The 72,089-nt window shown below is 42.2% G+C and overlaps 1 protein-coding gene across 3 annotated transcripts; it reads right to left on the minus strand.

The window, feature by feature from the left end:
• Positions 1–3,828: 3,828 nt before the first annotated feature.
• On the minus strand, positions 3,829–57,008 carry LOC121867151 (proline-rich extensin-like protein EPR1). Of its 3 annotated transcripts, none has more exons than XM_042366903.1 (12): positions 56,919–57,008; positions 39,082–39,122; positions 28,023–28,142; positions 26,350–27,537; positions 22,811–22,873; positions 20,859–21,073; positions 19,835–20,085; positions 9,268–9,324; positions 8,439–8,591; positions 6,847–6,876; positions 6,248–6,714; positions 3,829–5,493 (listed from the first exon to the last, which is right to left on the minus strand). In XM_042366903.1, exons 1-12 carry the CDS (start codon positions 57,000–57,002, stop codon positions 4,263–4,265), a joined length of 3,900 nt encoding a protein of 1,299 aa, XP_042222837.1. In that variant the 5' UTR covers positions 57,003–57,008; the 3' UTR covers positions 3,829–4,262. The 3 variants fall into 3 exon arrangements, with proteins under 3 accessions (XP_042222837.1, XP_042222836.1, XP_042222838.1); XM_042366902.1 differs by having other exon boundaries at positions 3,829–5,511; XM_042366904.1 differs by lacking the exon at positions 9,268–9,324 and having other exon boundaries at positions 3,829–5,511.
• Between the last annotated feature and the right edge of the window lie 15,081 nt (positions 57,009–72,089).

A 72,089-nucleotide genomic window follows, 5' to 3' on the forward strand; every position in this document is an offset into this window, starting at 1 on the left:
TTAAATGACGTGGCTCTCACCCCTCCGCGGAGTGCATGGGGGGAGAAAGGGAGGTTATGTACGTGCTCTGACAACTTCAACTACTGGCCATGAAGGGTCTCTGCGGTGGCACAGGAGAATTCCACTGCATCTTAAACACAATACACACCCATGATCTTCATATTTCTTATTTTATAGTTTTATATTATATTTCTTTATTTCTAAGTCACAGTAAAATATTAAAAGGATTTTTCCACAACTTTTATAGTTTCATTATATGTAACAATGGCAACATGCATTGCTCTCGTAAAATTTTTGCTTTTTTATGCTTTCATTATATTTCCAAAATATTCTCTGCTGAAATCAACTTTGACAATCAGAGGCAAAGAGGATAAAGTTTACTTACAGCAGAGGTGGTTGTGTTGTGTGCATTTAAACTGAAATAGGTCTAACCAGCCGAGTCATTAGTTGCGTTATTTATAAACTGCCCACTGCTTCCACACTTACTATCACCACCCACTCAGAATACACACCCATGCTCTTCATAATCCTTCTATTATAGTTTTACATTATATTTTATTTATTTCTAAGTCACGTTAAATTATTGAAATGATTTTTCCAAAAATGTTAGTTATATTACAGTACTGTATATGTAACAATGGAAGCATGCATTACCATCTTGCAGGCCACAGCTGACTACCAGCATGTCTCAGAAAATGGACTTCTTAACAATTATTCTCCTCTTATATAAACGATGTGGCTTAGAAATAAAGAAAATATAATATAAAACTATAATATGAGGATTATGAAGAGCACGAGTGAGGAGTGAACGTGTATCTGTGGAGGCAGTTCTAGCGAAGACCTTGGCTATAAACTACATGGCCAACAGCGAGCACAGCTGCCTCATATAATGTTACTTGTAATAAACTACAGTATATAAGTTGTGAAAAAACCATTAACAGTACAGTACTCTTAATGTGGCTTAGAATTGTGGAAAATATAATAAACAACTAAAATAAGAAAAATAAAGAGCATATGTGGGAATTAAAAGTGTTATGGAATGGGTTTTTCTTTGTTTTGGGGCAATTTTGGCTTCCCGTAGGTGAATACATGTACTGTATTGCGGTTTTGGGTTTTTGCAGGGTTTTCATTAACCTAACTACCATGTTGTTTAAGGGTTTACTGTACTGTACAATACATAATTTTGTTTATTTACAATATATTGTACAGTGAGGTTTGCAAAAATAATACAGCTATTTGTCTGTCTCTGCGAGAATTGGAGTTCACTTTCGGAACACTTTCTCCAGCACTCGGAAATATTCCAAGGATGTGCAATAGTGTGTCCATGCGAGATATGCATATGTAGTTTAGACTCTCAGAAACTTTTCCCAGTACTGTACCCGGAAAAATTCCAGGGATTGAGATTTTTCCCGGAAGAGCTCTGCACAAATTATTCCGGCCAATAGAGATGTCACTTTAACCCAAAAATGTACAGTAACATAACTTGACCAGCTTGAAACTTAACTCTTCCCCCCCATTATTATATTGATTTATATTTAAAAATTTCTGCATTATAATCGTAACACGAATGAACTTTTAGCAATGAAACCCATATGAATAACAAGGACTCCTTGTACCTAGCAGAGAAAGAAATACAAATCAGTCAGGCTACCAGTATCATGTTGCAGAGCTATTTAACCTCTGAATTTCAACCTACGTAAAGTTAAAACATTCAGTATTGTACTGTAATATCGAAAACTGGAACAAAACATAATAATTTAAGGTACGGTATTTGTAAGAACTTTAAAGGAGTGTGTGTGACATAAACCAACATTGCCAAATAGAAAAAGTACTGTATACAAGTCACCCACATTGATGCAGGTTTTGCAAGAACCAGATTCACACTTCCATGGTTTAATTTTGACTTCCAAACTTTCTTATATACTGGGCTATGGTTCAATGCACATTCAATCTTTCCATTGTGTAATGCTGCAATGGATTGTGGGAAAACATTTTGCCCACCAGAATACACCTGGAGTTTGTTGTATGTAAACATGTTCTACTATTTGGAGACCCTGCCACTATTTAATGATGACCTTAATGTCCCTACACCATTTTTAAGCCAGTACCACCTTGCATAGAAAACACCAAAGTATATTGGTGAGTATATACATAATGTTCCTTCAATTTATATTGCCATGTATTTACATGTTATAAAATTGACATTAGCATATGCTTGATAACTTACTGCATACAGAAATATCATCAACAGGGGGATTTGGCTGGGAATGTAACCCTTCTTTTATTATGGAACTTGAATTCATATGCAGTACACTGGTTTCACTTATGCTGGTCTTTTCTAAGGATGCAACCCCTGGCATAAATGAGAGCAACCTTTATAAGTCCTGTAGCTTCATAAATTTTATAAGAAGAACAGGAATCATGTTGACTGTAAGCCAGCCAGGGAAAATATGGGGAGGTTTGAGTTCCAGTTTTATGACCAGAGTGTTCTCATCTTGAAGCAAACCAGCTCCAGGATTTGTCTTGGTGTACCACTTTGCAAACTTTGCATTGAGAGCTGGAATTTTTACTGCATAAATCAGAGCACAGTCAACCCAATAGCTGTTTAAGCAATGATTCACTTTGATTTGGCAGATCCCCTGTCTCAGGAAGCAGATAGCTGGGAGGTTATGGCTAAGTAATCTTAAATTAGTGAATTAATTAGAGTAAATGTAGATATTGCAAAGGATATAATTGTAACTATGTACAAAAATGTGGATATACCTGTACTGTAATTGTAATTGCTGTATATAGAATAAATGTGATAAATTATGTTCACTAGAAAAATCTCATCACTTGACATTGGATTGGTAAGGTTCAACACTGAATTAGGTGTAAAATATCCAGAATAGCACATTTATTAAACCATTCTAAATGAGCCAGGGGTGTAGTAGCTGAGGAGATACAATAGTTTGTTCACACAAACTTTGCAATTGAGGCTTAGCCTCAGTTTGTAGCAAGGCAGCTGATTGTCTGGCACTGACATTGTAAAAGTCATTGCTGTACAGTACTTTAATATTGTATTTAATGTCTTATTTATATTATATTTTAAAGGATAATAACTATTCTGTGTTGATCTGTTATAATTTCTACACTTGGGGAAGCAAAAATTAACATGTGAAACACACTGGTAACATTAATATCTTGAAGAGAACAAGAAAAATATTATAGATTTCAGAGACATTCTCCACAAAGCTGTGTGACATCACATGGCAAGGAGGAGTTTGCCTCAGATCTCGTTCATCATGTTCTTGTTCTCTTCAAGATATTTGTTACCAGTTCATTTCCCAAGCTTTATTTCTGCTCCCCAGCATACAGAAATTATCAGAGTTCAACCCAGAATAGATAATACCCTGTATCCCAAAAATATCAGAAAAAAAAATACAAGATTAAAATACTACAGAACTGTAGTGACTTTTCATGTGTTTGTCTGCCAGCTAATCAACTACTGCCTTGCTACAAACTGACTCTAAGCCTCAGTTGCAAGATTTGAGTGTACAGACTACAGTACAGTATAAGTCCTACCTGTAATACCTTAAATTTGGAGAAGTGAAGGCAGTTGAATGCAGTGTTGGCTTCTGAGTACTGAAGACTTGGTAAATACTGTAGTGTGTTCTATCCACATTATCCCAAACTGGCTGTCAGGCCAATGAAACCCACTTTTATTTTCAAATTAACTTAACATACTGTGTTTTCCTCACTGGTTTCTTTTTGGCTTGATGTAGCAGTTTTCTTGCTTGCAGAAACAAGTCTTCCCAACCACAAAGAAGGAATAAAGATAATAATTTGTTAACAAACTCCTGTATTTAGAAACAGTTTAACAAATGTCATTGTCAGTCTGCATCAGATCATTTCCGTCAAGTCAATATTAATTTAATTTCTCTACAAAATACTTTAGGAAAAACAATGAGTATCTACAAAATGTTAAATAAAAGGACAATGGAGGTTGTGGCCCTGGACCACCGTACTGTACAGGTATGGTACAAAACTTGTGTTACAATCCACAGCCTGATCATCATGAAAGACACGTTGACCACAGTTAACCCTTGGGGCTGTACTGTGGCCTTGTGGGCCGCCCGCCCTGCACCACCCTCGGTAGAGGTGCTTCTAGCAGCAGCAGCAGCAGCAGCAGCAGGTGGCCCAGCATAGCCCAGACTTATACCTAGGCTCTAGCATTTGCTGGACACCACCTGAGGCCTGGTGTGGCCTAGGGATGACTAGAGTCAGCGTGGGTCATCCTTTTTATCCGGGGGCCGTGGGTGAGCCGGCGAGGAGCCACGCATGGAGGGGATGAGAGGCGGAGGCAAACCAGGTCCAAGGGGTGGTGGTTGAGGGTGACCTGGAGCACCTGGATGTGAAGGCCCGTGCATAGATCCTAGACCAGGCGGATGCATGCCAGGGGGCCCAGGACCCAGTGGAGGACCACCTTTCAGCAATGATGATGCCATATGTGAAACTGAGGGATGATGAGGTGGAAGTAATGCTGATGTAGGTGGGTAGAGTCCACTTGGAACTCCAACTGCTAGGTGACTACGCTCAAAAAGTTCCCTAGCTGCAGCTGCCTGCTGCTGCTGGTGATGCTGTTCTCTATAACGTTCACTTAGTATCAATGATGATAGAGGATTAGCATGTAACATCTGTTCTTCTCGAAGGCTCATTCTTGGGTCACGTAAAGACTCCCTTATTAATGCATCACGGGCTGCTAGGTCATGAGCTCTTACTGCAGACATTTGTTCTTGGGCAGACCGATAATCACGGAAGGGGTCTGCCCATGCTGCCAGATGTGAGGGACCACCTCCATATGCTGAAGGGCCTAACAAACGAACACGTTCCAGGGCCGAATTAGCGGAGGTGGTGGCCATAGTTACAGCCAAAGAGTGTGGTGGCAACATCCCCACAGATACTGGTGGTTGTAAAACAGATGGTGGAACACCATGTGTTAAGTGTCGAGGAGGTGCTTCTTTTCCACCAACAATCATCACCTCGTCTTTACCTTCTAACTTAATACGTGGATCCAGTGTTCTAGATCCTGGTCTTGAGCCAGGTCGGGAATCTGGTCTTCCTTCTGTTTTCATACTTGATGATGGAAGTGGCAACTGATTAGAAATATGTGAGGGAGGCTGTTCTTTATGATCAGGGCGAAGTGGGGACCGTGAACTATCTCTACGGGGTACAGCACGGTCGTGACTAGCATCCAAGGCACGAGCTACCCGATCCTTATCAATTTCAGCACGTCGCTCGCGTTCTCTTTCTCGTTCTTCTCGTTCTCTTCTTTCTTCACGTTCTCTTCTTTCTCGTTCTTCTCGTTCCCTTTTCTCCCGTTCTTCTCTATCTCTACGTTCTCTTTCCTCACGTTCCCGATTCTGTCTCTCTTCTTCACGACGTTCTCTTTCATACATGGCAGCATCAGGTTTAACAGGCCAAGGACCACCATAGGGTGTTGGAGCACGTAACCTGTGTGGATGAACATGTCTGCTTTCAGTTATAAATGTCCTTTTTATAGGAGAAAGTCAAAATAGATTATACATAAAAAATTCATAAATGGTAGTTTACCAACCTCTAAAAGAAAAAAGGTGTTTGAGACTAATCAAGTCAAAGTGTAATACATGTAACTAGTGTTAACTTGGTTACTCAACTAGGTTTCCTGCCAATGTTACCTATATAAAACATGGTCTCTCATTACCTAATTCTATTCAGGAGATAATTATACCAAATAAAAAAGCAAAATTAGTAAACACCAGAACAAGCAAACAATAACCAAGATATTTACTGGTCATACAGAAATATTAATTACCAATAATTGAACAATGTAGGATTTTAGATTTCTCCCAGATTCATATACAGGTACAATATAGGGACTTGTTATTTCATGGTACAGTACAGTACAATAATTCCATCTCACTCTCACAATACTTTACATTGAGGGTCTACTGTAGCTGGCTTAAAGCTTTAGGCATGGCAAGTCATAGGCTGTGCAAGACTTTTAGATAATATATCCATTACTGTTCTTGTAAACTAAGAGCCACCCTATATATCAAATACGTTTTATGAGCCCTTTTCAAGCCAATAAGTTTTGTACAATGAAAAAAATATAATAATTTGCCAGTTAGTGGTTAAAACGGCATCAAAAAGTTCATACAAGACAAAGATTAAGTTCTGACATAACCCTTCTATATTATTTAGCATTAACCATGAAAAGTAGACTTACCTCCATGCATCATGAGGTGTGGGTTGTGGTACAGTAAGTCCTGGTGGCAATGTTTCTCTAGAGAACATTGAGCCGGGCGGAGGCCCTGGTATAGATGTTGGAGTCACACCCCCGTGGTGGAATGCTGCTGCTGAAGGGGAAGGTCCAGGTGGTCCTCCTCCAGGATACCTTGTACCACCAAGGCCAGGCACAGAGGGTGTGAGGTGGGCATGGCTTAGCAGAGGAGAATCATAGCGGTGTGAAGGCCCCGGCCCAGCCAATAAAGAAGGTCCCAAATCAGGTGGTCGGGGTAAGGTGGGAAATATTGGTGCCCCAGGGGCAGGACCTCCCACACCAGGTCCCGATGGAGGTCGAAAAGGATCTGGACCTCCAAGTTTTGCACCAGGCTTCTCTGGTGTCTGTTTCTGTTGGTGGTAATAGATTTCCCAAGCAATGCGCACATGCATTGCATTCCAACGACCCGTCTTCTACAAGGAAGAAACAAACAATATTTAGGCAATTTAAGATTAAAATGTGCATTGTTTATATTAAATCTTCAACAAATAAGACTTCTGACAAATATAAAACAAATCTGAGAAAATTTACAGGAAAACACTAACCACTGGTTTGCGTTGACTTGGTTCACCAATCTGTGGAGAAAAAAAATGTGTTGAAATAATGTATTTAACTAAACATGTATGCAGTTTTCATAATTAAACTAATAACTAATATGCTTCCAAAAGCTTTAGTGCAATAGTGTAGTGCATGTATCATTTGATTAAAGAAAAAGATTACATATATAGTCCAATATATATATATATATATATATATATATATATATATATATATATATATATATATATATATATATATATATATATATATATATATATATATATATATATATATATATATATATATATATATTTTATGCAGTTTAACAAATAACAACCTAACAACCTTTTCCTGCTATAATGTTGGGTGGCTAAAATTAAGAGCAAAGCAAACACATAGCCTCCCTACATTCACTGTCATTCATTCATTGTCGTATAAGATGTGTTCTGCTATGGTAATCCCCTTCAACAGGGCCCCAGACAATAAGGTATATACCTATCCTATCTCAAATTCTCAACCTGTCTTCGATATGTGAGGCCAGGCCCTTGGGTTGATTTCTAAATTCCATGGTGTACAAGGGAAGTGTAGATTGAGCACGTCTCATTGTCAGGTATCACCCTTACGTGTACTTCTCCTACACATCACTGAGTAGTAAAACATATACAGTGCAGTATACACAAGAGCCTGAACAATTATGATCAAGAATAGTCTTCAAAGATTACACTTAGCAAGACTCACACAAACTTGTAGCCTAAACATCAAGACCTTCTTTTTTAGTAGAAGCAACTATGAATAGTTGCAGTACAGGTATTTGTCCAGGACCTTTGAATAGTAAGTGAAAATCGATGGTAGCCACATCACTTTAATATTACTATACCTGTACAATATAGTCTGGATTTACGCGGTTTTTGTTTACGCGTTTGGTCATTTACGCGGTGCCTTGCCAGAATGAAATGCTTTAATTACGCGGTAAATTTCATCATTTACGCGGGAAGCGGCACGGGCAGGGTGCGCACAAGGTCGCCCAGTCATCAAAACATTACCGAGTTCTTCACCCACCACAGCCGGCCCAAGTCAGTGATAGTGAGGAAGTGGACTTTGAGGGGTTTGACAAAGAGGCCCTGCAAGCCTCTGTGGTGGATAGTGATACAAGTGATACAGGTGAGGGTCAATAATCTGCCCTCTGCCTCGGAACCAACCCCCCCGTCCCCGTGTGCACAGCCATCTTTTCTACTAACGTAAGTGTTAAAAAACCTATTATTGATATTTCTCTTAAATATTAATTGTGTGTGCATACCATCATAAAATTAAGATGTTATTTTTACTACAACGTACGTATTGTGTCGGAAAAAGTGGAGTTTGGGAGTCGGCCCAGTCTCTACTGTATTTCAATTAATCCCATATGTTCTGTTATTTCGTTTATGCATTTCTCGTTTTATGCGGACCTCCACGGGTTCAATTGACCACGTAAATGCAGACTATACTGTGCAGTATTACTATGCTAAGATGTTCTAAAGATGGAAAAGATGACAAATATGCAAAATATGATAAAAAAAAGTTTCAGGCTAAAGATATATAATTTAGAGCTACAACTTACCTTAGGTGCCACAGAAGACAGGTGAGAAGGTGGAGCAAAGGTTGAGGTAGGAGGATGCACTAGAGGGGAGAGGCCAGGAGGGTAGCTGTTGGCCAGGCTGCCTCCTGGCCGGTACAAACTGCTCTCCAGCCCTACTTTGCTCACTTCCTTGAACTAATGAACATATTAATTGTTAGTGATGTAAAGCTTAAACACTTTTTTTACAAAATATAGACAAAAATCTCATTTTATATACTCAATTTTGAAAAAAAAAATCATTAGGCATAGTCATGACTCCTACTGGTTGTAATGTATTTTACCAAAGAAATGTTCAGTTGAATAACTAAGTATTTTAACACACACACAACCACCACTTGGGAACTGCCGTGTGAGCTAAAACACCATGTGACATTAGACCCCCTGGACAACAGTGTCATCGTGCTAATACCTGTATAAACCGCCTATCAAAAGGCACTCAGTACACTGGCCCTATCACCTCCCTCTGATCTTCATTACCTCTCCAACTATCAGTTTGGAGAAAGAAACACTACACCATCTTGGAATAGATCCCATCCATGTGCAGCTGTGGTGTTAGACAGCTGCACTAGACCTACAAGACCCACCCTGCTGTAGTTTCTGTAACTTGCATGTTCACCACTTGTTTGTATTGAATTTTTTTTTTAAATATCCCAATGTCATCTTATGTAATCTATGTCATTTCTGTTCATTGTGTATGTTCAGCCTTTTTCTTCTATTTATACTTTAATAAAATCATTATTTTCAACCAATAAGAATCACACAATTAACTACAGAGAATGAATTCTTTTAATTCTGCCATCATCTGAGTCACCTTAGACATAAGCCTTAGCCTTTCCATCAAGGTTGACCTTAGTCCGGGGGCCACATGCTGAAAATTTTGAAAAGTATGACCGGATGGATATAAAATTTTCATGTTGATTTTATGATAGTACAGTATAGTCCTTCTCCAACTTCAAAACCAATGGTGGACATGTGAAAGCTCTTGCACAACATTGTTTTTTTTTTTTAATATCATTTGTAAAGCATACCAGAAACGAGACTAACGTGTCCCATCCAGTAGCACTTAAATAATATGTAATATGCAAAAATTCTAATAAATAAAGTAATTAATTGATGCTTTTACTTAATAAGTAAACCATAAAGCAAACAATGATTTTCAATAGTTACAAAAAGTAAATTCAGACTTTTTCAATAAATGTTTTCCTTTTAGATTAGACTCTGCTTGACTTTTAATTTACAAATGTGTCTTGTTTATTTTACTTGACTGGCTCTCATTATTATTTTCACAAAAATATACAAATAATACTAAAATAATTACCATAGTTCAATTGAAAAAAAATGGCTATCAAGATAAATATTGTACAGTATACATGTATATAAAAATATGAAAAACAAGGTGCACATTTCATTAAGATACAGGCATTGGTTAAGAGAAAATTTCATACTAAACAATAACTTTCACATACAATACATAATATGATTGTCAAAAGTATATACAATGTATGAACAGTATAATGCTACCAGTATATAAGTACAGGTACTGGTGACAAATTCTGCACAATGATTTGCGACCCTTATTTATGTTATCAGGTTGAAAAGTTCATGTCATGAAGCTGTACCCATTTAAAATCATCTTTCTTTATATCATCACTTGAAGAATAGTCATGAACTCTTCCACATTTACCTTGTTCTCCAAGACGATTACAAGCAATTGTACACAGTACAGATGCTTTACTACATGAACAAATCTTTAAACATTTGCAAAAAGTTAATGCCACACACTGGGGGTTTACACCATTAATGGCTTTAGAGTTCCATTTGTAAATGTCCATCCAAAATTAGTAGGTGAAGACAAATCAAGTAAGCTGTCTTGCAAACTGAAATCTGGTACAAGCTTCTCAAAATTTGTTGCTTTGCAGAATCATCAGTAGGAGGTAAAGCACACAAGTCAGATTTTGTAGAGAAAAATAAATGAGCTCTTAAAACATATAGAGCACCAAAGTCTTTGTGTCCATAGAGAGCCACCATAGATGGCATCTTTGTACACTTCACTGCTGACTGTAGGGGATACTTCATTTTCAAATGCTGAGAGGTGAGGAATCATGCCATTGAGCTCAAATGCTGCCTTTGCTGTTTTATTCTTATGCCTGTGTAACAGTCACTAAGGCCATAAGCCCTATTTCATAAACAACTCTTGAAGAAAACTATGAATAGGGAGAAAATTTCCCCCTTTTTCATTCCATAAGCTTTGAAGTTGTGGTATTTTATGAAGATGATATAAGCATAAAAGAGCAACATGTGTCACTTGACTGAACCACAATATCAGTACATCCAAACTTCTCGGCTGAATATGCCTAGTCACTATCTGAGTATCTGCCTCTTCATTGTCAGCACAAGCAATTTCAGAAACACAGCCAATGCTGTGCCCAAACCTGTTCAATATTCTGACTAGATCCTTACATCTTGTCTGTTTCAGGCAATATTCAACACCTGTTCAGATTTCTCCTTTGAAAGTCTTACTCTACCATACTCTTCAATTCCAGGTTCTGTATCACTTGAAAGCCAGGCATTCTTTTTGTTGCAACTTCATAGGATATCTTCAAATGAGTTTCAGAAATGGCAGAACACACACTGTTCATGACCCTTCTTCAGCAGCCTTAGCCTCATCCCTTCATCAAGATACTGAGTAACATAATATGTACCATTATGTATGAAGTGTGTGTCATTTGTTTCTCCATCATTTTCATCTGATTCATTTTGAGGTTGGCAATCATCAAGTTGCTGTTGCAGTTTAGCAGAAATAGCACACATCTTGCTTACTGGAAGTTCTGAGGAGCAGACTAGGTAAGGTTGCCTCTTTGTGTCACTATTTGTATGATGAATTAAGTGTTGATGCAGTCTGTCCCCTCTGGATGTCATAGCTTTCTTAACACTATGCAGTAATTCTTAAGTAGTTGCCTACATCTGTCTCTAAGCTGAGTTTTAAAAAATAGGTACATTTTCTTCTTTCATTAATGCATATTCTATCTCTAAAGTATAATTCTTGAAAGGCCTGGACTGGTCAAATGGATTTACAGAGGTATCAGAAGGGGATGTTTTAGGGATCTTTTTATTGATGTTAACTGAATACACATACAGTATGTTAACATTTAAACAAAATTTATACACCAGTACTGTACAGGGTATATCAAAGTGCAACTCTCATTTGGAGGTAAATCAATCATTATAATTATGATATAAAGAAATGTATAATAGCACTTAGCCATTTAAAAGTTGTATATATTATTATTATTATTATTATTATTATTGCTTGATAATTTTGAACGATTTTATAATTACTTGATCAATTACTGAATTTTATATCACTGCCACAGAGAGTTAGTGTAAACCATAAATCATATACAGTATACAGTAGGCTCTCGCCAATAACGACTTCCACAATAATGTTTTCGACAATAACGTTAAGTTACAATAGATACCCATTTTCGATAATAACGTCTGGATTTTCTTGAATAACGGAGATTTTGCGGGAAGTGTCCGAGCGCATCAATGATAGCGTTTGCTTGCCGCCATGTTGATGACGTAGTTGTCCGCTCCGCCTCACTCTCACACACGCTCCGTGTAATACAGCGTTGCGCCCCATGTGAGATTTTCATCTCTATAATCAGTGGTTACTAGGGTCGGTGATCAATACTGGCTTCCACATTTTTGCCTGTGGGGGTTAGGGGAGGTGGTGGAGGGAGTGATTTGCCCGGGAACTTTTAAAGTGAATGAGAAAAAAGATCCCAAAGCTAAGAGACAAAGCCACAAGAAGTGTACCTACTCGGTCAAGGATAAAGAACAGATTGTTGAGCTCATTGAAAGTGGTGCACGGAACATTGATATTGTGAGGAAACTGAACTGTCCTGAGTCTACAGTGCGAAATATTAAGTGGAACTTAGAGGAGACCAAGAAGAGTATTGCGCTGGCTAAGAAATATTTCGGAAGTGATGGAAATGCAAGGCGAGATATGACTGATAAAAGTGATAGAAACAGGTTGTTAGTGATAACAGAGCATTTTCTTGTGAAATGGTTAGCTTGTAGAATGAAAGACAGTGCAAGTCTTAGCGGCCCTCAGATACGGGACAATCATCACACCAAGCAACTCAAAAACTCACCCAAGCTAAGTGTTATATTACTCGAACTCTTTACTTTGATGATTGAATAACAATTCTTTTTATTTCAGCTAACAAAAAGTGTTAGGAGGGTTTCTAATGGGAAAAATTAGGTGAAATTCTTGGGGCGGCGGCACCAATAAACCCTTTTTACATGTATTTTAATGTCACACAAATAACATTTTCGCTAATAACAGCATTTTTCAGGCACCTATTAAACGTTATTGGCGAGAGCCTACTGTAGTCTGGATTTAAGCGGTTTTTGTTTACGCGTTTGGTCATTTACGCGGTGCCTTGCCAGAATTTAAATGCTTTAATTACGCGGTAAATTTGGTCATTTACGCGGAGAGCGGCTGAAGGTCCAGACGCGCAGCGCCATTTTGTATTCAAGCGGCCCATGCTTGACCATAAGCGGGGGAAAGCGGCACGAGTAAGGTTGCGCAGTATGTCGCTGTTGCGCTATCGGTGACGTCATATGACGTATGGGACTGTGATTGGACCACGCATCCTTACTGCCCTCCCCCACTAGCTGTGATTGGTTTAGTGTAATATGACGTGCCCTGCCACCAGAGAGAAGAAGCAGCTGACCTACCCGCGTCAGTCGAGTTGTTCCCAGTCACTGTGTGTATACTGTGCTCTATTGTGCCCGCTAATTTCGCAACAATGGCATCCGCTGGACCCCCCACCACAGAAAAACCTTGCATTACCTGGACCCAGCCGCCCCAAGCCAAAGAAGATACGACGTGCCCTCAGTTACGAAGTTAAGTGCAAGATTTAGAAAAAGGAACAAGGCAAGTTAATAATCATATTATAATATATATATATATATATATATATATAAATATATATATATATATATATATATATATATATATATATATATATATATATATATATATATATATATATATATATATATATATATATATATATATATATTAGTAATTATAATATGATTATTAATATTACTATTGTAGTATTTTGGAGTAAATGCACTTTATATTTCTTGACACAGTTCATTGCCTTAAGCTAGTAACATCATCAGCTACACTCTGGAAACTACCACTTGCAAAAAAACTGAAAACAGATGTATTTAGCCAGAGTATATGCCAAAGTAACAGTAAGTGGTCATCGATTTGTAGAGGGTCCAAAGGAACCCTAAACATCATTTCTCTCCAGTGTGCACTGTCACGAACAAAAGTAATTGTTAGTTACATCTTCACAGCTTCACTCTCACTTGTGATGCTTGAAATACTGCATATCTGGCAGCTCTGTGTTTCATGACAGGGTATATTGTAGAGACAACGGGAACTATTTCCACCTTGCGAAAACTTACTGGCAATCAGTGGCCACTTTACGCTGCTAGTGAATCGGCCCTGGATATGTTAAAATTTTCCCCAGCAAACCTAAGTCCAAATTTAAATGGACAATAATACACAATTGTGCCAGGAACACATAATAAACTTTGTTTCACTGTAAGGAGAACATCGGAAGATAAATATAATTACGATATTAAGTTAGCTCGGTGTACACTTATAGTAGGAAGCAATTATTTATTCTGGTACAAGACTTTATATTATTTCTATTAAATTGAAAATCGGTTTTAAAATTCAATAGTAAATTATAAATACTGTATAAATAACATTCAAAATGAGGTCCAAAGTTAGCCACATCCAGAACTTAGTAAGAGGGCATTCAAGGCTGTATTGTTTTACCACAAGGCAAGATAGGCAAGATACTGTAAATGACCTCCCATGAGATAAAGTTAAGGTCAATAATTACCATGGAAGAAAAATGGCAAATCAAGATTCTCATAGCGGTGATATAATGAGGGCTTATTACACAATTATTTTCAGAAAAGTTGAGGATTGGTATTTGATCTCAAGCACATGAAAACCTTGAAGGAATTGTTAATAAAAATGTTAAAGAAAAACAGCTAGATTAATGGAGTAGCCAGGCTGTACATTTAATCAAAATACTGTGCTGGGTTACATTTATTGTAATTTTCTTATATTTTTCTCATCATTGTAGAGTTCATCGATATTTTTATTTATTTATTTTTTAATCAACAGCTTTTGGATCAAGCATTGGCTAATCCAGCTCAGGCACAGTTTCTGGTTCCCAAGGCAATAGCCCGCTTCCGTGGATTTGGTGGAGTCAGGATTGAGGATGATATTGTTGTGACTGCCGATGGCATGGAAGACAGGGTACTATTCCACGAACGAAAGTTACAGCTGTTTCATTTGCAATATAAATTTAATAATAATTAAATATATGATTGACTTGGCAAGTGGAGGCTTTACCACTCATTTCAGGATAGTTTACTTCATTGGCTCCTAAGGCCTAATTTGTAAATGAGTTATATTTTATATCATATGTGGGTATACAGGATTCACTGTTTATCACACATTGAGATATGGAGGCAACTTTCTGTATATATTGGATGATGGCATCCCACAGAATTTTTTCAGAGTTGCATATATGGAATGTTGTTAGGCTCATCAGTAGTGGAGAGCAAATCTTGTTTGCTGCCACCTTTATCACCTTGGTCTATGTTTCTTGCCCTCCACACCCCACAACATCCACGCCCCTCCACAACCACACCCATCCCTCTACATGTCAACACCCTCCACTTCCAACCCTGCACCTTCATGTCATGGGAAAGATTGGATTGATGTTGAGGTATACTATAGAAGCAGTTACTTTTCAGGAAAGTAGATAATCGACTTTTCGGGGAAGTAGATTATCGACTTTTGGGGAAATATTACCTTATTTTTCAAAGTAGATTATCATAGGAAACGGGAAATTTGTATCACAGAAAATGGGAAATATCTACTTTCTGGGAAAGTTGGTTAGCTACTTATCATAGAAAACGGAAAATTTGTATCATAGAAAATGGGAAATATCTACTTCCGGAAAAGTTGGTTAGGAAATATTTCCCAAAAAGTCGATACTCTACTTCCCCAAAAAGTAGATAATCTACTTTTCTGGAAAGTAGATGTTTCACATTTTCTATGAAACAAATTTCCCCTTTTCTATAATAATCTACTTCAGAAAATTAGGTAATATTTCCCAAAAAATCGATAATCTACTTCCCTGAAAAGTAGATAATCTACTATCCCGAAAAATAGATAATCTACTTTCCGGGAAAGTAGATAACCAACTTTCCCGGAAAATAGATATTTCCCATTTTCTATATTACACATTTCCCGTTTTCTGTGATAAGTAGATAACCAACTTTCCCAGAAAGAATATATTTTCCATTTTCTGTTATACAAATTTCCCGTTTTCTGTGATAAGTAGATAACCAACTTTCCCAGAAAGAATATATTTTCCATTTTCTGTGATACAAATTTTCCGTTTTCTATGATAATCTACTACGGAAAATAAGGTAACATTTCCCCAAAAGTCGATACCTACTTCCCCGAAAAGACGATAATCTACTTTCCTGAAAAGTAGATAATCTACTTTTCGGGAAGTAGATAACCAACTTTCCCGGAAGTAGATATTTTCCCATTTTCTATGCTACAAATTTCCCGTTATCTATGATAATCTACTTTGGAAAATTAGGTAATATTTCCCCAAAAGTCAATATCTACTTCCCCAAAAAGTCGATTATCTACTTTCCTGAAAAGTAGATAATCTACTTTTCGGGAAGTAGATAACCAACTTTCCCGGAAAGTAGATATTTTCCCATTTTCTCTGATACAAATTTCCCGTTTTCTATGATAATCTACTTTGGAAAATTAGGTAATATTTCCCAAAAAGTCGATAATCTACTTTTTGGGAAAGTAGATATTTTCCCATTTTCTATGACACAAATTTCCCGTTTTCTATGATAAGTAGAAAACCAACTTTCCCAGAAAGTAAATATTTCCCATTTTCTATGATACAAATTTCCCATTTTCTACGATAATCTACTTTGGAAAATTAATATTTCCCCCAAAAGTCGATAATCTACTTCCCCGAAAAGTGGATTATCTACTTTCCTGGAAAGTAGATATTTTCCCATTTTCTATGATACAAATTTCCCGTTTTCTATGATAAGTAGATAACCAACTTTCCCAGAAAGTAGATATTTCCCATTTTCTATATATATATAGAAAGTATATATTTCCCATTTTCTATATATATATATATATATATATATATATATATATATATATATATATATATATATATATATATATATATATATATATATATATATATATATATATATATATATACGGTATGTATATATATATATATATATATATATATATATATATATATATATATATACACACACACAGTCGGCCCTTAACATACGCGGGTTTATAATACATGGATTTGCAAATACGCGGATTGCCCCGCCGGAGGAATATTCTGTACATTGAAGTAATTGAAGTACATTCAAATCGCGCGCCAGTCAACTCGCGCGCGGCACCGAACACTGGACATCGCCGCTCCCGCAACCTCTCACTCACACACACACACACACACACACAGCTCTCCCTCACTCAGTCAGTCTCGATGTAACCACGCTTGTGTTGACATCAGCATTGTAGTTGCAAAAATATTACATTTCCATGAATGTATTATATCAAGCACAGTATGAATAGAATATCACTAACATAAGAGTATTTTAACCGAAAACTACTAAAAAAACGAGTAACATATCTTGAACATCGGAAGGTTAAGTAAAGTCTCTTGTTTTCGTCATGTATTTTATCCTATTTTACATTGAAATACATCACGTTTCAGCAAAACTACTATTTATTTCTGAGAATATATTCATTCAGGCACAGCTTAGGTAAAATATACATGTGCTGTAACATTTTTTTAATTGAAAACGATTCGAAAAACACGTACCCTCTAGCCCTGTTCAAGGAGAAGACTGGGAGGAGCTGTTTTGGTGCTTAAGACGATGACAAGGAAAATGATTTTGATGGATTTTAATGAAAATATTCAGAAAGACCCTGGCAAGGAAAGCGGCTGCTGAAGGCTTCCAGGACATGGCAGAGGAAGAGATTAGGGAGCTAATTGAAGAGCACGACACTGAGCTGACCGAGGAGGATCTACAGGAGTTAGTAGACTCAGGCAAGGAAGAGGAAGCGAAAGAGGATGAGGAAGAGGAAGAGCACCAAGAAATAATGTTGGAGAAGTAGGGGGAGACGACCAGGAATATTGAGGCACTGAAAAATCTGGCCTATAGTATGGACCCCTCCATGGTGTGTGCCCTGAAATTCATGCGAGGGATGGATGACGTTTTCGCTCCATACAAAAACATCATGGAAGAAATGAAAGAAAGAGACGACAACTCCCCATCACCATGATCTTTGATCACCGAAGGAGAGATTTAACACCAATCAGTGGCGGCAGTGAGGAAGCAGCTGAATCCACCGTCGCCCCCACTTCACCACCCGTTATGGAATTGAGTGACGATGAGCCCAATGACCCCCGTCCTGTCGCCGAGGATAGGAACTGTACAGTAAAGTGAAATTTTTATCTCTATTTGTTTAATAGCTTTTCTTGCCATGTTTATTGTTTGTAAAAATGCACAGCACAGTACAGTTCAGTACTGTACATAGGAAGTGGAGGTGCAGTTATTCACAAAACATTTGTGTTTGTTGTCGACAGTAGTGACGGTGAGGAGGCGGAGGAGGGAGCGAGTTGGGAGGAGTGGTGACCTTGGACTCGGAAGCAGGGACGAGATGCCAGCCAGTACATTATGGGTGTATTAATTGTTTTTATAGCTATTTTTGCATTTGAATATTAAATACTGTACATTACGTTTCAACAGAACTACCATTTATTTCTGAGAACATGGAAATGTAATATTTTTGCTGAAATGATGTACGTATTACAGTGGAAAGTGACGAAAGCAATGACTCGCTTTCTTTCGTTCAAAAGATGTTACCGTAATCGCTTTTCGAATGGTTTTCAGTTGTGGGATTATAAGGCTAATGATAGGATAGAATATTATTGTAATACAGTACGAGTACAACAGTTTTTTAACCGAAAACCATTCGAAAAGCGATTACGGTAACATCTTTTGAATAACGAAAGAAAGCTTAAGTCATTGTTTTCGTCATAATTTTATCTCCTTTTCCACTGTAATATATTCGTCATTCCAGCAAAAATATTACAGTTCTATATTTATTTCTGAGAAAACGTATATTCATTCAGTCACAGTTAAGGTAAAATATACTTGTGATGTAATATTTTAATGAAAATACGGTATCGTAGTTTTCTTTTGTTTCAAATTTAATTAACAAAGATTGATGTTTCAAATGTAATGAACAAAAATTTATGTCCAGTATCTATAAATAAACTTTAATAAATGAATACTTTATGTTTTACATCGTCCTGTGCTACCATACCATGGATTTGGCTACTTTGGGCTTGCTATGATGACGCAAGAGATCTGCCCTGGCAACTGTACCGACACTCACAGCGGGTGGTGCGTTGGTGCATCGTTTCCATTGTTTACTGGTAGTTACTGGTAAATATTTTTCAACCTAACGAAACTATTACCCGTTTAGAGGTCGACCCCCAATTTTTTGCCCAAAAATTTGGTCTTAAAAACTCGAACTACACGGGTATATACGGTAATGGACATATATATATATATATATATATATATATATATATATATATATATATATATATATATATATATATATATATATATATATATATATATATATATATATATATATATATATATATATATTATAATTTTAAAAATTTTCAAGTAAATAATGTTGATAAAGTTAACATGTGTCTTGTGTCTGTGGCTTATGCAAGCCAAAAAATTAAGTCAAATATTGTTTACCAAGACATACAGAAACACATGTTATAGGTGAAAATTATATATCGGAGTCATACTTCAACTCTTCAAATGAGAGCTACTTCAGATTTGGCCCCCTGACTACTCACATAAGCATAGATATTTTATTTGATTTTAGTCTTATGACTGTCTGGACTGTGTTGCAAATATGAAAAGATGAATTTAAAGTAGTACAGTATACAGCACTGTGCTTATTCATATAAGTCATTTGGCTCATTATCTGCACAAACTGCTATGGAGACATAAATCAAGATGGAAACTAAAGCTACTGTATCTGTACTAAGAGAATATTACTACAATAAATCTATCTATTGTAGTAATGGACCATTAACCATGTTTAAATAACATTGCAATTATGTTTTATTTTAAAGAAAGAAAAGTCTACTTACCATTGAGGGAGATGCTGAATGTGAGAAAAGACTGGACGCAGAAGGTGGGGGAAGAGGTGGAGGAGGAGGCATATGAGGAAGAAGGTGTTGATGAACGTGTGTATGTTGGTGTTGGTGGTGGTGCATCTCAGCACGTAGAAAGGCAGGGGGAGCACCTAAACCCCCTAAACTTGCAGGACCAAGACCCAAAGTACGTTCTTGTTGGGCTAAAAACCGAGAGTCCAGCTCCCTACGTAGAAGATCTGCTTGGCCTGCAAAAACTAATTCTTGTAAGCATTTGTGGATTTACATACTTGTGGGCAATAAATTAAAGAAATTAATACTATAGATCAAAATAAACTGCATAGAGAAATACAGTATACATGGTAATTTGCTACTTGAGGGGATTAAATATATTTGTTCTCTGTCATCATCAAACATCAATACAGTTTTGTACTATACTTTCACTTTCTCTGCAACTCTATCAATAAGTCTAATACTGTACATAATCCAATTTTTTTTATTCCTTAATCTTATTCAGTATCAACTCAGGCAAACTGCAAGTCATATGATTCCAGAACAATGTTGATCTTCAGCAACAAAGAGACCTTCTCCACACTACAGTATGAAACAACAACCTTTTTTGTGCAGGAGCAACAGCTACCTACTCAGCATAGGGACCACTTCTCTCCAAAAATTTGCTTACCTTCTTCTAACACTCCTCTATGACAGAAAATATTCCCTTAAAATGGATAACACTGTACCAAATCTACTATGGAATACAAAGAAAATCCTAAACTAAATAGCACTCATCCGATAACACCATAAAATATGACAGGAACACTTTCATTGGGTAACATGATACAAGTTATATTTTGGAATAAAAACAGGTATATGCCCTGAAATTCCACCACCTACACTATGGAGTACAAGTATAACTTACCACCTTAAATTGAGATTTCTATCTACTGTATTTAGCTTCTGCAATACTACTACATTCAATGCAAGATGTGATAATGGTAATAACTGTGATAATTTTACTTACCAAGGGGGTCAGGGTTCAGGTGAGAAGGAGGAATAAGGGAAGAGGAGGTAAGTTGTTGCGAGGGGTGTGGAACAGGCGGTGCGAACATGCCCGTAGGCGGCAAAGGAGCAGAGACTGGGGGAGGAGCAAGGGGAGGGAATGAGGGCAACGGTAACGGCGGACGACTCAAGGAAGATAATCTGGCTGAATTGCTAGACGCTAGACTGGATACCGAACTGAAATGAGAGTCAATCATTTAGTCATACCAAAATAAACACTTTCTTACCAATTAAATAAAGCAGTTTAATCCTGTCAAATATTTATCATTGTACACTATAATAAATAATACCATATAATAATAAAAATAAAAGAGTACTGTACTGTACTATATAGCCTTGATGATAAGGAGAACCTCGCATTTTTTTTTATTTTTTTTTTTACTTTCAATATGCAGTACTGTAGGAATTGGTATTAACATTACTAAAAACTTATTTTGTCTTGTTTAAAAAAATATACCATTTCTATGGAATGGCTACTGAAGACAAAAAGCTTTTGTTCTTCCACCACTTTTTAAATAACTACTGTACCTGTATTAGCTTCAGAGGGAGAGGAAAATTTGTCTTTGAACTTTGTTCCCAGAGACAGATTCATTCTGTCACTAATATTGGGAAAATATTTCTTCGCTCTTTGACAGGAGTGGAAAAGACTAACTTCTCCACAACTTTCCCTCTCTGATATTAAGGAAACTAACTTCTAAATTGGAAGGTCAACTGACTCGACTTTAATGTTTTACTGCAAACCTGACAAATGAAAATCAAGACTTGTTTCAAATTGCAAGAACTTTGCCTTAAAAAGAAATCTAATGACTCTGAGTATTACAAAAAAAACATAATCTATGATGAGGACATTTCAAACTAATGAAAACATGTTTGAATATTATAACATACTTTTTATAAAAAAAAAAATTTTGCATGCATTAAACATATTTATTTATGTACTATAAAGCAAATAGTGAAATAAAAAAAAAGTCTGGGAAAGTCAGAAGTGAGTTCAAAGGGTGTTGTACTATACTGTAGTGTATACATTTACCAGCACTCATAGCAAAATGACATTGATGATTGAGTACATCTATTGACTAGTAAAGCATTTTTGTGTTCAGTTTTGAAGTTTAGAGTAAAAATTATTTTATTTTACAGCTACAATACCATATACAGGTACAAGGGTAAAAGTTGTTCCTAAACCCTAGCCCTCATTTTCCAGTAATCCTGTTAGCCACCAAAACCAACAATAAAAACAGAATCTCCCAACAATATATTTCAACTAACACCATGACAATCCTATTTGTGGCCAGACCCTAACATTTAGAAGTACGTAAAATCACTAAGGTGGACTGAGATATGGTCTATTAAATCAGGTATTCCTCTGACATACACAGCAGTTAGTCACCTCCACTGCTAACACACTAGCTTACATCAAAAGGGTTTTAGCCAATTGTAATTAACTCCTGCCAATTGGCAGAAATAAAGGCAAAAATCCAATATTACCATTAATACAACACAACCTGTCGTGGCCCAATCTATAAATGCCCTGTGAGCTAATTACATATAACTACAAAAACAGGAAATGCTACTGGCAGGATGTTTTTTTTTTTCAAATGGCCAGTAGCTGGGAAGTAGGGATTTGCACCTACAATCCAATATCTATATATACTGTACTGACTAAAAAGCTGAATAGCATTGTGCGTACTTGGCAGTGCGATGTCACAACTTGTTAGCTTCCTACTTTAAATGGTAACATAATCATAAAATAAGTTCCCAGTCATTGATGTCAAGAGGCCTTACCCCCAAATGTAAGTGTTATGTTATAAATACGATTATTAAATGTTCCTTTTGAAGCAATTTTTTAAACCGACATACAGTATTTAAACACAATTTCAAGTTAATTTTTTAAAATAAATACAGTAAATAACAAACCTGGGCCAAGGCCGTGATAATGAAGGTATCGATTGTCCGCTGCTTACAACTGAACTTGCCGAACTGTGAAAGTAAAACACATTGTGTGTAGTAAACATGTATGTTATAATATAGAACAATAATAATAAATAAAGCATCTTACTAAAAACTGGGAACATAATCCGCTGAACCTCATTAAAATAAAAAGTACAATGTAAATACTGTAGGCATTCATAGAACCCTATAATTATGTATGACATTACATCAGGGGTTCCCAAACATTTTCCAGTGCTACCCCATCTAGTGCTATCGCTTGTCCAGTGCGACTCTGTCATTATATATATATATATATATATATATATATATATATATATATATATATATATATATATATATATATATATATATATATATATATATATATATATATATATATATATGATATGTTTATATTATCATAGCTGGAGGTATAATTATGTGGTTAAAAACATAACATAAAATTGTCTAAGTTACAACTCTGTCATATTTCATATCTGACATGTGTGCACCATCATTTGATTAATTTTATATACCCAGGAGTATATAAAGTTAAGCAACATAGCATACAATTTTCTACATTCAAGTTTGATATACGGTTACGGCAATGACTTTTTTTTATAAACACCACTGATGAAAAAGCTGCTTCACAGACATAGGTGCTTCCAAACTGTACCAGAAACTTGATAGCTCAATTTTTAACTGCTGAATGTCTCTTTGATAAACTAATCCAATACTTTGATATGTCATCATAGATGTCAAAATTCACCCTTGCCTCATTGTCAGCCTGTGTCATGGGTTGCATTAGGCTTACCCACGCAACCAACTCCAAAGTTTGTTTTACCAGAGATAAGACGCCCGGCGAGGCATAACTGGGACATGTATTTTTCAATTAGTGTATGTCAGCCAGCCTTTAGGGGGGTGGGCAGTGAAACAGTGTTGTACTGTTCATCGCTTCACACCCAAAAACCTCATTTTAAGTAGTATCCCCTGAGTCATGGGTTAGTTAAGACGTCGTCTCCATCCTCTCCCTCCTGAAAGGGGGCGGGACACCACACCACACAGAGTACTCCACCGCCACTCCACTCCGTCCTGTGAACCGTCGTCGACACGAGACTAAGCGTGTTAACCTAGGTTGTTATCCCCGTGGAAATATCACGTGTGGATGCCTGGTTGCGACAAGAGCAATCCAGGCTGGCCTATCAAACCTACAGTAAATGGTTAATTAATTCACGATTACAGAGTTCTCCTGCACGACACCCGTCTACCGTGACCGTGATCGACACGAGACTAAGTGTGTTAACCTAGGTTTGTTATCCCCGTGGAAATATCACGTGTGGAAGCCTGGTTGCGACAAAAGCAATCCAGGCTGGTCTATTGCACCTAATGGTTAATTCAAGTCACGCTTACCAGTTCTACTTGCCGCGACAACCGTCCAGTGACTGTCAGTGACGCGAGACTATGTGTGGTAACCCAAGAGTACCTTTTTGTTGTTATGGCCGTGGGAAGAAGTTCTTGTGAGGAAGCCTGGTTGCAACAAAAGCAATCCAGGCTGGCATTAAATGTATCACTTGAAGAATTAAGGCTCTGTTAAGTTATACCCATAGTAGAGTAATCACATGTGTCCCCAAGTTAAAATTCTCTTTTAGAAGATTAATTTTATTACAGCGTGAACGTGAGTGAATCATATATCCATGCAAATTGTAAATCATTGTATGGAAGCTTGACAAATAAATGTAAGTGCAATTATCTGCCCGTATCTGTGATCCTATCTTATTATTACTGAAGGTAATGACTGATTGGTTATGACATAGTATAACCAATAACTTAGATGGATGTTGAAAATTAAATGAATTCATTAAATCATCATTTATCAAGTATAAATCATGGAATGTCGAGTGGTGGAGTGAACTTCTACGTAGATACGCCATAATCTCCTGTAAGTAATCAGTGTAAAGGTATCGGACTCTACGGTAAGAAATAAGAAATACGACATATTATTATCCTTATATAATATACTCCTACTCCTACTACCACGGATTCATACCAAAACCATGACAGCCTGTAATTCTGATTATTTCAAACAGGAAAGAGCCACACTGTTTTACATTTGTCATAAGCAGAAACTGAACAAAATTAAAAGATTCAGTAAGCAACTCAGGGAATCTATAATTGAAATTTTCTGTCCGCATCCATGGGAAGTAGAGCGTGAACTGAGCTGAGAATAGTTCAAAGATAGGAGTGTGGATATTCTGTTGCAAACTATTATCAGGACAAGCCTGACCTAGACTGACCTGATATAATGAGAGTACTGTACTGAAAATGCATTAATCCCTTGTCCAAAATTTTGGGTCCCAACTTAACGAGACAGCACCAGTCAGCCTTCAGTCCTTGACACCGGGACTAAAAATAAAAATCATCATGTGACCACCAAAAGACCCACGTGACTCCAGCGACCCCATGAGCTGAAAGGGAACCCAGCAACCCAAAGCTCTATGCGACCCCTTATGAAGTATCTTGCCATTTGGGGTCACGACCCTGTGTTTAGGAGCCACTGCACTACATAATGACTTACACACGAGTGTGGTGACGGTTATGGCAACACATCAGTGAAACAACTTAACAATGACAAGAAAACATCATTAGAGATAATGGCAGAGTACAATACACTTCACTACGTAGGAAAGTTGAATAACTCTTAGTGATTATTCCTGAATCTTGGCTGGACCAGCAGTTTGGGTGTGTGACTCACATACATTAACAGTTTAAGCTGGATATACATTCTAAACCACATTGTCTCTGGTAAAATGTCAGATTCTGCATATGCCCATGTGTTCGTGACAGGTGCGCGTAAAGTAAATTGAACATAGTCCAGGCATTCTGGAACGCGTCAGACAATCAATGGTACGACGTGTACAGGCCTGCATTGAGGCAGAAGGGGGCAACTTTGAACATTTCCTTTATGTTGTAACAAAGAGGGGCCACACTGTAGAGATCTGTGAATAAATGATTACAAAAACCAACGGAGGTTTCACTTCAAATTCACTCCCATTAATACATCTTAAATGTGTTGTAACATGGAAACTATGCAGTATCTGACATTTTACCATAGAGACATTGTGGTTTAGAATTATCCAAGGATTTCATCCTCCAATTTAATGTACTCTTTGCTGAATCACCCTTATTAATATTGAGTTGGCTAAAACTGCTCTGTGAAAACAAAGGCACAAGGATTTTTTCATTGGATGAAAGTTTGTTATTTAATTGGTTGAAGGGCATGACGATTATGCTAGTTGAACAGGTCGCACCTTAATTATAAAATTTTATGTGCAGTATAGAGATATAAATGCTTAAGTCACTGAAGTATACTTGCATATCTCCAATCGTTCAAGTGTTTATATCTGAGGCAATCTTATGTCAACAGATTACACGAAATTAAAAAAAGATATTCTTTAACAACTAACACTTGAAAACAGATATACACAAACATATGAAATGACACAATTTACAGTTAATTTAATTACCTGTAGGGTGAAATATGATGATCGTGAGTCCTCGGCGAGTGTCTTGCAGAAGAGGGTATCACTGACTGTAGATGGGGTGTAGAGACCTTTGTGGCAGAAGGTGGTGTAGAGCGAGTGTAGCCTGGCTCTATCTTTACAGAAGCTGTGGCTGGCACTGGATGAGGAGGGACACTCGAGTTCTTATTTACCGGACTTGGTCGGGCTGTCTCCCCCGGTTCAATCTTCACCCCATAAGGTAAAGAAGGTGCTGCTGGCCCTGGAGGTGGTCCTGTTACTGGAGCTGAAGGCACAGTAACTGGACCACTCGGGGTACTGGGGGTTGGAGGTTTAACAGAAGCAGCAACAGGTGTAGCCCCTATAGGGGATGGATGTGGTGACCGTACGTGATTGCGTGGTGATGCTACTGGACTTGGTTTGACACTATTATAAAGTGTGTGGTTGTGCTGTGGTGTGGGTGACACCAAGGCACTCACACTATACTTGTTCACCGATGTGCCCACCCCCTGGCCACCCCCACCTCCCCCACCCGCTGGTCCATTGCTTACCCGACTACTGTTGCCCACATGATTATGAGTAACACTGGTGGAGGTTGTGGTAGTTGTGGTTGTGGTAGTAGTAGTAGTTGTAGTACCTGTAGTTGTAGTAGATGAGGCCACAGGCTGAGGGAGGTAGTGTGGTGATGGCGAGTGTGAGTGTGGTATATGAGCAGATGGTTGTCGGGGTGGTTGTGGGGGTGTAGGAGTGGGTGTTGTAGGTGTTGGAGTATGAGGTGTATGAAGTGCGGGTGTGTGTGGAGTATGTGGTGCTGGAGTGTGTGGTGTATGTGGTGCTGGATTGACAGTAACTGCTGATGTCACTGTGGTTGTATGAGGTGTATGATGATGAGTGTGAGGGGTATGTGTTGTGGTAAGTGGAAGTGATGGGGTAGTAGTGATGGGGCAGTGATGGGGTAGTGATGGGGGCAGTGATGGGGGTAGCGATGGGGGCAGTGATGGGGGTAGTGAAGGGGGCAGTGATGGGGAAGTGTGTTGTGTGGGAGTTTGGGATATATGTGATTGATGGGAGGGCAGATAGACAGGTTTGTGGTCCCCTGCTGTGGTGACAGTTGGGGGCAGGGCAGAGGTAACAGCACCAGCACTTGGGGGAGGGTAGTTTGCAGGGTAATGCCCCACCTCTACAGGACCGTTGCTGCAACAAAATACAGAAATGTTCAGTTAGAAGGATTTTTTTTATGAATTTATTTTAGCATTTTCCAAAAAGTAAATGGCATGTTTCACAATTTTAAATATTGTATTGTATTCTTTTAACTAATAGCCTTGCCTTATAATGCCTACTGCTGAAATGAAATGCAAATACGCTATGTTGTTACATTTTCTTCTCTTTGAGAGAGTTAGGTTATATTTACCTATAGTTAACGGACATATTACGGATTTACACATCAACTATCTACAATTATACATACCGCAGAGGGATTAGAACACTACACATCAATTCAAATATTATTACTAGTTAAGTTATAAAAAGTATGTCAGTTTAGTTATTAAAAAACAGCAGTTGTACTATACGAGCTATCAAATAAGGGTATTTAGCAAAAATTTTAAAATATCGTTTAGTAATTAAATATCACCTGAAAGTGTGGATAGAATACCATATACTGTATGTGGAATGTTTACCTGTAAGGTGGATGATGAGGATGTTCAGGTTTAACAATTATAGGCTTCGGTGGATCTGTGATATTCAGGCCCGTCCGTATCGATGCTGTACTCTCCCCAAGGCGACCCTCCACAGAAGCTGCAAAAATTAGTTGTCATTATAATAAGAAATATTACACCAAGATAAACAATAATAGTAATAATGTTTATTAGCCCAAAGAGATGGTGTACAGGCTTATTCCTTGTGCTGCACTTCTTACTGGGATCCTTAAGTTCCCTATGTATGATTGGGTATGAACATTCAATGATAACTATATCTGTTCCTTAAACAAAACTAAGAGTTTATTCAGGAAAAGCTTAGTAAAAATATATACTTAATATTAACTCTTTCCATCTAATTATTAAACTGTAGTGACCTAATCACAAGCTGTAAAGGTAAATTAATACTGTACTGTCATGCTGAATAAGATCAGAACCTACACCGTGAGTGGATGATCAAGAGGCCCACCACAACTCCATGCTTTATATATATATAAATATATATATATATATATATATATATATATATATATATATATATATATATATATATATATATATATATATATATATATACACACATATATACATACATACATACATACATATATATATATATATATATATATATATATATATATATATATATATATATATATATATATATATATATATATATATATATTCAACTTTGCAACAAATGCACACTTAATGTCAACATTCACATGAAGTAGTCTGACACTCAGAATATATTTTATTTTTAGTACAATGTTGTCATGAGTTGAACTTTACTCTAAGAGGTTCACTTGGCATCAAGTTTATTGCCTAAATATTGTCAGACATCACCCTTTAAAAGATAAAATTTGTTGCTCAACATAGAAAAAACTATACATGCTTTGAAGTTGTAAGAAAGGTAAGTGGCAGTGTGGCCTTGTGGGTGGGTGCCAAGAGTGTGTAACAGAAATTTCCTGCAAACACTGACATGACATGAACCATTTAATCTTCTCACCTCATTTAAATCTTGCCCTAAGTATACAATTACAATCTGCGTTTTCTTAGTGTACAAAGTTTGTCTTATAAAATATGTTGTACTTTTACAGTAATTTGATATACTGTACTCTGTGTCATACATTCATGTACAGTGTGAGCAGAAATATTAAAAAGTTCACATCACATATATCAGAACTGTACAGTAATATAATATGAATATTGTGTAAAAAAAAATATGGTGATCGAGTACAGTAGTTAACACGAAGCTCATAAACTATAATAGTGTAGTACAGGTATAAAATCCTTGTCTATATCTGAATGCTCTCAGTGTTTGTTGCTCTCAACAGTATGTGTGTTTCTCCCATTACATTACTTTATGATACACGATGTCTCCAACTGTGCCTATAACTGAATGTTTGAGATTTACTAAGCCTTGTTCAAGGTCTTTACTGTTACCTGTACTATTTGTGGAGTTCTGTTTGGTGCCAAAATCAGTCACTTTTCTCCTCGCGACACAAGCATACAAAACAGAGGTGTGAAGATGAAAGGAGGTTAGTTCCAGATAAATGTAACTGCATCTTAGGCGCCATCACAACTGAAAGCTATGTGGATGGTATTTTTTTTTTTTTTTTCAAAAAGGATGCCCAGTTATTTATTCTGGGACCTTCCTCAGCACACGAACTGTCGCCAAGAACCTCAACAACCACGCTTCCCGCTCTTCCACTACATGGATGTAGCTATCACATGAGATAACTTTAGGGATGATAACGTGCTCGTTAAAGCTGTTACAGTTGTGTTCAAGAGTACATCTAGCAGTCATTTGGAGTTGGTCAAGATTCATATCTGTCTCTGGGTCTACAAAACTGCAAAAAGCTAGTTACCACACTTAGCATGATCACCTAGATGGTCAGTGCGACCAGTACTGTATTAGAGGAAAGAAGCTGTGACCTACTTATCACTTACAAAGAGACCACACTGGTACTGCTAAAAACTAGTGTTTTATAAACATCTACAAGATATTGTAAGTTACACCCCCGCTGAGAATGGCGGTATGTAGACTGCATTATGCAGCAGATATTTAGCTTGTGGGGCCGGTATGACTGTAGCAGCCAGCCACACATGCCATGATGGCTGTACCAGTTGCAATCACAAAGACAAGAAGTCTCCTGCTGGCCCGACTCCCAGCACCATGATGGCGGCCGATTGAACACTAGACTACTTGTCTCTGGCCAATGTAAAAACACCATACAACTTGCTTATGATGAAAAAAAATACATCGGTATATCACTACTACAAAAAACGAGACACACACACACATTTGTAATGCTGGTGCTAATGTGAGTTATACAATGACTATTCATGTACATTAAGCTACTGATGGCATGTATACTAATGGGGGATAATGGGATTTAAGCGAATTACAATAAAATTTGTGTATATCAGTATCGTTAAACGTACTAGCAGGCAATAAAATTGTTATACAGTAGAGAGACGGGGAAGCTCCATTATAATCCAAACCTCATCAATACCAAATTTATAAACAATATAAAACTAATGTCATAAATTCTCTATACAAAATTATGTTTTGGCAGGAGTTATTATGATCCATTATAATCCACAGATCACCAATATCAGATTTATAAACAACATATTACCGTACGCCGTCATCAGTGTTCTATACAGTATGCAGGAATTATTACAATAGGTAATCATAACCCGTAACAAAAGCAAGATTTAAACCACACTGAATTCAGCAATACTGAAGAAGTTATTAAAACTTAGTACATAAACCAAACAACTTCACCGGAAATAAATTCAGTGGCAAATGATGTGAATGTAATACTTAACAGTAGTATCGCCTGTACAATAAACATGAGTTAACATTCCTGATAAAAAAAGACCCCCGGTTCAGTGAGGTTCCAAATGAGAAATGAACCTTGCTGTAATTCTAACACTAATGCTTTCATTCTTCAGAACCGCGGGCAACACAAAATAGATTTTGTTGCAACATACCAACGTAGTTTCGGACATACCTCATTCACTAATATACACATTCAAAATACTGTAAAGTACTTAAACTCAATAGTTTCTAATCCCCGAAGCAACTGTCTTTGACCATATTTCGGGAGATTTAAAATAAAAAACCTGATACTGTAGTTAATACGGTATGTGCACTAAACCTTCACCTTCAAATTTTTAACGTATAGTATGGTTCTGGGTTCTTTTAAGAAATATCTTGCCGAAGCTGTTTATCTTGTATGATAAAACAAGCACGTGGACTTTAAATCCATATTAAGATCAAGTTTGTTTATAGAAAGACTAAGAACCCACTAAGGAATGGTGGTGTGCGCCGCAGTGAGCAGCTTAACTATCAACAACCTTCACAGCCACAATATAAAAAGCCCAAGTGATTACGGCCTTGCTGTCCACCATGTGCAGGTGATCCTTCTTACTGATCCTCAAGTGACACTGAGGTTAGAAAATAAGGACACTTGTGCTAGCTGTTGAACGCACCACTACTGGCTACAGTTTGGTCGACCTGCCACAGTAAGATATTTAATGTGTGTTTATTGCGCTGTGGTGTTTCCTAAGTTACTTTCTGCATTAATTTTGCTACTTTTTATTAGAGGGTTTTTTATTCTGAAAAAAAAATCTAAAATGGTCAAGCGTTACCTTTTTCAGCTATTCCGGAGAAATCAACATCCTCCAGTAAATAAAACAGCAAAATGTATGCAGAAAAAAACTTCCCTGAGTGAAAATGTAATGTATTTATAATTATTTAGCCTAACCTAACGTAACCTGACCTAATTCCCTAGCCCCGAGTTGTTATATAATATATAACTTATAAAAAAGAAACACTTCCCCTTAAGAGAACACTGTCACTTGCAATTAACAACAAAAATTATGGTGGAAAAGCAGTGTGTTCTTGCTAGAATCGTTGGCAGCATTAATCTACACGTTAACCAAGCATTTATATTAACTTAAATGACTACTTCTATAAATCTTACACATAAAAAAAACATTATATCTCATCATTCCCTTCACCCTGGTACTAATCCAAACCTTTTGCACGACCCAACGCCGAGTACCAAATTATCAGTGTTAAACCTCACCCTTTACTGCAGCTTCACGTCTATTTCACACCACGTTTATGGTCAATGTTTCTCCGAGGCGACTATCTTTCTTGTTTATGGTACCGAAATCACCAGTATTAAACATTAAAGTTCGGTAACGACGACCCATAATGAAAAGTGATCTTACCCCCGTGGCCAACAGCCTCACTCAACACTGTTATACACATGTTATAATTCTCACCGACAAATTCTCTTCTTGTTTTCAATTAACATTACCGGGAGTGGGTTCTTTTTTGTTGTTTCGTGGTTTTCAGATTATTCGAAATGGTAATTATTCTATACTAATTAATAATTAATATCGTATACGGGAACATAAACGCAAGAATAATTGGGAACGGATTTTCATGTGGATTCTCCAGCAATATTAGACTATCATACAGTTTACCCATAAAACAATGGGTGGCAAAATGCCTTCCTTGGAAAACTTACACGTCAGCGACCAAGTTAACTCTTCACTGTTTTTGTACTTGGCAGTCTGATCACCTCTGGCAATCCCTACCCGTACATGTGCCCCGGCCAAGGGTGTTGTCAATCTCAACAACTTGAAGAAACTTGCATGAGTGGACTATCTGATCCTTGCGCGACAGAGAATTCACTTTATTAACAACACAACCAAATGTGCTGACTGTTGTCTACATCAGCTCACTTGGGGATCGGAAAACCCCAAGTAACACCGTTTTTACCCAATTTGCAATAGAATGTGACGACGAGGAGGAAAATCAACAATACCAAGAAAAATATTTATACTTGTAAATATGCCAAAACTAACAAATTGTATTGTTTCTTGACTTACTTCTAAATATTTCCTGGATTGTGGCTTCTCCCCGACGCACCTTGAAACCTCCACTCCACCACCCTTTCCAGCCCTCACCCGCGCCAAAACTTACCCACAAACCAACAAGGCCACACTACACTATACATGAACACGCTATTTTAGTCCAAATAAATACTCGTATCTATGCGTGTCTCCATTAATTATTAAGACTATACAGTACAATGTTCCGGTATAATATTTTCAACTAAATGGGTCTTTTTGCACAATAAATTAACAACGCCTTAAATGCTTAAGTACAATTCTGATATAGTGAAAGCAAATATTTACATAATTTATATGGAAATTACTAACAGACTAACATTATAAAGTTTTCACGGAATATTGTAAACATGTTAAAAATTAATGTCCCTTTAATGTAACAATAACAACATACCGTACTGCATAGAGAAACAAGGAAGCATTTTATCTTTCTACACCACCCTGCTCAGTCTGGGCCAGTCGATGAGAAACAACTGGACAAACACTGGGCACTTGAAAATAACCCAAATGAAAATCACAAAAATTCGGGCACGAGCAGTTTCAAACAGTACTGCTTTATACCGCACAGTGACAACACAAACTGGTACCTGACAGCGATTATTGAACTTAACCTGGACTCTCCCCACCCCCCTCTCCTCTACCCGCAGTCCCCGGCAGGCAGGTGGTGACATGACCAGGCCTGAAGCAGTAACTCATAATAACGAGCGAGTGGGCAGGTAACACATGCCTCAGTCAGTAGCTCACCCTCGTTAACCATCACATAACGTAACGCTTCTCACTCCACTATCCATTACAAGGCCAGGTCACCGCCCATCGTTCATCACGCCCCTAACACACTGTCACGCCCCTCACTCCTAAATTATCTGTATATATACGACTCCTGTCCCTCGTGTTGTGTTGCTCCATTAACCTCTAATATTACCTTCCTTCCTTCCTTCCTCCCTTCCTTCCTTCCTTTCGCCTCCACACACTAATGTAGCCGAGTGTTTCGTGATACTATTGCGTTAATGACCATCATTATTATTATTATTATTATTATATTATTACTATTATTGTCATCATCATTTTTATTAACACACACACACACATATATATTACTACTACAAATGACATCCCCGCACGCTATTAGTCTCATTCCTCGTTACATTATAAGCACTGGATAAATTCACAGGAGGTAAATTACATTTAATGATCCCCAGTATCACACACCAGCATAAATACACACGTTCTCTCACACCTAATAAAAAACGGTGACGCTAGCAGACCTGCTAATATGAAACTCATAAAACTGACATCTGGACACGCACGCTGCTGTTCAGACGTCCACCCCTCCCAATTACTGGTTGGAGTCTGGCTATGCTACAACTCCCTCAGTTAATGGCATGGGAGCGGACGATAACCTTAGAGGCACACTGACCACCTCTTATCGAATTAGGTGCAGGTTAAATGGGCCGTGGTTCTACCTGACCCAAATATAAACAAAAACAAATCTGAGTCAGGGCTCCATTGGGGTGTGTGGGCTTGGGTTATGTTAAGGACCAGGGATCATTTGGCCAGTCAACAACTAGCAAATCGCTGTCTGATATGTCGAACGTTCCGAGATACTGTACCAGGGTGACCCAGGTGACGCCCGCTACTAAGTGTAACCTCGTTTATATCAGTATTTAGTGCTGAGACACGCGTGGCTAGATGTGATAAACTTAACAGTATAAATCTCCAGAATTAGCTAACATAAGCGTAAATTATATTAACTATCTACTGTACTCCTCTCTTTTGGCCAACATATGTATGGGAGTATACACAGTGCTTGTATAGGAAGCCCAGACCTAGATTCCCAAGCACCGGATCATAGTTACATAAACTCACCGAAAAAAGAACTGTCCAGATTTCAGCGACCCTTTATATACTGTAGTAAGACAAAGGCCGGGATCATGAAACACACAGGAACGTGAGGTATTTCGGGAGAGTGAGAGCTGTGTGCCGCCACCATCAGCCCATCATGAGAGAGGCGCCGATGATGAACAATGTACAAGGGGGGAGTGTACACCTTGTTGGCTGCCCTCACTGCTGCCACGCTGCTTGTTGTCTTGCATCATGTACACCACCACCACAGCCATTACCGCCACTTTCCATCACTGCCAACACCACTACCACCACCAGCATCATCATGACTTCCACCACCACCACCATGACCTCCACCACCATCATCATGACCTCCACCACCATTATCATGACCACCACCACCATCATCGCGGCCTCCACCACCATCATCATGACATCCACCGCCATCAGCGCGGCCTCCACCACCATCATCATCATGACCTCCACCACCATCATCATCATGACCTCCACCACCATCATCATCATGACCTCCACCACCGCCATCAGCATGACCTCCACCACCATCATCATCATGACCTCCACCATCATCATCGCGGCCTCCACCACCATCATCATCATGACCTCCACCACCATCATCATCGCGGCCTCCACCACCACCATCATCATGACCTCCACCATCATCATCATGCGCTCCACCACCATCATCATGACCCACCACCTTCATCATGACCTCCACCACCACCATCAGCATGACCTCCACCACCATCATCATGACCTCCCACCACCATCATCATGCCGCCATCCCGACCTCCACCACCATCATCATCATGACCTCCACCATCATCATCATGACCTCCACCACCATCATCATCATGACCTCCACCACCATCATCATCCGGCCTCCACCACCACCATCATCATGACCTCCACCATCATCATCATCATCCACCACCATCATCATGACCACCACCTTCATCATGACCTCCACCACCACCATCATCATGACCTCCACCACCATCATCATCGCAGCCTCCACCACCATCATCATCATGACCTCCACCACCGCCATCACATGACCTCCACCACCATCATCATCGCGACCTCCACCATCATCATCATGACCTCCACCACCATCATCATCATGACCTCCACCACCATCATCATCATGACCTCCACCACCACCATCATCATGACCTCCCCATCATCATCATCATGCGCTCCACCACCATCATCATGACCTCCACCACCATCATCATCATGACCTCCACCACCACCACCATCATCATGACCTCCACCACCATCATCATGACCTCCACCACCACCATCATCATGCTCCACCACCATCATCATGACCTCCACCACCATCATCATCATGACCTCCACCACCATCATCATCATCATGACCTCCACCATCATCATCACGACCTCCACCACCACCATCATCATGACCTCCACCACCAATCATCATGACCTCCACCACCATCATCATCCGGCCTCCACCACCATCATCATCATCATGACCTCCCACCACCATCATCGCCCACCACCACCATCATCATGACCTCCACCACCATCATCATCCGCCACCACCATCATCATCATCATGACCTCCACCATCATCATCACTGACCTCCACCACCACCATCATCATGGCCTCCACCATCATCATCATCATGAGCTCCACCACCATCATCGTGACCTCCACCATCATCATGACACCACCTTCATCATGACCTCCACCACCACTCATCATGACCTCCACCACCATCATCATGACCTCCCACCACCATCATCATGACCTCCACCACCATCATCATCATCAGACCTCCACCATCATCATCATGACCTCCACCACCACCATCATCGCGACCACCACCACCATCATCATGACCTCCACCACCATCATCATCCGGCCTCCACCACCATCATCATCATCCTGACCTCCACCATCATCATCATGACCTCACCACCATCATCATGACCCACCATCATCATCATCAGCGCTCCACCACCATCATCGTGACTCCACCACCATCATCATACCACCACCTTCATCATGACCTCCACCACCACCTTCATCATGACCTCCACCACCATCATCATGACCTCCACCACCATCATCATCATGACCTCCACCACCATCATCATCATCTTGACCTCCACCATCATCATCATGACCTCCACCACCACCATCATCACTGACCACCACCACCATCATCATGACCTCCACACCATCATCATCACGGCCTCCCACCACCATCATCATCATGACCTCCACCATCATCATCATGACCTCCACCACCACCATCATCACGGCCCTCCACCATCATCATCATGACCTCCACCACCACCATCATCATGACCTCCACCACCATCATCATCATGACCTCCACCACCATCATCATCATCATGACCTCCACCATCATCATCATGACCTCCACCACCACCATCATCACTGACCACCACCACCATCATCGCGACCTCCACCACCATCATCATCATGACCTCCCACCACCATCATCATCATCATGACCTCCACCATCATCATCCGCAGCCTCCCACCACCACCATCATCATGACCTCCCACCATCATCATCATGACCTCCACCACCACCATCATCATGACCTCCACCACCATCATCATCATGACCTCCACCACCATCATCATCATCATGACCTCCACCATCATCATCATGACCTCCACCACCACCATCATCATGACCACCACCACCATCATCATGACCTCCACCACCATCATCATCATGACCTCCACCACCATCATCATCATCACTGACCTCCACCATCATCATCATGACCTCCACCACCACCATCATCATGACCTCCACCATCATCATCATGACCTCCACCACCACCATCATCTGACCTCCACCATCATCATCGCGACCTCCACCACCACCATCATCATGACCTCCACCACCATCATCATGACCTCCACCACCATCATCATGACCTCCACCACCATCATCGCGACCTCCACCACCATCATCATGACCTCCACCACCATCATCATGACCTCCACTACCATCACAACCTTCACTTTTCATATCCTCTCTCCCTCTCTCTCCCTGGTTCCTTATCCCGCCTTCATCTGTTGACACTCGCCTTTGTTGACGTGTACCTCATTCCTCTTCCTCGTTGCGTCTATCCTTGACTTTATTTACTCCCAAGTTTCTATACCGAGTTGCTTACACTCCCTGCCGTGCCCTAGTGCCTTCCATGCCTAGGTGGTGGGCGGCAGGAAGGCTGAGCGGCTCTTCCCTTGCCAGCCGCCCTCATCCCTCACAACTCTCCCGTGCAACCCCCATTAACCTTTCCACGAGCTACTTTACGACACTTTCCACTCTAATTCATGTCTCCCAAGTTTACTCGCCTTACTTTGCTTCCCTCCCGATCAATATGGGAAGATACCTCTCTGCTTACCAACAAAATACTTACTACCCCAAAAAGTCTCGCTCCCATAAAAATTGTCTTTTTTTTTTACTCATAATTTTACTAGAAGAACTCGGCCCCCTCAAAGGCCTCCTCGACCCTGGCCTAATGATCTGGTCCATCACCCCTTACTGTTAGCATCATAGTGACGACAGGCAGAATAAACAGAGCATATTCTTCTTCACTTCCCTCCTTCCTTCACTTCCCTCTCCCGTCTGTCTGTCTCACCCAGCCTTTTTTTTTCCCCCCACTCACTTTACTAACCTTGACAGCCAAGACACTCAAATGGCATAAAGATGTAAGTTGCTTAAACGATGTGTTGAAGGATATGTTACCTCCCTTTTATTCCTCTTTTACGCATCACAACTCCTGGCGCCAAAGAACAACCCTCCACCCCCATCCTCACCTAACCCACCCCTCCTCCTCTTCTTCTTCTTCCTCCTTATCCCTCCTCCTTCTCTTCTTCTTTACCTTTTTTCCTCTTACTTAAACTCTTCATTATCCAATTCACTAAACCAATTATCATGTAACACAAATACGTCCTAACCTCACACTCCTGTCGACGGCTCATCACCACCGACACACCTTTGATAAACTACTAATTATTACGTCGAATATCCTACACATCTTACCTGTAACGAAACTCCACCCAGCCCAGTAATATACAGTGTTCCGCTCCAGTCGGTTCACAGTTCACTCAGCTTTATTTTATTATATTTTTGTGAGTGCACTTTGGTCCCAGCAAGGAATTTCTCTCTCTCTCCCCTCTCTCTCTCTCTCTCTCTCTCTCTCTCTCTCTTTGTGACCCACCTTGCTCAATGCTCTGAAGAGGTCAGACTCAGCATCCGACACCTGCAACATAGAAAAATAAAACACATCCAGTACACGAGGAAAAACAGTGATACAAACACACATTACAAAACCTGACCCTTCAGTCTTCGCCCCTTAATGCATGAGTCATAAAGGCAAGCATGAACTTAACATGCTTCCCTATTGGGCGCTGTAAACGCTTCTGCGCTTCACCTTGCACAGGATGTAGGGGGTGCCCAATAAACTAGCCAACTCTGGGGCAATCTAAAAACTACATCACAAGAGGAACAGACTAACATACATACGATAACGCCATGGCAACCCCTGCTTAGTCTTAGCTCCTGTCCAGTGAAAAAACAAAAACAATAAAACACACACACACACACACACACACACACACACACACACACACACACACACACACACTAATAATAATAATAATAAAAATAAAACAAGAATAACCGACAGTAATGTAATATTTACGGTGTTTATCAATAACCAGATTTGAGTTCGACATAACACGGTAAGGCTCCAGTCTGGCAAGTTGTCATCAATTAGTTCTTTCAATACGAGGTTAAAGTGGGGGCACGAAATATAATTGGGAGAGGGAGGGAGAGAGAAGAGAGAAGAGACGGTAAATTACTGCGAGTGCAGGTAAATCACTATTAGAGAGAGAATGAGAGCAGGTAAATCACTGTAAGAAGAGAGACAGAGCAAGCAAGAGCGCAGGTAAATCACGGTAAAGAGAGAGAGATAGAAGGGGGAGACAAGAGCGTCCAAGATATAGAGACGCAGGTCCTGGTAACCTAGCCCCAGCCATTACCGACAAAGGCACATAACTTAGCCTGACTTAGAACTGTAAAAAGTTGTCCAAAATTATGGCCACAACCCGACAGCCAGCCCCCTCCCCCATGTGGCCGGTTACTTTCTTGATACACCCAGACTGTCACCACCGGCCACCAAACCACCGGTTGGCCATCGCACCACTAGTTTGGCTACCACGTCTGTCAATACCACCACCAAGTCGCCACACCTGTCAAAATCACCACCAAGTCGCCACACCTATTTATACCCCGACTACGTCACCACACCTGCCAATCTCACCACTACTGTGCGTCACCACACCTATCAATATCACCATGTCACCCTACATATGAATGCCACCATCATATCACCACATCTGACAATACCATCATCACCTTGCACCACCACCACCACCACAACAACCTCCCACCACACCAAAACGAATTCACAATAAACTACAGTCATTACATAAAGTTCAAATAAGTTACAGCATTCGCCATAATACACATCACAAACAGACTCTTATACGAGACTTTACTGCAGGTGCAGGTTCAAGTATGTCAATCTTGTAACCTTTTATGTCAAGTAAAAAACACAGTTGTTGGCGATCATAAATAAGAGTTGTTCCTGTGGGTCGAACTGTGTAAACCAAGATGATGTCATGTTTGGGATGATGGTGTGTGTGTGTTTTGCCACCACCTAATTCTTTTAATTAGATGACCCAGTAATTTAATGTCTTATGGTCGGTGCTGGTAGTATTGTGTGTCACCTGTTCATCCACCTACTCATTCACTCACTCACTCATTAACTCATTTACTCAACGTCTTACCATCAATCAATAGCGTTCCCATACCCGCTCACTCTCACGTCAGAACCTCCCCGCCCGCCGCCCACTTCCACGTCAAAATCACTGCCGCCCACTCACGTCAGAACCTACCCCACCCCACCCCACCGCCCACTCACATATCTAAACCTCCCCACCCCGCCGCCCACTCCGCCATACGGGCCCGCCCTTTGTCGCCCACCCCGGCCAACATGTGACTCGGCGGGTGTAGGCCGTAAGAGAGTCGTGTAAAACTTTTATGCTGGCCATTACTCCACGACAACTGCCCCGCGCGCTCGCTACGCCGCATAAAACGTATAAACCGCCACATAAACCCAAGAATAAAACGCATAAAACGCCGCATAAAACCGCACAAGAACGTTTTATCAGAGACGCTCCCAGAACCCCAACCGAGGCGCCCTCCCCCGGCACCAGTTGGGCTCAGAACCTGGTAACTCGCCATAAAGCAATTGGCGGAAAATTATGTTATGGTCTTTACAAGGTTTCCTGCCCGGCCACAGTCCCACACAGCTTTATACCGGAGTAACCTCGTGTGTCGGCGTCAGCCAGGGTAAACCACCACCTACGGACACTAGTGCTAGTGCAGCATCGCCACCGCCGTTTACGTCGCCAGCATGCTCGCTTCAGCATTGTGCCGCCCGGGGAAATACTTTTAGTGGTCATAAAGTCAACGTGGCAGGAACCCGCCGAGATCTTTACATACATATTGAGTTATGACATCACAAACCCGTCAAAGATGTTCAAGACCGCGCACAAATATACTCCGGCTCTGTCAGGCGGGGGCAAACAGAGGAGGAGGAGACGCGGAGAATAAGAGGGAGCGTCGCATTAGCATTCCCAGTTCACAGTTTAGAGTGGGTCAGGCAGTCCTGAAAAGTGGTCTCCGGGGGCCCCTAACACTGATACTGCATTTGCAAGTGTTACTACATCCCCTGTGATCTCCCTGACCTCCCCAAACCCAACACGTTACTACACCCTGATGACCCCTCGTGACCCAGCACGTTACTACATCCCCTGTGATCTCGCCTGACCTCTCCTGGCCCAACACGTTACTACACCCTGATGACCCCCCCCCTCATCCAGCATGTTACCACACCTACAATGACCCCTCCTGACCCAGCATGTTACTACACCTACAATGACCCCTCCTGACCCAGCATGTTACTACACCTACAATGACCCTTCCTGACCCAGCATGTTACTACACCTACAGCCACCCCTCCTGACCCAGCATGTTACTACCTATAATGACCCTTCCTGACCCAGCATGTTACCACACCTACAATGACCCTCCTGACCCAGCATGTTACTACCTACAATGGCCCTTCCTGACCCAGCATGTTACCACACCTATAATGACCCCTCCTGACCCAGCATGTTACCACACCTACAATGACCCCTCCTGACCCAGCATGTTACTACACCTATAATGACCCTTCCTGACCCAGCATGTTACCACACCTACAATGACCCTTCCTGACCCAGCATGTTACTACACCTACAATGACCCCTCCTGACCCAGCATGTTACCACACCTACAATGACCCTTCCTGACCCAGCATGTTACCACATCTACGCAATGACCCTCGCCTGACCTAGCTCCTCGCCTTCCTCCCTAGCAACTTCTCGAGTCATAAAGGCAAGCATGAACTCCGCATGCTTCCCAGTTGGGCACTGTAAACGCTTCTGCGCTTCACCTTGCACAGGATGTAAGGGGGTGCCCAATAAACTAGCCCCTCGTGGGCAATCTGTAAAAATCTGTAAATCCAGACTGCAAGCTATTACTGATCAGAAATTCGACATCTCAGCATATCTTACATCACGCCATCCTCCGGCCGCTCAGGTAAACAGGTATGCTGGCCAGCCCTCAGGTGTGGTGCTGGCATAAAGCAGGAGTTGGAAGGACACAAGCAACAACAAACTGTACAATGGGGCCGGGGCGTGTGCTTGCCTCACTCAACTGCAATACCTAAAGCAACACCAGACGCCACACCAATATACAACGATAGTATATACACCACAGCAATATACACCACAGCAATATACACCACTACAATACAGTAACGCGCTGCGGTACCCCCCACCAATCATCTCCAGGTACTCAACCTCCCGTGTCAAAAATTCCCCCGTTATAGTTATCGACCCACCGCAGCCACAAGCTTAAGAACTGTCCCTTGTAGTCTTCCTCCTGGTGTCTACTGAACCTGACGACGTTTCTGGGCTCGCCACTCCTTCCTGCGTCTTAACCCCCACCTCGAGTGGCACATTCTGACTTCCCAGTGTTATCCCCACTTGAGAAATAACTCGAAAGAACGGCACCAAAACCTCAAAAAAATTAAGCGCTGTGCGCCAGCCTCAATACCTCTCTTGGCAAGGAGTAATGTTGACTTTTTTTTAATATCTCTATCACTTTTATCTCCCACAGTGCCCGCCTACAACACCCGCTGATGGAGGTTTGTCAGTGTCCCAACCTCTCCGACTGACAGACTATATAACTGAGTAACGATGTCTTGCTGATACGAAACCTCCATCCGTCAACTTTGGGTGCCACAGCGACACGTGTTGAGGGGGAGTGAAAACATGATACCCTGCGTCAGAAAATGATTGGAGGAACATGTCTGGCAGACTGGTGCTGAGAAAGAACACGGCAACAGAATATAAACAACACAACAAAGATAAGATTATGAGGCAACAAAAAAGAGACCAGAATAAGAGAATGGACATAAGAATAAGTGAGAGAGAAGAGAACAATAGAGATCACGGGAGTAAGATACGCATAACAACAAAACAGAAAGATCCAAGACACACAATATAAAAGACAGACATAATGGAAAATAAAAGGCAGCGAGATAACCTATATACACACAGAAGGAGATACTTAAGGAACAACTGTGAAATAAAAGCAGTTAAGTAGTAAAAGGGAGCATAAAGTGTCCGCCATAACGCTGCATGTTGAGGCCAGGAGGCGGCACCAATATCTGCACCACCACCACCATACGGCTGACCTTTCATTATTATTATCCTCATAAACGTACACTTTATGGCGGACTCGGAGTGGCCCGCTTTCCACACAATGCCCCTCACTAATAATTCCAACGGCGGTGTTCAAACCTACATGATTCCACACAGTAAACGACCATTTTCGAGTGCCCTGACAAATACCACCACACGATATGGGCTGGATGGGTATATTTACAACTGCGCAAAGGAACTGCCGAGGGAACCAGGCGACTCCCGCTACAAGACGAAGATGCCACAGTAATTCTCTTACGGTTTGTTCTTAGTTATTAATCTAACATGGACGATTCCGTAATCTATAAATATCGTCACTTAAATTCAGTCTTAATTTCTTGAAAAATACGGTAATTTATTTTTTTCTTTGTATGAATAATAGTAAACAAGTTTTCATCTGTTAATATCAAAGAGCGAAGTATACAAGGTTGATGTAACCTGTCTAGACTATTTAGCTTCCTTTCACCTGTGTGTAGAGACAAACAATAGCAGAATATATCACCTTTATCAGACTGTCATCACCCAAACATCGATTAGAGTGAGAGTCAGTGCGTGACGTGTAACCTTGGAAATTTGTTGACGACGGTGGTGGTGACAGACATATACCCTCTTGTTACAAAACATCTTCGACTCACAAAAACCAACAACTTCCCCAACACTCCACAAAAACCAACAACTTCACAACTCTCCACAAAAACCAACTTCCCAACACTCACAAAACCAACAACTTACCCAACACTCCACAAAACCGACAACTTCCCAACCTCACAAAACCAACAACTACAACACTCACCAAACCAACAACTTAACTCTCACAAAACCAACAACTACATCACCAAAACCAAACCACTCGACATCACCAAAGACAATACTACCCAACTCTCCAAAAACCAACAACTACAACACTCAAAAACCAAACAACTTCACTCTCACAAAAACCAACAACTACAACACTCAAAAAAATCACCCTGACTCTCACAAAACCAACAACTTAACACTCACCAAAACCAACAACCTAACTCTCACAAAACCAACAACTACAACACTCACAAAACAAACAACTCCAACTCTCACAAAACCAACAACTCCAACCTCACAAAACAGACAACTTCCAACATCACAAAACAAACGACACACAACTCTCACAAAACCAACAACTTTACAACACCACAAAAACCATCAACCCCTAACTCTCACAAAACCAACAACACCCCAACCTCCACAAAACCAACAACTACAACTCCTCACAAAAACCAACAACTCCAACACTCACAAAACCGACAACTTCCCCAACTCTTCACAAAAAACCAACTTACCCAACACTCACAAAACAAACAACTACAACTCTCCACAAAACCAACAACACCCAACACTCACCAACAACTTCCCCAACTCTCACAAAACCAACAACTACAACACCACAAAACCATCACCACAACTCTCACAAAACCAACAACACCCAACACTCACAAAACCAACAACTACAACTCTCACAAAACCAACAACTCCAACACTCACCAAAACCAACAACTACAACTCTCCACAAAACCAACAACTCCAACACTCACAAAACCGACAACCCAACACTCACAAAACCAACAACTTCTCCACAACCAACAACTTCCAACACTCACAAAACCGACAACTACAACTCTCACAAAACAAACAACTGACTCTCCACAAAACAACAACTTGCTGCTCACAAAACCAACAACTACAACTCCTCCACAAAAACCAACAACTTCCCCAACACTCCACAAAAACCAACAACTTCCCCAACTCTCCACAAAAACCAACAACTTCCCCAACACTCCACAAAAACCGACAACTTACCCAACACTCCACAAAAACCGACAACTTCCCCAACTCTCCACAAAAACCAACAACTTCCCCAACACTCCACAAAAACCGACAACTTCCCCAACTCTCCACAAAACCAACAACTTACCCAACACTCCACAAAAACCAACAACTTCCCAACACTCCACAAAAACCGACAACTTCCCAACTCTCCACAAAACCAACAACTTCCAACACTCCACAAAACCAACAACTTCCCCAACTTCCAAAACCAACAACAACTTCCCCAACACTCCACAAAACCAACAACTCTAAACACTCCACAAACCGACAACTTCCCAACTTCCACAAAACCAACCCTCTTAACACTCCACAAAACCAACTTCTCCAACACCTACAAAAACCAACAACTTCCCCAACTCTCCACAAAAACCAACAACTTCCCTAACACTCTGGCCAAAAACCAACAACTTCTCCAACACTCCACAAAATCCAACAACTTCCCCCAACTCTCCACAAAACCAACAACTTCCCCAACACTCCACAAAACCAACAACTTCTCCAACACTCCAATAAAAACCAACAACTTTCCACACTCCACAAAACCAACAACTTCCCAACACCACAAAAAACCAACAACAACTTTCTCCAACACTCCACAAACCAACAACTTCCCCAACTCATTAAACCAACAACTTCCCAACACTCCACAAAACCACAACAACTTCCTAACTCTCAAAACCAACAACTTCCCCAACCCTCCACAAAACCAACAACTTCTAACTTCCACAAAAACCAACAACTTCCCCCAACACTCCACAAAACCAAATAACTTCTCCCTAACTCTCCACAAAAACCAACACCTTCCCCAACACTCCACAAAAACCGACAACTTCCCCAACTCTCCACAAAAACCGACAACTTCCCCAACTCTCCACAAAAACCAACAACTTCCCCAACACTCCACAAAAACCGACAACTTCCCCAACACCCCACAAAACCCACCACTACACCTTGAAAGTCGCCCGCACATTACTGCTACAAGTAAGGTCACATTCCTCATGCAACTCCCGGACTCACTGCCCTCCACCGCTCCATCTCGACAAGTGGTATATTAAAGACATTTACAAAGTGATAATGGGAAGATTAACCTTAGTTCACTAACCCAGTAGCAGCTGCGAGAGACCATAAATTCCTGCCTGACATAATTTACCATTCACTTAGCAGTATAAAAGGCATGCATCATGATTATTAAAGACGTAATGTCCTTGGTTTATAGATGTGAAAGAGCCGGAGCGCCGTTAACAAAATATATGACAGTCACATGCAGTATAAACAGAGTTTTATCTGGCACGCTCTACCCCTGGTGAGGTGAGGCGCACACGGCTAATGCTGCCCCCAACAGACACACACACACAGATGCTGTATAGTGATAATAGTGTACACTGTTCTACACCACCACACTTGTGTCTCTCTCTTCACCCCTCCACTCGGCCATATCCAGGTACTAATTTATCTTGTGCCAGGGAGACTAACTTACATTTCTTGTTACTCAGTTTCATTTGTATTTACCTTTACTGTACTGTATCCTACATAGCACTCGGGAGCTCACACATGTAACCATAGCGTACACTTCCCTTGCACACAATGTACTTATACAGTACTCAGTCAAGAGAACTCACACGACACACCTCAGAGTAGAGACTAAACTATGAGCCGAGCCACTACTTCCCCCTCAGTCATATCAGCTGATCTGGTGAGCCAGTCATTGCTGTCCAGTGCGGCCATTCATCTAGACGGCTGAGGACCACACCTGTGGCCAGGTGGACACCTTGACAGCAGATTTATGGGTTCGCTCACTGGAAGAGACCTGAGGGATGGGGGGTCCCCTAAGGGAGGGCGACCCCAACTCAGCCAGCACATACCACAAACAGGAAGCAATATCTCTGGGTGTAAGAAGAGACTTCACGTGAGTTCAGCCTCGTGAGCCACAACACTCCTCTCCCGGCAATGATACCTGCACTCCACCGCCACTTGTGGAGCCTCCACACTAACGTCCCTCCCCGCCTTCCACCGTCTCCACGACCCTTCGCTAAACTTAAGAATATCCTTAACAACTCAATTCTAAAATCATCTACGAGCTACAGAAAGCTGCCTCCCACACCAGCATTTCTTATCCAGCCATAAAACAAAAATATAAACATCCTAGTGAAGTATAAATTTTCCTGCATTCGGTCTGTCTTCTCTAAAGCACAACACTCCGCACTTCCTGTCAGTAGTCAAGTCACATCACAAGTGTATACTGATGGCAACACTGGCCTAGCAACATCCTCACGCCCTTGGCTTCGTTACCTTTCATCGAGGTCTTAAGGCAGCAAATCCGACAAGAGCAGGTAATACCATCAGTGGCGGCAGCTGCAGCAGGAAGCCCCTTAGTGTGTGGGGTGTGGTGTGGAACGACTAGGCGGCTTACCGCGACCCCCCTCCCCAATACCACCACCCCTGCTGCATGAGGGACACATCCCCCAGTAGCCGCAGGGAACAACGCTCTCCGCCACCGAAATATACAACCACAAGATGCAGGAAACATTCACACAATAACACAACAGAATATAAAGAGAGACTTGACACACACAGGCAGACTGGTGGGCACCACAAGAGGCAGTGATAGAACGGTGGTTACAAGGCTGGGGACGATATTTCTCAACATCACCGAAAACAAACCACTAAACTACACCTTCATCACCAGCCAACAAAGTGAAGCCAGTCGCCACACCGCCATCTCTACGACGCGTGACAACCATTAAACAGCCTTAAGGAGATATTAAAGCTATAAAAGCCTGAAATCTGGGCAGTAACAGTGAAACACAACCTGAGAGCAGACATCCAGCGGTCACATGAGAGTGGTGAGGTGTGTGACGTCAAGTGAAGGGCCGGCAGGTGATGGTGACAGCTGCCTCCACCCGACCACCACTGTCCACTACCAAACTACACGTGTCCACCACAACATCCAAAATGATAAATTGAACCTCACGAAGAATAGGAACCCCAGCTTATTTCACCTGATAATTAAACACCTGAAACCTAAATGGGTGTGGGAGGGGGGGGGGTGTTTAGGTGTCCTCAAATCATAAAAAATTAAATAATTTAAGTTTGGTTCTTGTCTTCATTTTTAAAGCTTCCCTGCCATAACCATTACACGTCATGCATACTACCATACACCCCGTGCATACTACCATACACCACATGCATACTACCATACACCCCGTGCATACTACCATACACCCCGTGCATACTACCATACACCCCATGCATACTACCATACACCACATGCATACTACCATACACCCCGTGCATACTACCATACACTCCCCTAAAATAATATATATATACTAAAGGCTGATACTTCCTCGTTCAAACAGAGAGTAACAACAAACAGATGATATGTGATAAATAGAGGAGGTAACATAAAAGAGGCAATAAAACAGGAAGAGAAGAGAACAGAGGGGTGTGTGTGTGTGTGTACCATATCCTACACATTCTCACCACCAGACAATGATGATGATGACGGAACAGTACAATGCCAATCACACCATTATCTTATTCACAGAGATAGAAGGAGAGCGGACCACTTGTATTAACTGTTATCGACAAACATCTAATCAAACCTTTTAATGTACAAAGTCTATATTCGGGGTGGATGACACACACACACACACACACACATGGGGGGAGGGGGCACTGCTGGGGCATATAAAACCCGACATGAGCAGAACACAGTATTGTCTAAGCGTACAGATCACTCGCACCTGCCGAGTCCCACGTCAAGCTCACCTGAGGATTAGACACCCTAGTTCATTTCACCTGATGATTAAACACCCTAATCCTACTTGTGGGGGGGGGGTAGGTTAAGTTGGGTTATGTTAAATTATTTATTATATTAGGTTAAGTTAGTGTTAGGGTGTTCAAACTTCATGTGAAGTAAGCAGGAGGCTAATCCTCAGGTAATATGGCTTAATAAATACTACAGGGAGAATAAAAAGAATTGTATTAATTATTAACCCACTTGTAGCTATGACAAAAACACATCATTATTACTGTTAGTGTGTACGTCAGCGTGTGTAAGGAAAAATGTGACGTGAGTGGTGTGTACGTGCGAGGCTCAGCAGAAGACGGAGCGGCGGCAATATCCCCATCGAGTAGGGCTTCCCTCTCCACCACCTCCCCCCCCCCTCTCCCGCCCCTCACTTGCTGGGCTTCACGCCGCACGCCCCCTTACCTAACTCAACCCCACCACCACAACCTCCACCACCATCTTGAAGCCACCGTGCTCGATACCACAATCTTGTAAGAATCACAACTTGCAATACATGGAAGTGCTCAAGCTATCATGTGCACAGGAAGCATGAGTGAGCGGATCCTGGGCACTATATGTAGTACAAAGGAGCCCAGCGTGAAGAAAAAATAAATAAATGTTTGTCTTAAAAGTGTGAAGAGATTTGTGCTGACAACCAGAAACTTTTCGCTGGATTACACGTGAGCTAACACACCTACCACTGGAGCACAGGAAGCCACCCACTACACCTACACTGGAGCACAGGAAGCCACCCACTACACACACTGGAGCACAGGCCACCCACTACACCTACCACTGGAGCACAGGAAGCCACCCACTACACTACACTGGGTACAGGGAAGCCACCCACTACACCTACACTGGAGCACAGGAAGGGAGCACAGGAAGCCACCCACTACACCCACTACACCACCCACTACACCTGGAGCACAGAAGGAGCACCTACACCACACTGGAGCACAGGAAGCCACCCACACACCTACACTGGAGCACAGGAAGCCACCCTACCACTGGAACACAGGAAGCCACCCCACTACACCTACCACTGGAGCACAGGAAGCCACCACTACCCTACCACTGGAGCACAGGAAGCCACCCACCACCTACACCTACCACTGGAGCACAGGAAGCCACCCACTACACCTACCACTGGAGCACAGAAAGCCACCCACTACACCTACCACTGGAGCACAGAGCCACCCACACCTACTACACTGGAGCACAAGAACTCACCAAAAAGGACCTACCACTGGAACACAGGCCACCCTACACCTACACTGGAACACAGGCCACCCACTACACCTACCACTGGAACACAGGCCACTACACACCTACCACTGGAGCACAGGAAGACACCCACTACACCTACCACTGGAGCACAAGCCACCCACTACACCTACCACTGGAACACAGGAAGCCACCCACTACACCTACACTGGGAAGCCACCCACTACACACTACACCACTGGAGCACAGGAAGCCACCCACTACACCTACCACTGGAGCACAGGAAGCCACCCACTACACCTACCACTGGAGCACAGGAAGCCACCCACTACACCTACCACTGGAACACAGGAGGCCACTAACACCTAACATACTGTAGCAACACACTGGCCAATGTAGTCTCGGCTCACCATCACAGAACACAACATACATACACACCCAGACGACACAGAGACCAGCTATTATCCTCACCCCACGTGTCATTACCAAACACAACACATACACTTTTGAACCCGTAAAGTGCCAAACACGCCAACTTTACTTAATTCGATACATGTCTGCAGGCAGCGGTCCCAAATACTAGTAATACCAAGTACATACAATACCCAGAAGGGTGTGTAAGTGGCGGGGAACACCGGGTTGGTACGTCTGGTATGTTGATAACACAGAGGGACGTGGGCACTGAATGACCTCGCTAAAGTCCTTGTTTGTGACACTCTCGCCTGTGTAGATATATCACCACCACCACCACCACCTCCTACAACAATTCACAACCCTTTGACAACCATGAAGCACAACATAAAACACTCTAGTTCATTCATTTATAACACTACACAGCTTGATAATATAAAGTAATCACAAGAAATAGGGGAACTCCGAGCACTGATACTATTCACTGGTGTTGAGGTGCGCCATGGTGTGCAAAGCTTAAGACTTCAACCTTGGAATTAAACCTTCAGTAGATAATTAAGCTAGACCAGTTTACATATTATAGAATTTAAGGTTCTGTAGCGCAGTAACGCGTAAAGGTCTATAATCTCTCTATAATTCCTCTCCACTTCAACACAGACCCTGGCGACTACATTATCAACCATCACACGCACCTCCCTACAACCCTCAAATTCCTTCACCATTAGACAATCAACCAAAAAAAAAATCCAATACAAGCAAGAGTTCCTGGGGGCGCCGTGGGACCACCGCCTTCACAGACACCTTCCCCACAATCAGAGCAATAACAAACGACACCCAGAGCATCGTCAATGTCCTGGGGTCAAAAGTGCCATGTCGACCCACAACCCCTCACACTCGCACCACAACCCAACTTACGACCGGGTGTAGCAAGGACCAAGGTTGCCTGCGCTACTCCCGACGTCCTCATTATCTGGGAGTATGATCATTACGCATGCGCATCACGGCACTTAGCTCTATCATGCCCATCACACTGTTAATTTACCGCTACAACTCAAGCCACACTCGCACTTACCACCCTGACCTCCGGGTTATGTTAACTCCCGCTAATAACGTTACGAGGTATAGTCTCTTTTTTTTCCATTTCTTATATGGTTCTTCACAGCGTAATGTAGCTACGACACAATAACATATCTCTTAACTATCTTCCCCTTTTATGGGCGTGCTGCGGGCTGTGTTGCTCAGTGTGTGTTGTAATGAGGAGAGCGACACACACCCGGGCTCTGTAGTCTCTTCTTACTGCAACTGTCTCATGGATGGTCGGACAAGACAGTTCCGACCCAAGCCTGTAATACAAATGATCCCATAATGTTCTGCTGCTGTTATTGCTGTTGTTACTGCCGCTATACATTGCTGCTGTTACTATTGCTGTCTAGCGTCACCCTCTCCCTCCCTCACTCCTCCTCGCCATCACCACAATAGTTCATGATCAGCTGACGACCATCAAGTCTGAGGATGGGGGGGGGGGAGGTGTGTGAACGTTCGTAACTGACACTACCTCCTCCGTGTTAGGCTGTGAGTAAATATAACCCTTTGTGTCCACTTCATCATACAATACCTAGCTCAAAACATTGCTGGGGTGGAGAGGATTCGTTAGCTGTGTACAAAAAGCTTAGCTTTCCACATTTGATGACTGTGCTCCCAGTTTAATGATTCCCAGCTTAATGTCGGCGAAACCTTCATGCGGTTCCCAATTTGGCACGGACACAAAGCTTTGTGTGATTCCCTGTTCGGTATGCCCCTTGAGCCCAGTGCCGACTAGAGCTTGGTGTGCCCCCCCCCCCCACAATCTGGTGTTGCGTACAGTTTGGAGCCCCCTCTCCCCAGCTTGGTGGGTTGGTGTGCGTGCAACGGCATCCTCCCCCACTCCCTACACAATGGGCCACATCCCGGACACTGTGTTTAACACCAATATCAACCATCATTACCCGCCCTTGTCACTCACCACCTGTAATCACCTGTTGTCCAGCCTCACACGTACTCAATACTAAGTTGCCACACATCTGTCACGTCAGGCGGCTATACCGAGACAAACATTGAAAAAGGGACATTTAAAGATACTTGGAAGCAACCCGTCACTGGCCAGAGCAGAGATCCATGGGTAGAGTAGAGGCCCGTGGACAGAGTAGAGTATGTTCAGTCCAAGTATAGGCAGCACCCTATGGCGGTAGACGGGTGAGACACAGGGACTAGGCATCACACCTCGCTCACCATCACCCCACCTCGCTCACCATCACCACACCTAACTCACCATCACCACAAACACCTAATACCACCAGTGACCCTGATTTGTTATTCACAGTACCAATAACCTCGACACAATTCTACTCATCATCTTAGCAATACCTAAATACTAAACAGTAAACGTCAACATCCCAAGTTTACAATAAAAAGGAATGAACGAATTAAAAAAATCGTTTCATCAGTGTCAGACCAATGGAATTCTCTTGTCAACGCTACACTTGTGTGAAGGGGGAAGGAGCAGTGTTTAACTGTGCTCTTACACGTCACCGCAGGCGCCATATCGTACCCCCGCTACCATCTCCAGTAACCCCGTCACGTCCACCAACAACAACAAAGACCCTCCAGGTGACCGTCGGAAGCAAGAGCTTATCCCATAAACAACGACAAATTAAAGCCCATAAAACGACACCACATCTCTATTTTCCCACACCCACCGTGCTATCAACACCTGCTACTTGCCCCAACCAGCCAGGGCTTTATCACCCCTAATTACTGCTAAGTGTGGTTATTACCCACATATTTCATGAAACTCACACTTCCATTGGTTGGCCAAATAGCCAGACTCCGTAAAAAATGACTCTACAACGACAACACCGTCTTGGTCCCCGCCTGCTGCCAACACGCTACCTGCCCTCTAACTCCCTCCTCCTCCTATTGGTGTTATCGGGCCGCCCACCTCCCCCTGTTGGTTTTATCGGGCCGCCTACCTCATGATACTGTTGCTAGAATTTTTATTGGGCACTTCCTTGCATCCTGTTCAAGGCGAAGCGCAAAAACTTTTACAGCGCCCAACAGGGAATCATGCGGAGTTCATGCTTGCCTCCTTTGACCCATGCGATAAAGGACTCAAGTGCCTCAAGGACCATGGATTATGTCGGCAAGTTGGTGTTATCGGGTTGCCCACCCCATGATGCTATTGCTACTACTGTTGGCATTAATAGAACGCCCACCACCACCGTTGCCCCCCCCCTCCTATTCTTCAACCCCTGACACCCCCCCCCCACACCACTCCGCCACCACCAACTGCCACAAAAATAAGTCCTGTGATATAGTGGGGAGCGGCGGCAATCTCTCACAAAGACACACATCAGTTACCTGGCTCTATATCACAGACCGCGACACTTTGCCACACCTCACCTACCAATTACTCCGCGTTGCCCTCAACCTTAAAACACTATGTTCTCTGATACTACTTAAGGTTTATGTCTAACCTCCACTTGACGGTACAGTATATCCCACATTCTAGCGTCCGTTTCGTGTCTGTGAGGAATTCCATCGTGTAAAGATTAAAACGTCAGACTTCCTAATAGCAGTTCGTCAGCATATACAGGTTGATCGAAAAGTCCCTGTGCACCAGTTGTTCCTTGTTATACCTACACTGTTGTAAGTATAACAAGGTAAATAGCCATAGTGTTGATTTCGGCTGGTGCACAGGGACTTTTCGATCACCATATATAGTTTGATACCCCTCCCCCCAGCGCCTCTAAGTTCCAGCCAGCACAGTGTTGACGGCTCGCCGGCGCTCACAACAATTTAAATGTTTAAAGCGAGTTTATATGAACAGTGATGCTCTGGTAGGTTTTACACGCCCACAGTTTCACCGGCCAGAGCTGAGTAGTGATGTTAATACACAATAATGTTCAGTGGCGCGGTGTATCTGCTTTGTACAGTACAGCGTCATCACCGACTGGAAAATTTTAATTGATATATATATCTATATATATATATATATGAATCGTATGACTATATATTATAGTGTGTGTTTGAGACAGCGATGCACGAGTTGTGTGAAACATATGCCTTTATATCCAACATTATTTATACATTTCATCAACATCCGCCAGAACACAGCCAGACATCACACACACACAGCACAAGGTTCTCCTTCACGGCTGCCTCCATCAGGTAGTAAAACGGCCGTATACCCTCCACCACACTCTGCATACCGCGCACACACACAGTCTCACTTATCTATATAGCACGAAACTACTTCTTTACTGATTCAAGAAGTAAAAAAAAATCGTTTCATGTGTTCAGTACAGCAGGATGATCAACACGTGGGTCTCGTTACTCAGGTGTGCACTAAACCCTCCTTCACCTAACCCGGGCACATTCAAACTTAAATACCCCCCCCCACCAAACCACCTCCCCGGTATGTTTTCAGGAGCTGTTTGTTGGTTGGTTCCTCATTACTGTAACTCGTAACCGGTATGTAAACAGGAAATAGACAACCACGTCAACAAGACACACAGCGGGGGTAATTTGGCGAGTCTCAGCAGGAAAAAAGCCACTGAGAGAGAGAGACCTGCCATGTACCCAGGACCAATCTCACTAGGCCATCTCTCTTGCTCAACCCTCCTCCGTCTCTTTCCACTCCTATCATAACACAATTACCTAGTTTCCTCTCCCTACCGGTCATTAGCTATTATAATCTATTGGAAGCTTGCCTTACTAGGAAATATATTAACTTTCACAAGAATAAAAATAAAAAGGTTACCTGAAGATTAGACAACCTAGCTTATTTCACCTGAACTTTAAGCACCCTGGTTTATTTCACCTGAATATTTGGCACCCTAGCTTATACCACTAGAAGATTGAGCACTCTAACACTATCTGGGGGAAATTAGGTTAGGATAGTGTTAAGGTAATTAATCTTCAGGTGAACTAAATTGGGGTGTCTAATCTTCAGGTGACATTCGCCCCCCCAAAAAAAAAATAAAATAAAAACATTAAATAAAATAGATGCCCCTCACTAATGCTATACGTTGTAGTATTTCGACCATTGTTAGTTCAATTATCAAATACGTTACTAGGCTTGTTGTTCCTCCCCCCCCCCTCCCTCCCTACTCTGACGGTGACAAATTATACCAGGCAGTTGTGTGTGTGCCTTTATTTTCCCTGCTACCTGCTATTGAAGCCTGCTCCTGCTCCCTACTCCCGTTGCCTGCTATTGATATATGCAGCTGGCTAAAACATTGCACAGGCTAACAGACCACAGACAGCTAACCAACAGACAATATTACCAATAGAACAGCTGACACGCAGACCAAATTAACATCTGACAAGCTAATGAAGCAATTCAGACTAACACACACACACACACACTAACATGCACGTGCACCATACTAACAAGACACAAACACTAACAAGCAAGGAGGGGGAGGGGTGCAGGAGGAGTCTACAGATTTAGTTAGACTGCCCCACTCTACTGCCGACGCTCAATCTTAGGCCCAACTCACCCGGCGAATACTAAGCACCACTCCCTCAATTTGCCCACTTGCCACGCACGTGACCCCAATACCGATGACCACCGCCAGGGGAGAGGGGATGGGGGGGCTGGGAAGGGGAGGCGTAAGGGAGGAAAGGGGGAGGAAGGTGCTAGAGGAAGGGGGAATATAATAGTGGAGACTTGACTACTGACACACAAGCAACTTTGGTCAAGAAAATCCGAAACAATGTACAGGATTGTCCTTTCTGAGGCTGCCTATGGTAGTCGTTTTTACCAGTCTTGCATCTTGTAAATATTGCACACGCACACACGCACGCACACACACACACACACACACACACACACACACTATACCTGTATCTCCCTGTAACTCCCAGCACTCTTACGAACCTGCAAAGAAAACAAACACAATGTTAACTTGACAAACATCGTCACCATCACTTAACAATACAATAAACACAATCAGAATCATTATCACATATATATTTGGAGTCACCTGAAGATAAATCACCCTTACGCTACCTGGGGGAAGATTAGCCTTGGATTATATTAGCATTAGGTTGGGGTTAGATTAACGTTAGAGTGTTTAATCTTCAGGTGATTTAAATTGTTTCTTAAGTCTATTTCTATATACGGTATAAATTGTACACCTGAACAGCCATCGAGTGACGCTTGACAATATAAAGTCGAGGTTGTCACTGGCGTCCTCACAAAAGACTTTACACGTTGTTATTTTTACCTCAGAGTTTCAGGTAACAGCTGCAATTACCTGACAACTAACAGGCTGACGTCACCAACATCTCCCTCCCCTTACCGTGTGTGTGTGTGTGTGTGTGTGTGTGTGTAGGAACATGTGCGCACAGGTGTTTCCGACTTTTATGTACGGGAGGGAAGCAATAAACTCACAGTATATCTCTACTACGACAAACACTAAAACGTGACAAACCGGAACACGAAAAGAGAGAGAGAGAGAGAGAGAGAGAGAGAGAGAGAGAGAGAGAGAGAGACCCACCCACCCTGGTATTCGGCAAAGACCGTACACTACAGGGACTAACTCTCCTACCTGCCACAGTAAGGTAAACACAGACCTCGGCGGGCTTAGAGAGAGAGTACCTGTACCTGGCCGATTACTTTCAACACATAACACAACCTAAGACTGGAAGGGTCAGGTACTTGCATCATCAGCTGTTGACGTCTTACACATTATTTCTCTGTGTGGAGTCCTTGATATATGTTAAACTATAAATAGGTTATCTTACTGGGTTAAAGTTAAATGCGTTTAATAGCCGTAATAGTAATAATAATAAATATTAATAACAAATAAAAAAATAATAATGAAAATAACTGCAAAGATAATAATAATAATAATAACAAAAACAACAATAATAATAACAATCGGAAATATCAACAACAATAAAAACAAGAATCACAAATATCAAGAAATAATAACAATAAAAATAATCTTCAGGTGATCGCAACACAGCATTCAGTTTACATTACCAAGCAGATCACTCCTCGGGGTGTGTCCATTAGCACACAAGACCTCGCCGGCCACAACGGTTTCCTAACTATGTGTGGCTCAGTGGTGATGAATTTCAGATGAACGAGGCAATGTGTTCCTTTAGTCCAACTGGATACAGTGGTAGTGATGTGAAGAATAAAAATGAGGAGAAAGAAGAGGAATAGAAAGAAGAAGAAGAGGAATAGAAAGAAGAAAGAAGAGGAATAGAAAGAAGAAGAGGAATAGAAAGAAGAAGAGGAATAGAAAGAAGAGCAGCAATAGGAAGAACAAAGAGGAAAATAAGTAGGACGAGGAGGAGGAGGCGAAAGAAGAGGAATAGGAAGAAGAAAAACTAGGAGAAGGAAGAGCAGCAGCAATAGAAAGAAGAGGAGTACTAGTATTATGTAAACGACATGGCTATGATAGTTGTAGCCACCTGTGTGTGTGTGTGGGGTAAAAGTCACCTGTTCCAATACCTGTGGGGGTCACCTGTTCAATATACACTGTAGGGGTCACCTGTTCAATACACTGTGGGGGTCCTCTTCAATACACTGTGGGGTCACCTGTTCAATACACTGTGGGATCACCTGTTCAATACACTGTGGGGATCACCTGTTCATGCTGTGGGGTCCTGTTCAATACACTGTGGGGGTCACCTGCTCAATACACTGTGAGGTCACCTGCTCAATAGACTGTGGGGTCACCTGTTCAATACACTGTGGGGGTCAACTGTTCAATACATAATGGGGGTCACCTGTTCCAATACACCGTGGGGTCACCTGTTCAATACACCGTGAGGAGGTCACCTGCTCAATACACCAGGGTCACCTGCTCAATACACTGTGGGGTCACTGCTCCAATACACTGTGGGGGTCACCTGTTCAATGCACTGTGGGGTCACCTGCCAATACACTGTAGGGGTCACCTGCTCAATGGGCCTGTGGGGGTCACCAGTTGAATGCACTGTAGGGGTCTTTCTCAATACACTGTGGGGTCACCTGTTCAATACACTGTGGGGATCCTGTTCAATACACTGTGGGGTCACCTACTCAATGGAGCTAGGGTCACCTGTTCAATACACTGTGGGGGTCACCTGCTCAAATAGACTGTGGGGTCACCTGCTCCAAAATACACTGTAAGGGGTCAACTGCTCCAATACCTGTGAGGGGGTCACCAGTTTAATACCTGTGAAGTCCTTGTTCCAATACACTGTAGGGGTCACCTGTTCAATACACTGTGGGGTCCTGTTTAATACACAAGGGTCACCTGCACCTGCTCAATACACTGTGGGGTCACCTGCCTGCTTAATCAATACACTGTGGGGGTCACCTGCTCAATACACATCAACAGAAGGGGGTGGAGGAGTCGTGAGGATCTACTCGGAGGCGCATGACTCTTAGCGCTAAAAATGTGCTTTGCAACGTGCGCTTTTGCAATGTTGCGAGCACGAATCTGCCTCGTTACTACCACATCCTGGCGCCCGGCCCAACCCCCATCCCTGGTGCAGGAGACGGAGGGGCCAAGCCAAAACAAAACTGCCTAATGGGAATGTATGTGACGCGTGGCACTAACATTACGCTCACCACACTCCCTATCTTCCCTCTCCACCAACACTCCCCTCCTCCCTCCCTCTCCACCAACACTCCCTATCTTCCCTCTCCACCAACACTCCCCTCCTCCCTCCCTCTTCACCAACACACCACAACACTCCCGTCCCTCAGGTCCCTCCCCACAAGCATCCTCCCTCGCAAACATTTCACTCTTAATTCCCTCCTCGACATAAACAAAAACAAAAAACCCTCGAGTGAGTCGTTTATGCACTGGAGTTGCTGTAGACTTGCAGTATAATTTGAAACGTCAAGTTGGAGAAGAAGAAGAAGAAAAAAGACGTGTGTTTGAGGATAAAACAAGCGCATGCTCCCCATCTCCAGCTGACAGAGGGTAAACTGGCGGTAATTCTATACACGACGCACAAAACAAACATTTACACGAGTTTAATTCACGGGAACAAATTTAACTCCATTTGCTGACGTAGCTAAGTGATGGTCGTGAGGCCACTCTTAATACACCAGTCTCCCCCCTTGCCCTCCTTCCCTCACCATTGTAAAGAAGAGAGAGGAAAGGTGCGACATCAAGTTCCCTCCCTCCTTCCTTCCTTTACAGACGTTGAAGGAAGGAGAGAAGAAAGCGACACTGGTCTCCCTCCCTCTCTCCCTCCTTCCTTCCTTCCTTCCTTCCTTTACAGACGTTGAAGGAAGGAGAGAAGAAAGCGACACTGGTCTCCCTCCCTCTCTCCCTCCTTCCTTCCTTCCTTTACAGACGTTGAAGGAAGGAGAGAAGAAAGCGACACTGGTCTCCCTCCCTCTCTCCCTCCTTCCTTCCTTTACAGACGTTGAAGGAAGGAGAGAAGAAAGCGACACTGGTCCCCTCCCTCTCTCCTCCTTCCTTTACAGACGTTGAAGGAAGGAGAGAAGAAAGGACACTGGTCTCCTCTCTCTCCCTCTCCTTCTTCCTTCTCACAGACGGAAGGAAGGAGAAAAACCACTGGCCTCCTCACCTCCTCCTCATTTCTTCCTCACAACATTGGACTGAAGGAAGGAAGGTAGAAACACACACACACACACACACACACACACACACACACACACACACACACACACCAAACTCTGAGAAGTGGTGGAGAAAGAAGGACAGGAGAAGGATAGCTAAAAGGAAGAGAAGTGTAGAGAAAAGAAGCAGGAAGAAAACGACTAAAAGAAAGACTCAAGGAAGCGAAAGATAACCGGGAGAAGAGAAGAGAAAAGAAAAGAGAAAGATAACCGGGAGAAGAGAAGAGAAAAGAGAAAGATAACCAAAAATATAAGAGGAAGAGAAAACGAGGAGATAAAAAGAAAAAAAAAGTGACCAAATCATAACTCTGAAAATCCACTTACTCAAACGTCATTAAAGTTAAACCAAATAAAACCTCAAGTGAAATAAGCTCTCCCTCTGCCAATTCCTTTTTTGACTTCTTTGGTGATTTTGTATTCCTTTATCTGACTGACACACACACAGAAAGGGGGCTAGGGGATGAGGAGAGGAGTGATAGGTAACTGAAAGATAGATAGATAGATAGATGGGTAAAGACGGATAAATTTATGTACAAGTCTATAATACCAATATACAATTATAAAAACATACAGCCAGAACCATTACACCAGCATACAATATATACAGTATATATACATGATCTATACTACAAGCTATACAGTATACACGTCAGGAAAATCACCATTATTCCGCATTAATTCGAGTCTATTGTTTCTATACAAGACGAGCAGCCAAGTAGGTAGTAGGCAGCTACCAAACAGGGCGGTACTACCGCCTGGGAAGATATTGGAAGCATAATGTGTTGTCTAATGGTAGACCCTGCTGCCATATGGCATCACGAAAATTGTGACCAAGTCCCAGGTTGCTGATCTGACTTTCTGCCTCATTTACACACAATTGCAGGGTCTCAATTGTTTCTCTTACTATTGACACACAATATATATATATATATATATATATATATATATATATATATATATATATATATATATATATATATATATATATATATATATATATATATATATATATATATATATTTATATATATATATATATATATATATATATATATATATATATATATATATTTTTTTTTTTTTTTTTTTTTCCTCTCACTTTTGAACTTTTTTATATTTCTTTATGGTTCTTTATTATTATTATTATTATTATTATTATTATTATTATTAAAGCTGAGTCTTACGATGTTTCCAAGTATATTAGACTGCTGTAGAAAGTGTGTGCGTGTGTGTCCTTTGGACCTGCACTTACTGGCAATCAATTATATATAAAATGCTTAGTAAATCACTGAATCTGAATGTGTCAATTAACATGTATAAATAAGTCTCCCCTCTCTCACACACACACACACATATATATATACAGTATATATAAATACATTTATGCATACATATTTAACACGACAAACACACACATATACATACATAAACAAACACACTCAACTGACCCTCTCTCCTGCAACAAGACGCACCCATCTGCGTCAACACGAGGCACAGGAAAATGCTGTGTTTTCATGAGGTAGGTAACGGGTTTAATAAATAAGAGCAATATAAAATAAACCAGAGAGGAAGGGGAGGAGTAAAGCGGGAGGGGGAAGAATATAAAAGAGAGAGAGAGAGAGAGAGAGAGAGAGAGAGAGAGAGAGAGGCGAGGATTATAGTGATTTTAAAGGGGAAAGACTCTGAGTAAAGTAACGAGATTTCCGACTTTCTGGTTCGCCCCTCCAGCACACTTCTTGCCCTCCGCCCTCCACCTCTGCACCCCGCCACTCAGGAAAATGTCATTACACTTAAGTGGTATAATGGACTAACAACAGCTCATAAACAATCTTACTCACCCTGCAATGCGTCTTATAATGAACTTTAAACAAGACACATTACCGCCGTTAAGAAGTGACGACAGCCGCCCCCCCCCCCCACACACCCCTGCCGGTAAGATGCCCTTCAACACCTGAGGTTCACGAGGGACACACACACACACACACCCGTCGTCTGGGGCTCAACAATGCAAACTAAGCTATAATTACTCCACAGTGCTAATGCGTGCCGTTCCAGAGGGCTAACCCAGCTACCATTATCTTATAAAGCCAACGCCTGGGGTCAACCACAGGGCCAACAAAGTATGTCATTTAACACACAAAGGGGGGGTGGGTGCCATGGACCTGCCAACAATTCCCACGGTCCTAGAATACACAGCGGCTTTGATCATGAATAAAATACCCCCCCCCCCCCCTTAAAAAAAGTAAATCTGATAATTGTGTCATCATAAAAATCTATGTGTGTGTGTGTCTGTCATAACGCCACGATGAACAACACTGGCAGGTATATATTTAGTGTGTGGCGTCACGGCTTAATGCAATATACATCCACTAATCTTATAATTTCACAGATACAAGTAAAATCCTCAACCCCGCACAAACCGACAATCAGTTAATTTTTTTTTAATTAGTAATCAATCCGTGACCCTGAGCTAAAAGGTAGAATTGTTTTATATTCTGTATCTATATTTAGCTTCAAGAATTTCCTGTGGTTGAGTTTCTATTATAACCAGGTGATATATTTTCTTGTGCAAATATTAATAAATGACAGGAAAAGTAAGTAAGTGTGTGTGTGTGTGTGTGTGTGTGTGTGTGTGTGTGTGTGTGTGTGTGTGTGTGTGTGTGTGTGTGTAATGGACTAAAGTAAAAATTGCAATCAATGGCAAAAACTGTGTGATGCACTTACTAAAATCACATTAAAACCATCAAACTGTTATATATATTTTTGTTTTAGGCACAAACTTCCTCCACTTTCAGAGCGGACTATTGCAAAAAAAAAAAACACCATCCAACATAATTTCTTACACCCCAGCATCATATATCAGACACGCGCTTAACAAAAACAACTTAATTAAAACACAACAGCAGTTCAAAGTGATATATGTATATGTTTTAATATCTTGATGTGTTAGAATATAAATTATGGTTTATGATTGCCAGTGGTTTAATAAATGAGGTTTACTGCTCACTCTGGATATTGAAATGTGTTCAGATAATTGTCACGGAAGAGAATGATGACTGGTCCTATTCCACTCTACTCTCTCTCACTCCACACCACCACATTCTCTCACTCCACCCCACCCCACACACTCCACACCTACCTCACCTAACACCCATCAACAAACACTTACTCGAGCGGGTCATTATACAACTCCCTCGTAATATATATACATTATCTCTAAGGCGTATAATGAACATCTACTTGCCACTATTACAGAACAAACCTGCCCGTAAATCATCATTATGGAAGGGAAGAGTCGTAGCTCCTTAATGGTGGGGGTTATGGCGTTACGGAGCAGGTCTTTCTGCGTCTGTCTGTGTCTGTCTCTCAGCTGGTAGTGATTATATGCAGACTCCAACCACTACTACCACCACCACAACATATACCACAACTACTACTACTGCTACCACCAACTCACCTGTAACCACTAACCCCCCACCCCACCACAACATGTACCACTAACACCACGACTAGTATCACTACCACCACTATCACTGCTACTACTACCACCACCACTATCACTGCTACTACCACCACCACTATCACTGCTACTACTACCACCACTTTCACTGCTACTACTACCACCACTATCACTGCTACTACTACCACCACCACTATCACTGCTACTACTACCACCACTATCACTGCTACTACCACCAAATAACAACCAGTCTTTAGCTACACATTGACTCTCCCTCCCTCACCAAGGAGTGTTGAAGCAGGACACGACATACCGTGAGTTAGTAAATTACTACCAAGGCCACTTCAACTTGTGGTTAATTCCCGTCCACCGCCACACTCGTTAGCAGAGCCCCCGTCAGCACGCGAGCCACACTGACAGCCACACCCACACGCAACCCTACACGCACACATACATACTTTACAACAACACACACACACACACACACACACACACAAACACGCCCACTTGTTTTTACCATCACTTTAATTAATTTGCTCATTAAATATTCATCGTCCACTCCGTGTTACAGTGCGAGGAAGTCACAGCTCAATTTCGCTGTTTTACATCTGAACAATTCTCCTCATCTAATATTCAACACACACGTAAAGGTCAGCTCCAGTGCCGTGTTTGTTGGTGATATTGATGGTGTTTTTACCCTAAGGTGAGGTAAAACACGGTAACATGTAAACATATAATGTGACGTGGAAAATAATCCGATATGGCAACTTCCCCAAACACCTCTTGCTCCTCAGGGTGACGTCACAAGAGGAAAATATTGCCAGATAAGATACTTACCATAAAATATTGCCATCGAAAATACCTACCATAAAATATTGCCATCGAAAATACCTACCATAAAATATTGCCATCTAAAATACCCACCATAAAATATTGCCATCTACAACACCTAGCTACCATAAGTAAATAAAATAAATAAATATCGTAACCTACACCCACCACTGCCTGTCCTGAGTTACCTACACGTCTAAGTTCTTTGACAAATTATAAGTTAACATAATACAAATAGTTATTCTTAAACTTACAATAACGGTCTTGAAACTTAAGTTACATAACTGTCTTGAAATCGTCTTTAATGATTGTTTAGAAATTATGTGACAACGTAAAGGAATGACAGCAGTGTTAACGTCACGCCTTGGCTGTCTTCAGTACCTGATCGTGATATAATGGCTCTGTGTAGCATGATAACTTTCTGGTGTGATAACGTTAAATCTACTTCAATTTTAAAACAAGTGTCGGTGATACTTAAAATTCTAACATTACTTTTTTTTACGGGTTGGTCTACTCTAACCATTAAATATTGAATGCACACTTTACAAAACACACACACACAATTGTTCTTTTTACTCATCTAAGATTCATCGCCACTCTCTTGTTCCTTCACTACAATTCACTTACACTATTTACTCATCATGCAATAACACACACACACACACACACACACACACACACACACACACACAATCCAATTTATGCAAAAAAAAAAAACACATTCCTTCATCAAATATCCAACACACAGAGGTACACTACAAGAAAGTCACCGTTCAATAGCACTCTTCCAATATCAAATCTAATTACTTAACCAATCCAATATTCACTAGCTGTAGCTATTCACTTAAAAGCAATACGAATAAAAATTGAACAAGTTACAACTCAATTTCAGCAATGTCATGTTACTCTCTTTTTTTTCTCCATCAATTCTAACTTTAATTACACTTCAAATATGCATCACTCGAGGACCCACCAAAGTGAACTCACAAAACTCGACAGATGACGAAAACATACGCCACAGTTTCAGCTTTTATTCTGGGGCGCCTGTAACACCTTGTCTTCTCTTAATTAATCTGTGTCATACCTGGAAATAACTTTTGCAGCTCTTGTCGAACTTGGGAGAAATTTAGGTGTTATTTTCTTTGATCTATTCTGAGGTGTGCAGAAATTGATAATACTCACCATGGTGGTATGCAGGTGTGGTGATGTGAGGTAGTGTGGTGGTGGTGTGGGGGTGTGTGGTGGTGGTGTGAGGGAGTTGTGGTGGTGGTGGTGTGAGGGAGTTGTGGTGGTGGTGTGAGGGAGTTGTGGTGGTGGTGTGAGGGAGTGTGGTGGTGGTGGTGTGGGGGTATGTGATGGTGGTGGTGTGAGTGGTGTGGTGGGTGAGGGGTGTGTGATGGTGGTGGTGTGGGGTGTGTGATGGTGGTGTGAGGGGTGTGGTGGTGGTGTGAGGGAGTTGTGGTGGTGGTGAGGGTGTGTGATGGTGGTGGGTGGAGGGAGTTGTGGTGGTGGTGTGAGGGAGTGGTGGTGGTGTGGGGTTGTGGTGTGAGGGATGGTGGTGGTGTGTGTGGATGGTGGAGGGTGTGATGGTGGTGTGGTGTGTGGTGGTGGTGGTGTGAGGTGTGTGGTGGTGGTGTGAGGGTGTGTGGTGGTGTGAGGGTGTGTGGTGGTGGTGGTGTGTGGTGGTGGTGGTGTGAGGGAGTTGTGGTGGTGGTGTGAGGGTGTGTGATGGTGGTGTGGGGGTGTGGTGGTGGTGGTGGTGGTGGTGGTGGTGTGGAGGTGTGTGTTGGAGGTGTGAGGGAGGTGGTGGTGGGGAGGTGTGGGTGTGTGATGGTGGTGTGGGGGTGTGTGATGGTGGTGGGGTGTGATGGTGGTGTGGAGGGTGTGTGATGGTGGTGGTGAGGGTGTGTGATGGTGGTGGTGGTGGTGATGGTGGTGTGATGTGGTGTGTGAGGTGGTGTGATGGTGGTGTGAGGGTGTGAGATGGTGGTGTGAGGGTATGTGATGGTGGTGTGATGGTGGTGGATGTGATGGTGTGGGGGTGTGTGGTGGTGTGTGTGTGTGAGGGTGTGTGATGGGGTGTGTGATGGTGATGTGAGGTGTGTAATGGTGGTGTGAGGTGTGTGATGGGTGGTGTGGAGGGGAGGAGTGTGGTGGTGTGAGGGAGGAGTGGTGGTGTGGGGGAGTGTGGTGGTGTGGGGGAGTGGTGGTGGTGGTGTGAGGGAGTGTGGTGTGGTGGTGGTGGTGTGAGGTGTGTGGTGATGGTGGAGGGTGTGTGGTGGGGAGGGTGTGTGATGGTGGTGTGGAGGGTGTGTGATGGTGGTGTAGGGGTGTGAGTGGTGGTGGGTGAGGGAGGAGGTGGTGGTGGTGTGTGGAGGGGAGGAGGTGGGTGTGTGGTGTGGTGGAGGGAGTGTGGTGGTGGGTGGTGGTGGTGTGGGGAGGTGTGGTGGTGGTGTGGTGTGGTGGTGTGAGGGAGCTGTGAGGGAGTTGGGAGGTGGTGTGGAGGAAGGAGTGTGGGGTGGTGGGAGGGAGGAGGTGGAGGTGGTGAGGGGAGGAGGTGGGAGGTGGTGTGGGGGAGGGAGGTGTGAGGGAGTGTGGTGTGGGGAGGAGAGTGGTGGTGTGAGGGTGTGGTGGTGGTGAGGGAGTGTGGTGGTGGTGTGAGAGGTTGTGTGGAGGTGGTGTGAGGGAGGAGGAGGTGGAGGTGGTGAGGGAGAGTATGGAGGTGGGAGGGAGAGGTGGGGAGGGAGGAGGGAGGTGGTGGAGGGAGTTGGGGAGGTGGGTGAGGGGAGGAGTGTGGTGGTTGAGGTGGTGGTGTGTGGTGGTGTGGAGTGAGGCAGTAAAGGAGGCTGTGACAATGGTCAGGCACAAGTCTTGGTCAGCCTCAACACCTCACTCACGCACCTGACACTTAACACTTATCAGCCCTCAACATTCCTTGAAACATAGCCCCATCATTTTACCACACACTCTACACACTCACCCCCCCTCACACCATCACCACTCACACCACCACCACCACCCTCACACCACCACCACCACAGTTCCCACACCACCACCACCACACCTCACCACCACCACCACCACAGTCCTCACACCACCACCACCACAATCCTCACCACCACAGTCCTCCACCACCACCACCACCACCACCACACCCTCACAACATCTTCACACCATCACCACACTCCCTCACACCACCACCACACTCCCTCACACCACCACCACCACAATCCCTCACACCACCACCACCACAGTCCCTCACACCACCACCACCACACTCCCTCATAATAAAACCACCACAGTCCCTAACACCACCAGCACTACACTCCCTCACACAACACCACCACCTCTGTAACCTCGCCGGCGTCCACCACTCACCACCGTAAATAGAGCGACATTTACATGTGTGCTGGAATATACATGTGGTGCCTCGAGGAGCGTCCAACCTAGTGCCTGAGTTATGTATACCACCAGCTGGACCCGGGGCTCCTCCTCCTACCCTCACAGCCCAGTGATACATGTTGTGGGTCGTGCTGGTGCAATACCTCTATAAATTTTACTGGCGAGGAGATCAATTTAATCGCTACCTTCATGAGTAAAACCTCCCCCATCATGTCACAGGGCTTAGGGTTGTCACAGGGGTCCCCCCACCCACCTCACGGCCCACTAGAGTTAAAGGTTCCCGCTGCACCTGACCCACTGCATTACACACCACGGCCGAAAAACAAAATTAGCTTCATGCTGTTCCTGACTAATACCTATGTTAAGCGGCCACGAACCTGTCGACCATGAGAAAACCAATAGTCATGTGGTGCGAGGAGCCTGCAGTGTTGGCCACCACCACTACCTGCCGTCTACCAGCAGAAAACACCACACCGGGGAAGCCCATCACTAGTGTGGCTATTTGACTGTTTTAACCCCACCTCACCCTCACATGCCACACTCACCACTACCAACCAACCACCATTCCTCACTATCATCAACCACAATCGCACACCACCTGTTAATCCACACTAACCACCAATATCCCTACCACACTGTCAGATGTACACAATAACCACTGCAAATAACTCAAACAAGCCACATACCTGAAGACTCCCTCAATACATCAGCCAGACACAACCACCAACTACTGCACCATTAACTTATCACTAACAAAACCTGCTGTGATGCTGTCACTCACTACGTATTGCACGACTCGGAGGCAATCTGTGGCGGGGAGGATGATATGGTGATGGAGGAGGTGGAAGAGAAGATGAGAGGGTGGAAAAGGAGCATGGAGAAGAGGATGAGGAAAAGACGATAGCGGGAGGAAAATGAGGATTGGATGATACTGAAAGAGGAAAGGGACAGCGGGCGGCCACACGGTGGTGGTGGCAGCGGCGGGTGATGGCGGTAAACATGGCAGGCGACAAAGACGGCCATGGTCGACTGCCTCCATCAGTCACGGGCAGAAGTGAGGGGCAGCAACCCAAACAATACAAGACACATCTAACAACACAAAACACACCCATCCGTTCTAGTCAGCCACGATAAATTACACTTCCTACGTAGCTGTAATAACAACGTGGCGGCCGCTATCGGAATTCCGAGGCCATTATTATCAATATATGATAGGTGTTAATCCTGGGAGCATCTCAAACCCTCCATTACCCAGCACGGTAATTGGCCGGCCATCAATAATGACTGTTAATAAGCTAATCTGAGCTCACTATTAACTCGTCCCTGTGGAGCCTCCCAGACCCACCCATGACGCGGCCCCACTCACCTGCCTGCCTCATACCTGAGCTTAACCTGATGGTGCTGCTGCCTCCCCCTCACTACCACCACCTGCTTTATACCTGAACTTACCTGACGGTGCTGCTGCCTCCCTCTCACCACCACTATCCACAACCTATTCATCACCACCACTAACAATCCATCACCAACCACACCATCATCACTACCAGCGCCAGTCATCCATCACCACCATGCATCCATCAGCACCCATCACCACCACCATCAATTCAACCTCCTCGCCATGACGTTACTCCCACATGATTAAAACATGAACACACACACACCATGATGCATCACCGGCAATAATCTGGGTTTAATACTAGCAATAAACTCCCACAGTACTTGTAAACATTGCAATTTCAAACTCCCCTGCAACTTCTTTCACACAGTATATGAGATACAGAGGTAAATGTTGCAATCCCTTGGGTATAAACATTTGTGATTGCAATTATTATTATTGTTATTATGATTAATATTAGTATTACTGTTATTATTATCATCATCATCAATGTTTATTATTATTATCTTTCTAGTATTACAATAAATTTTACTATTATAAACAGTTATTAACATTACTATTATTATTATCATCATCATCACATTTCATTTCCCACCGCCTCTAACTCAACGCCACCCCAGGCAGAAGAACAATGCCTCTTGAATACAGGAAGACAGATGTTTCCCTAAGAACGCTAAGTGCCTCCCTGACACTTAACACATTCCTCTTCCTCTTGCTGGTCTCGGAGGCATTAATCACGCGTTCAAGAGGATGATCCCAATTAATCCGCCTTCAAGGAGCGTAATTAATAGGGTTGTTGAGTTCATTATGAAGCTCTTGCATGATTCGAAACACGTGTGATACAATCTGATATCACTCTTATTATCTGGACATTTCAATAACGTTAATTATCTTATACATATTTATTACCGCCCTAATTAAATGCATTCTCTGCGTATAAGGATTAAGCTAATTACTTCATACAAGTTATAAGCTGCGAGAGTTTTATTACCAATTTACAACAAAATCCAATAATGATGAGAATTAATTTTACAGGCTTTTTTATTGACAACAAAACCAATACCAATTCTACTTTTTTTTTTACAAGTAACACACATCATCAATTTACAACGAAGGACAGTAACGATTCTAATCATTTTACACACAGGTAAGACAAGTTATCAATTTACAGGTAGACCTCACACACACCTGGACAATTAACCTGTGTGGCACATAATAGATGGCGACTCTTCATCATGCGCGAGGGATAATCACCCAACGTCCACGACCGGTTCCTTTATAATTAGTGCTTCATGTGCCCGTCCACACACACACACACACACACACACACACACACACACACACGCACACACACACAAACACACACACACACACGCAAACACACACACACACACGCACACACACACACACACACACACACAGTCTTACAAACCACGTGATTGCCTACGCTTCCACCCCAAACAACAATTAAATTTATTAGCACACTGCATTTGTTTAATTAGACCCGAGACTCGAACTTCAGAAGGGGTCTCTCTCTCTCTCTCTCTCTCTCTCTCTCTCATACACTCACACACACACACACACACACACACACACACACACACACACACACAATAATCAGTGCGGGAGATGTACTGCAGCCCAGCATTAATCTCCATCGAGAATTAATTAGCGGGCAGATAAGGTTTATCAGTAACACGGGTCGAGCAGGAGTACAGCGTCAATAACAGGTGTTGAACGGGCGGGCCAGGCAATTAGCGGAGCAGGATAGTGTCATACAACACCACAACTTGATTTATCGCGACATGATAACACAGCGCCCAGGGGAAGGATGGGCGGGAGGAGGAGGAGGCAAGTATTGAGGAAAATGATTTGAAAGGAGGAGGAGGAAGAAGCAAGTATAGTGAGGAAAATTACTTGGGAGGAAAATATGGCGAGAAAAATGACTTGAGAGAAAGAGACTATATCATGTAACACGTGTCAGCAGAGGGTGATGTGTACGTGGCGCCACGGGTCCCAGCAAAATAAATGCATTACACTGGAGGTTGATGTCGTCGGTGTGGCATGGAGGTCTGCTGTGTAAAGGAGGAGGAGCACGACTCGAAATACAACACCCGAAGGAGAGGAGCATCGTCACTTAGAACACTGAAGCACCATCACCCAGACGTCAATGTGTGTGTGTGTGTGTGTGTGGTTGCCTATTCCGAGCACTTTAGTCGTGAGAATGTTGACACTACTTACCTGTGGGAACTACGATGCCCCACAGAATGTACTTGGCCAGGTAGGTGGTCTGTCACTTTGGTGCCTTAATTAACTATACACCTTAA

Source organism: Homarus americanus, unplaced genomic scaffold (genome assembly GCF_018991925.1).
Source record: "Homarus americanus isolate GMGI-L3 unplaced genomic scaffold, GMGI_Hamer_2.0 scaffold6317, whole genome shotgun sequence".
NCBI classification, from domain to species: domain Eukaryota; kingdom Metazoa; phylum Arthropoda; class Malacostraca; order Decapoda; family Nephropidae; genus Homarus; species Homarus americanus.

Coding starts and splice junctions, on each gene's coding strand:
- LOC121867151 (XM_042366902.1), bottom strand. CDS start 57,002: ATGGTGACGATGTTTGTCAAGTTAACATTGTGTTTGTTTTCTTTGCAG. Junction 28,143..39,081: donor CTCTTCAGAGCATTGAGCAA/GGTGGGTCACAA, acceptor ACTAATTTTTGC/AGCTTCTGTGGAGGGTCGCC. Junction 27,538..28,022: donor CCTCATCATCCACCTTACAG/GTAAACATTCCA, acceptor ATTTTGTTGCAG/CAACGGTCCTGTAGAGGTGG.